This window comes from Nuphar pumila, chromosome 3 (genome assembly GCF_984573655.1).
Source record: "Nuphar pumila chromosome 3, dmNupPumi1.hap1.1, whole genome shotgun sequence".
In the NCBI taxonomy this organism is placed as follows: domain Eukaryota; kingdom Viridiplantae; phylum Streptophyta; class Magnoliopsida; order Nymphaeales; family Nymphaeaceae; genus Nuphar; species Nuphar pumila.
Genome location: NC_143251.1, coordinates 91215265 through 91287353, shown reverse-complemented (window position 1 = coordinate 91287353; position 72089 = coordinate 91215265). Strand labels below are relative to the sequence as shown.

Genomic DNA, 72089 nt, shown 5'->3' with positions numbered 1-72089 from the left:
CTAGAATTGAAAAAATCAAGAAACGTTTGGAGAAAACCCAAATTAAGGTCTTTTATCTAATTAAAACAGGAAATTGCAGAATCAAGATTTACAAGCAAACCTATCAGATCATTATGGGTGAATGAAGGTCTAAACCAACTCAAATCATGCTCAAATTGAATCCATGGATTCAGAATACATAAAAAAAATATTTTCTATTTACATAATTTCAAAATCATTTCTGAATCTTCAGATATGACTAAAACATTAGAGAATTAATTTTAGAAACAGAAAATTGGATTTTAGCAGATATGTTTATGTAATTTGGGTGTTCTAGAGACTAAACCAACTCAATTTATATCAAATTTATGGTATAAGTTGCTCAACACAATAAATAAACAACTCCAATTTACATAAATAGAAAATCAATCCTGGTTTGGAAATTGTGACTTCGAGAAGTCACTGTTCTATCTGAGAAAATGGACCTGTTACAGAACTTGAAGTTTTTTAATCAGTCTCAGTTTTTAGCAGAATTGAAATATCAAATGACCATAAAAATTTATAAAAATTGACTAGGATAAACTATACATAAAACAAAAAAAAACCCTTTTTACAGATTTTGAAAATAATTTTTCATTATAGAAAGTTAATCTAAACAAGATGGAATAAGATCTAAGCAATGCCCAATGATGCAAAGTAACAGGGTTCTAATTTTTTATCATAATGGAATATAATATGCCAATAGAAATTTCTAAAAAATTATAGAAGTAAACTAAAAATGAAAGAAGAAAAAATCATTTTATAGATCTAGAAAATGATCTCCCATTAGGGAGATCGGATCCAATCAAGTTGGTTCAAAACTTGTGCAAAGCCTGACAAAGAAAAATGATAGGTTTTTGGTTTTTGATCTAAATGGCAAATGAAAAGGAAATGAAAGTTTATAAAAATTGTCGTGCATAAACTAGACATTTTAAGTAAGAAACTCCTTTTTATAGATTTGAAAAATGATCTCCCATTGAGAATATATGATTGTAATAAATCGATCCTAGATCTGAACAACACCTGAGATTGCAAATAGATAAAGTCTCTGTCTTAAATGCAAAAGAAATAGAAATCCTTCATAAAAATTGCTAAACTTTTACAGAGATGAATTAGACATGCATAGAAAAAAGATCCTTTTTACAGATCTCAAAAATGATCTCCCATTAGGGAGATCTGACTCTGACAAAATAGACTAAAAATTAAGTTATTAAAATGATATAGTGTGACAAGGTCATAGTTTTTGACCAAAATAAGCTATGAAAACACCATAGAAATTTCTAAAAATTGGCATGAACAAACTAGATTAAATCCTAGACACACTACATTTTACGTATTGAAAATATCATCTCTGGTTAGGGAGAAATCACTCCGGCAAGTTGGTCCAGTTTTAAGTAATATCTGGAGGGTCTAGAATGATAGGGTCTGAACTCCAATTTTTTTAGTAGGTCAAACCAACTTAGAATGATCTGATTTTTTATGAATATCCCGAAAACATATACATGAATATACAATAAAAATTTTAGTTCAAAATAACTTTGAATTATGGGTGAATTAATGGATCTAAAAATGGGCCCGAATTGAAAATATGGATTGAAGGCAATTGAACATGCTAAGAGCAAATTACACATGCATGAATGATTAAACATGAAATCTAATGCTTCAAACCATGAATGAATGCATAGATGATGAACAATTAAGATAAAATAGATTAAAAAATATAATCAAAGTGTTGAGGCATGAATTGAGATTAGTATAGCTTATGGAATATGAAATTTGATATGAAATTTGATCTATAGAAGATCAAATTTCATAATCCTAATGGCTAAAATAAAATCAAATAACAAATTGAATGAAATCAAGAGCATGAAATGAAAATTAGTGCAGCAATACAATGGATGTATGTTGCTACTTATGCAAATTAAAAAAAAAAGAAGAGGAGGGGCGATACATGGGGAAATAAAAGAAGAGATAAAAAAATGAGAAGAAATGAATTGAAAGAGGAAAGGAGGCACTCACCTTGGCTGAAGAGGGATTGAAGAAGGCTGCTTCTTCACTCCAGCCACCACCAAAGAAACAAAATGAAAAAAATAAGAAAAAGAGGGAGAAAAGAGATGGTCGACCCCCCCCCCCCTTTTTGGCTTCTATTTATAGCCAAAAGTGGGGGTAGTTTAGGTAATTGAATTTTAAGATATTTTAAGCTTAGGGCTGAGGTGGAAAGGGAGCTCACATGAGGCGGCACCAACTCCATGTGGGTCTTTTTGAACTTTTTCAAATGGCTAAAATGGTTATTTTGGCCAAAATGTGACACATGGCACCACTTTTGCAAGTGGTGCCCATGTGGTTTTTAAAGATAAAGAAGTGAAGTTAAAATGATTTTAAAACAAAGGTTTTTAACAAAGAAAAAGGGTCTTTTAAAACGAATTCGTTTTTTTAATTTGAAAATGCCAAGTGGCGCTTCCTTTAGAAAAGAAATATTTTTTATTTTTTATTTCAGAAATGAAAGGTTTTGAAAAATGAAAGTGAAATAAAAGATGGAAATAAAAGGGGGATTAAAAATAATGGATCTCATTTGGATATGAGATCCATTTTGATTTTGTTCGAAATCCAAATTGAATTGAAAATGGATCCAGATTGAATTTTGAAAGATTTTGCAAAAATATGGAATTTGGGTTTGAAATTCAAGGATTGTTTTTTAAATTAGGATAAAATTGAATTTTAAAAAAGATCTGGATCCGAGGCTTTGAATAAAAATTGGATCTGAATCTCAATTAAAGGAATTGGTTCAAATTGGTAATCGAACCCTGAAAATGAATTTGCAATAAAAGATCCAGTCTCGTGATAGAATTTGGATTTTGATATTGGATCAAGCCTAGAATAAAATTGGATCTTGGATATGGATTAGAATCCAAGAAATGAAACTAGATCTCACATATCAGATGATGAAGTGGATCTGAGTCTGTACTCAGAAATCAAAAATTGATTCAATTATCCTTCTGAACGGATCAGAAGGTGGATCCAGATGGAAATAGATCTGAAATGATTAATTGGATCCTAGATATTCGATGAGACATTCCAGGTTCAAAGAATAAATTAGATTTTAGATATGGATTATAAAATGGATCAGATGAAAAATCCTGGTCCAGGATGAAAATTGGACACCATATACAACATTGGATCCAATATCTAAATTGAAATGGATTGGGTCTCAGATATTGATAAAATATCAGATAAAGGAATTGATCTGAGTCTGAATTGGAACTTGTCCTAGTTTGAAAAATTGATGGAAACAGTGTTCTCAGTAAAATTTTATTTTTTTTTGTTTTTGCCTTGTAGGGGTAGGTAAATACTATACAGAACTGGTCTGAACTAATTTGAACTGAACAAAATCGAAATGAACTGAATTGGAAGTCAATTATACTCAGGTAAACTAAATTCGGAGCTAAACACTAGCTCAAATGATTGGGGTTAGCTCAGTTTTGGCTAAAATTAGCTAAAATGAGCTGAAATGAAGGTCTGAGTGTGTGAAAAGTGACTTTGAACTGAAACCAAACCATTCAAACTCTTGATGATCTCAAATTAGACTTAGGGGGATAGGATCTACTAGATTTGGCCAACTCAAGGACAATTGGATGGGATTTGAGCTAAAAAATGAACTCATTTTGCTTGAAATGAGCTAAATTTAGGCATAATGGACTGACACTGCTCATCGTGAGCTTAGGGGAACTAGAAATAACTAACATTCTAACTCTTTTGAACTTAAGCTAAGCTTGGCAAAGTTTAACAGACAAAGGTTTAAGGGTGACCTAGGGGTAAAATAGTAATTTTATTGATAAAATAGGATAAAACTGACCTCTAGACCGGGATGAATCTAAGGGTGAGACTCTATACTACCCTGCAGGGGGTTGTCATCTGTGAAAGGAGAGTGTTCGGAACGGACCTGAAAAGTTTGGGGTGTTTACAGCCGACCTTCGTGCGACAAGTGCAATCATTTTTAGGGCATGCAGGTTTCTATAGGTGGTTTGTCAAGGATTTCAGCAAAATTTCAAGACCTCTCTATAACCTACTTTCTAAGGAGCAGCCTTTGCATTTTGATTATGCATGTCTAAAGGCATTTTTATCTCTGAAGGAGGCCCTTACTACAATCCCTATTTTGCGATCTCCCAATTGGTCAGTGCCCTTCGAAATCATATACGACACGTCAGATTATGCAGTTGGAGCCATTCTTGGCCAGAAGATTGAACTAAAGTCTTATGTTATTTATTACGCTAGCAGAACCCTCTCAGAAGCTCAAATGAACTACACTACTACTCCAAAGGAATTGCTAGCTATAGTTTTTGCATTAAAAAAAATTGTTCATACCTTTTGGGCTATAAGGTCATTGTTTACTCAGATCATGTCACTTTGCGGTATTTAATGAGTAAAAAGGATATCAAACCGCATCTTATCCGCTGGATCCTTCTGCTACAAGAATTTGATCTTGAGATTCGAGACAAGAGCGGATGTGAGAACCTTATTGAAGATCATCTATGCATACTGACGGTGGAGTCATCCACTGATCAAGGACAGATCGACGATTCATTTCAGGATGAGCAGCTTCTGCATGTTATGCATGTTCGTAGACATCATTAATTATTTGGTGACTAGAAGGTTTCCTATGCATTTAAACAGAAATGAGAAAGATCGATTTATAGTGTAGGTGAAACACTAGTTCTGGGAGGATCCAGAGTTATCCAAGCTATGTCTGGATCAGATGATTTGAAGGTGCCTTCCCGAGGAGGAGTTCGAGTCAGTCCTAGCTTTTTGTCATTTCTTGGCCTGTGGAGGCCGCTTTTTTAGTCGAAAGACCACAGCCAAGGTCCTCTAATCTAGATTCTGGTGGCCGACACTGCATAGAGATTCACATGAATTCTACAAGAGATGCTTGTGAAACAGGGAATATTTCTAAGCGCAATATGATGCCCCTGCTCCATATTCTTGTCGTTGAGATCTTTAATGTTTGGGGCATCGATTTTATGAGACCCTTCCCGCCTTTGTTCAAAAATGTTTATATCTTGGTGGCAGTAGATTATGTGTCCAAATGAGTTGAGGTCGTGGACACTCAAACCAATGACCATAAAGAGGTACTTAAAATCATTAAGTACAATATCTTTAGCAGGTTCAATGTTTTGAGAGCTATTATTAGTGATGGAGGCAAACATTTTAAGAATGTACATGTTGCTTCCTTAAATAGGAAGTATTCAGTGTTGAGAAACTCTGTTTTGATGTCACATAATATGATACACTGACGGATTTGATTTTATATGATATGATAATATGTCCTCTTGAAAAATGTTATATTATGACTGGATATGTTTTGCCATAAATCTAACGAGTATTTGATGCAAGGATATCTCACCCAAAAATGATGGAGACTTCCTGTTCAAGTACAACTATGGTGCAATCATACTCCTTGAAGAAAAAGCTTGATGAGCCATGCATTCCTAAAGATCAACTGAAGAGATCGGCTACCTCAAGATGAAGATTTTTTTTCTTCTTTAGAGTCATATGTAACAGAACCTTCAGGAACATGCATATTGCATATTACATACTCATTCATAAAAGCTATATCATAAGAGTATACGATAGTTTCAAAAAAAAAAACTCTTTTTTGAAAACTAATAATTGTACCTTCTTACAACCATTTATGAAAAAGGTATTTTGACATGATTTCAAAATGTAATAATTGTACCTTATATCATATACAAGACAACTTGAAAAGTAATGTTTTTAAAAGTAGGAAAAAGACAAAACATGAAATCGGCTACATAAAGAAAAACAAATATAATATGTTTTGAAAAGACTCTAGTTACCTTCTTTAAAGAAATGAATTCAAATATAGGAAAAAGACAAAACATGAAAATCGGCTACACAAAGAAAACAAATATAATAAAGGTTTTGAAAAGACTCTAGTTACCTTTTTACAAACCCATAGAATGTCGACGTACTTGAAGTCATCATTCTTTTTGTATAGCATTAAATACCTTCTGTAAGAAATCCTTGTTAAATATCCTTCTCAAGAATGTTGACTTTCTTGTAGTCTTCATTCTCTCTGAAGACTTTGAAAAACACAACATAAAGAAAACACTTGACATGACTATGTACAAATAAATATCTCAAAGCACTCATTGTACTTACACTCATTTAAAGTAAAGAAGTACTTATGTACCTCAAATCATTAATTAGAATAAAGACAAAACTACATAATAGCCTACAATCCAACGTTTAATGTACTATTGTAAGAAATAGACTTTTTACATAAAATATGTATTACCTAAAATATTACAACGACTAGTGTACCCTACATTTTACTTTTATGGAAAGAAGACTTTCTCGAATTTCTCTAAAGATGTTTTTGAAATGACATAACATTTCACATCTCAAAAATCTACGATTTCAAAAAGTAACGACTACTTTTTTAAAGGCTATATAAACACACTCAAATAAACTATTCAAGATGGAATGGACATGTGAGCTTACAACGAGAAAAAATTCTATTCGATATTTGAAAAGAGAGCCTTGAAAAAGAAAGAGAAAAAGAAGAGAAAGAAAAGAGAAAAAGTTAAGTCTAGCTCTTTGACAAAGAGTATCCTCTGAGTGACAAACAGAACATTCTGAGAATCCTTCATTCGTGCATTCATATCTTTCTGAAGGTTCTATAGGAAGTATTGTAACTTTCTGTTATTCACTGTATTCCTTTTTTGTTGAAAGAAGTAGACCTCTGTGAAAGAGGGTGTTGCCCTTCTCTGTTGAGAGAAGAAGACCTCTGTGGAAGAGGGTGTGCCCTTTCTTTGTTGAGAGAAGAAGACCTCTGAGGAAGAGGGTGTTGTACTATTTATCTGGTGACTCGGATGTTATAGTGGAAAGCTCAAGTGGTTTGCTTGGGGACTAGATGTAGGTCTGGGTTTTGACCGAACCAGTATAACTTTTGTGTTTTATGTGTTGTGTCTTATTGTCTGATTATTTTATTTTATCGATCTGTATCGTATTTCACTATTCACCCCCCCTCTAGTGGAATTTCATTTGGTATCAGAGCAGGTTTGCTGGTTTCGACATAACAAGTCTTCAAGTACAAATGGCATCTACCTCTTATGCTCGTGATATTGAAGGTCAACACGCATCTCGTCCTCCTTTCTTCAACGGCTCCAACTATGGATACTGGAAGTGTAGAATGGCTATATTTCTCAAATCCATAGATTTTGCTGTATGAAAAATTGTTGAGCATCCATACACATCTTCATCCGCAGACTATAACTTATGGTCTGATGAAGAAAAGAAAATGACAAACCTAAATGCAAAGGCTATGAATGCCTTATATTGTGCCATTCATCAGAACAAATTCAATAGAATATCTATATGTGAATCTGCATATGATATTTGGCATTCTTTAGAGGTTATTCATGAAGGAACCAACAAAGTGAAAGAAGCCAAAATCTCATCTCTTGTCAGAAAATATGAGTTGTTCAAAATGAACAAAGATGAACCCATCACAGAGATGTTTACCAGATTCACCAACATCACCAACGATATGAAATCTCTGGGTGTAACATATTCCCAGACAGAAAAGGTGAAGAAAATCTTGAGATCTCTCACAACTGATTGGGAGAAAAAGACTACAGCTATTGAAGAAGCTCAAGATTTATCTAAGCTTATTCTGGATGACTTAATAGGCAATCTTATGGCCTATGAAGTCCACATGAAAGAAAGAAGGGAAGAAGAACAACCGATAAAGAAAACTCTAGCTTTTCCAGCTCTATTTGAGAATGAAGACTCAGATAAAGAATCCGAAATTGCGCTACTAACCAGAAAATTTCAGCGCTTCATGAGAAGGAACCGGCTTCCAAACAAGCACAAGGAAAAAAAAGATCCTAAGGAAGATCCCATGTGCTATCAGTGTAATAAGCCAGATCACTTGAGGCGTGGTTGTCCCCTTCTCAAAAGAAAGTCCAAGTCCAAGACGGCTCTGCATGCTCAATGGGATGACTCAGAACCATCCACCAGTGAAGAGTCAAGTGATGATGAAGCCGAAACTGCAAACATGTGCTTCATGGCAAACGAAAGTTCTGTAAGTGAAATTTCTGATTTTTCCTTTGAAGAACTTCTAGATGCTTTTCAAGAACTATTTGAAGAATCTAGAAAATTAAGCTTCAAAAATAAAACTTTAAAATCTGAAAATTTAGAGCTTTCTCAGAAAAATGAAAAACTCAACAGTGAAAACTCTGAGTTGAAAAAGAAAAATCTTCTTATTACTTCTGAAATCTCATCTACTAGCTTCAAGACTAAAAATCTGCAAGTAGAAATTTCAGAATTAAAAAGTAAAACTGAAAACCTTATGAAAACGGTTTTCAAGTTTACTAAAGGAAAAGAGAACTTGGATAAACTCCTATCTTCTCAAAAAGTCTCTTTCTACAAGAATGGTATTGGCTACTCTCATTTCAACAAGCCTTCTTGTATGAATCAAAAGACCACTTTTGTGAAAAGTTCGTCTGAACCAAATAAGGAGTATTATAATTTTAATTTTTTTAACTCCTCTAAGGCTGTAGACAAACCCAAATCCAAATGGATATGGGTTCCAAAGTCTAACAAAAAGTGACCCGATTGGGTACCAAAAAGAAATTTTACTTAAAGATTTGCAGGCTCCAAACAAGAAGAACATATGGATTCGAGACAGTGGATGTTCAAAACACATGACTGGACATTCAGACCTCTTTGCTGTTCTTCATAAAAAGGAAGGAGGAACCGTCACCTTTGGAGATAACAACAAAGGTTTGATAATAGGTATTGGTAATATTGGAAATATAGATAAACCTCTTATCAAAGACGTTCTCCTGGTTAAAGGCTAAAAACATAACCTTCTAAGTATTAGTCAAATGTGTGATATAGGTTATAATGTTAGCTTTAATCATAATGTCTGTCTTATAGTAGACACCAACGAAAATATTATCTTAAAAGGTATAAGAAAAAATAATATATATGAACTATACCTAGAAAACATCACAAAACATTGCCTCATAGCTAATAATGACTCTCAACATCTATGGCACATGAGAATGGGTCATGTCAATTCTAAATACATGTCTAAATTAGCTAAAGATAAGTTAGTACGTGGGTTACCCAAAATATCTTTTAAAAAGGATTATTTTTGTGATGCATGTCAATTAAGAAAACTGTCAAAATCATCTTTCAAATCAAAAAATATCATTTCAAGCAAAAGACCTTTAGAGTTTCTCCACCTGGATCTTTTTGGTCCTTCTAGGGTAGCTAGTCATAATCATAATAAATACGTTTTTGTCATTGTAGATGACTACTCAAGATTTACTTGGGTGATATTTTTGAAAAACAAAAGTAATACGTTTTGTCAATTTGAAATTTTATGTAAAAAATTACAAAATGAAAAATCTTGTTCTATTGTTAAAATCCGTAGTGACCATGGAGGAGAATTTGAAAATGAACTTTTTGAAAATTTTTGTAACTTGCATGGTATTTCTCATAACTTTGCCTTTCTTAGAGCTGCACCTCAAAATGGTGTAGTAGAAAGAAAGAATAGAACCCTTCAGGAATCTGCTAGAACTATGCTCCAACACAATAATCTTGCTAAATCTTTTTGGGTAGAAGCTGTTAATACTGCATGCTACATAACAAATAGAGTTCTCATTAGACCCTTATTAAATAAAACTCCCTATGAACTATTCTATGACAGAACTCCAAGAATAGACTATTTCAAAGTCTTTGGTTGTAAATGCTTTATCCTAAACACAAAAGATAGCCTAGATAAATTGGATGCTAAATCTATTGAAGGCATATTTTTAGGATATTCAAGTCATAGTAAAGCATACAGGGTTTTCAATAAGTGTTCTAAGTCTATTGAAGAATCTATGCATGTTAGTTTCTGTGAATCTATTGATCAATCTGTTCATAAGCAAACTAACGATGATGATGTTGAAAGTACAGATTTATTTTTAGATAACACAGCTAAGTCTAATGAAGATGATCATCAAAGAACATTTGTCGATATCAAAGATCATCCTCAAAAGCAGATTTTGGGAGAACTGACAAAGGGGGTTCAGACTAGAGCTCAGCTAGAACGGATTGCAAATATGGCATTCATTTCTCAACTTGAACCAAAGAAGATTAATGAAGCCATCATTGATGAGTTCTGGATGCTAGCCATGACTGAAGAACTGAATCAATTCCAAAGGAATGAAGTTTGGGATCTTGTACCAAGACCAAAGGATCATCAGATCATTGGGACAAGATGGACCTTCAGAAACAAGCTAGATGAAACAGGTAATGTTATAAGAAATAAAGCAAGACTAGTAGCTCAAGGATACAACCAGGAGGAAGGTATTGATTTTGATGAAACATTTGCTCCTGTTGCTAGACTTGAATCTATTAGAATGTTTTTAGCATATGCAAGCTATATGGATTTCAAATTATATCAAATGGATGTTAAAAGTGCCTTTTTAAATGGTTTTATAAATGAAGAAGTTTATGTAAAACAACCTCCAGGATTTGAAAATGAACAATATCCAGATCATGTTTTCAAACTCAAACGTGCTTTGTATGGATTAAAACAAGCACCTCGTGCTTGGTATGATAGGCTCAAAACCTTTTTATTAAAAACTGGTTTTTCTGTAGGCAAAGCAGACTCTACTTTATTTGTGAAAATAGTGAATAATCATACCCTAATTGTTCAAATATATGTGGACGATATCATCTTTGGATCTTCTAACAGCACTTTTTGTGAAGAATTTTCTAAGTCCATGCAAAAAGAATTTGAAATGAGTATGATGGGAGAACTCACCTACTTTCTTGGACTGCATATTAAGCAAACCAAGGATGGAGTTTTCATCAATCAGTCTAAGTATGCTCGTGAACTTCTGAAGAGGTTCAACATGAACTCAACTGCTTCAAAATCTACTCCTATGAGCACTACTACTGTTTTGGACAAAGATGAAGATGGTAAGTCTGTTGATACAAAGGTATACCGAGGTATGATAGGATTACTTCTCTATTTAACTGCTAGTCGTCCAGATATTATGTTCAGTGTTTGCTTGTGTGCTAGATTTCAGTCAAATCCAAAAGAATCACATCTTAAGGCTGTAAAAAGAATAATGAGATATTTAAAAGACACAGTTGATTTTGGATTATTCTATTCAAAATCCTCTATATTTGATTTAATCTCATACAGCGATGCTGACTTTGCTGGAAGTAAATCTGACAGAAAAAGCACAAGTGGAACATGTCATATGCTAGGGCACTCACTTGTATCATGGTTCAGTAAGAAACAAAACTGTGTATCCTTATCAACTACTGAAGCCGAATACATTGCTGCTAGCCTAGCATGTACACAAGTTATCTGGATGAAACAAACCTTAAAAGATTTTGGTTTAAATTTTGAAAATTCAACTATTTTCTGTGATAATACTAGTGCTATAAACTTATCTAAGAATCCTATTTTACACTCACGAACTAAGCACATTCAAATAAGACACCACTTCTTAAGAGAACAAGTCTTAAACAACATAATTAAACTCGAATTCATACCCAGTAATCAACAGTTAGCAGACATATTCACTAAACCATTGAAACATGAAGACTTTACACGAATTAGAAGAGAACTAGGAATATGCAAACTAAGTGACTTATAAATTAATCACACTTATTATAATACTTCTTATAAGTTTTGTTAAAATCTTATTTTAAAAGTTTTTTTTTATCGATTTTTGTTAGTCAAACTAGGTTTCCATATTCACGTATACTCTAAACTCTTATAAGATACATTCTTTATGTCTTTCAACTTGTCATCTTTCAAGTACACATCCATTATGACTCCTTATCCTATCTCCTTTCACTCATATCCATAAAAACTAATTATATTAAAAGCTATCATGACATTGTTCACATCACTCATCTCATAACTCCTTTATTATTTTTGTCCTTTTGTGAAAACTTCTCTTACGATAAATTGAATCACCTTCAACATGATAACATATTAGTTTATGAGAAATCTTGCTTTTCAAATTGTTAGTCAAAATCGAATGATTATTTTTTTGGTTCTTTTACCCTCTTCTAAAGATCTAGTTGCTATGTTCTCACGTAAATTTTTACTATATCATTTGATATATCATATATTACGTGCACTCTATTATATCTCACGTAAATTTTTACTATATCATCTTTTATATCATAGCCTAAGAACAATCTATTATCATCTCTTCATGCTTTACTTCTTTTACAAAAAGTATTTTAAAATTCTCTTTTCAAAACACTTGTACTCCACTCATTAGTATGTTTTGTATCACCTTTTTATCTCTCTCTCTCTCTCTCTCTCTCTACATTATACGAAGTTCCTTTTCATCCGTGACCATGACTCTCTCATATATTTTATATCTCTCACCAATCGAGACTCATTAAAACCTTGTCCTTCATTTTTTTATTTTCATTAGTACCTTTAGTACTTTCTCTCTCTCATACGAATTGAACCTCCATTCTTGTCAATCCGTGTTTTTGACTCCTTTACTAGTTTAAAACTTAACTTTATTCTCTAAAAACTATGAACTTCCTCAAATCGAGTTTCTTTAAAAATATGTTTATCAAATAGACATTAATTCATGTCAATCATAACTTTATTTTATGTCTTTTATCTCTTATCAATCATGATTTTTTTTTCTTTTTTATTATTCCTATCCTACTCGAAAATCCATATATGTCATCTCACTTTTCTCTATGACTACTCTCACTCCTTCCACGCATATCCACAAAAATAATTCTTATATAAGCAATTATTACTCTTCACTCATGAATATATTTTGTCTTCTCATTTCATCTCTCGATTACATTTTTTTGGGTTTTTGAATCCGACTTCTCCATGTCTATTCTCATTCTTTAATCTATCATTTATCAATTCTTATTTTTTTTTTTTTAAATATATTTTTGACTCTTTCTCTTTTTGTCTCATCATCTCTCTTACCACTATTCATAGTCAAAGTGTGTCCTTCTCATATTTATGTATACTCATAAAAATTACAAATGTGAAGACACATTAATCATGACACATTTTTTAAGTCATTCTTTTCTTTCAAAAATGTCATATCTTTCAAACTACATATCCGTATCACCCTTCTTTATGTCTATTCATTCTTCTTCCACGCATATCAAAATATATACTTCTTAAATAACAAATTATTGCCTCTCACTCACTTATCTTTGTTTGTCTTATTCCAAAATCACTCTTCACGAATTTGGGATGCTTCCACATAAAGTAATATCTTGTAGAAAAAGTTGTTTGTTTTATTAGGCCATTATTTTCTTTCACTCTCTTCAATATGACACTCCATACTCAATTCATGACACTTCTCACTACTCGATAAACTCTCCCACAGTATATTTGTTCAAAACTATGTCCTTCTTAACATACATACCAATATAATACACTATCTTCCACTATTGATTTGATTTGTCATTCACAAGCCCCTTAACTTACAACTCACGTATTTCCTTATTCAAACTACAATCCAAAAATCATTCACTTCCATTGTCATTCAATTCTTATCACAATTATTTTCTCTCTTCTATTTAATCAATTGGTTCATTCCTCACCAATACCACTCGTATCCCACTATCTTCATACATACTTTCAAACTCGTTCCTTCTCTCTCAACTCCCTTTTGCAATGGCTTCCTTCTCAAACAAGGTAATCATTGCCGCCGACCTAAGGTATCCCGATCTATTTCACTTCTACAACTCCCTTTGCTCTCGACCAATTCATGAAGGTAGATTGGTTAACTACGAAGACTTCATGTTATTTGACCTAGATAGATCTCTCCCCGAACTCAAACACCTACTAGGATCTTCATCCCAAGCTGCCTACTATCCTGAACTCGTTCGACTATTCTACACAAATTTTTCTTCTGATCATGAACAAACTACCATCACCACCAAAGTCCGCGGACGCCTGATGTTCTTTCATGCTTCCTCATTAGGCAAAATTCTTAACCTTCCTTCCACTGGCACAGACCTCAACAACATAGTACCACTCAAATGGTCGGTACTTCGAAAAATTCTTCTCTGCACCAACTGCTTACAACTTCCCTGGCACATGAGGAATCTCCAACCTCATGCTCAACTGCTTGCCCAGATTCTTCTCCACAATATCTATCCCAAGCCTCCACGCAAGGGATTAGTACCAAGAAAAATCTCTCTCCTTCTCTACGCAATTTTTTCTTCTACTCCGATAAATTGGTCCAACATTCTTTTCGACCTTTTTATTCGTTATCAAAAATTTCAGCCTCTTCTTTTCGGGTGTTTTATAACTCCCATTCTAAAATACTTCAAAGTACCCCTTCAAAACGAAGTTATCCTCCATCCTTCTCAGGACCTCGATGCTACTTCCTTCAATCTAAGGTCCCTGCACCTTCTCGGCTCTGATAAAGAAGATCCAACATCCAACTTTGATTACTTCTCTGCACTGATGGATGTCCAGCGTTCTCAGGATCGTATTCTTCGCCGTCAAGCCTCGTTGCAGCAAACTCTACAGACCCTCCAGCCGGATCAAGTCAACCGAACACATCAACCTACTCCACCTTCGGAATAAACTTATTTTTTTTTACTGTAATATTTATTATTGGTCTGTAATAACTCTCTTACTTTGATCCCTTCCTTTTTGTCTATGACAAAGGGGGAGAAAACCTGTCTCCATTATTGGAGAAATACTCTCTTTAAACATTTTTCAATATTTTATAATATTATTATTTCTATGCATAATGTCTTTTTGACAGGGGGAGCATTTTTGTCATCATCAAAAAGGGGGAGAATGTTGAGAAACTCTGTTTTGATGTCACATAATATGATACACTGTCGGATTTGATTTTATATGATATGATAATATGTCCTCTTGAAAAATGTTATATTATGACTGGATATTTTTGCCATAAATCTAACGAGTATTTGATGCAAGGATATCTCACCCAAAAAGGATGGAGACTTCCTGTTCAAGTACAACTATGGTGCAATCATACTCCTTGAAGAAAAAGCTTGATGAGCCATGCATTCCTAAAGATCAACTGAAGAGATCGGCTACCTCAAGATGAAGATTTTTTTTCTTCTTTAGAGTCATATGTAACAGAACCTTCAGGAACATGCATATTGCATATTACATACTCATTCATAAAAGCTATATCATAAGAGTATACGATAGTTTCAAAAAAAAAAGCTCCTTTTTGAAAACTAATAATTGTACCTTCTTACAACCATTTATGAAAAAGGTATTTTGACATGATTTCAAAATGTAATAATTGTACCTTATATCATATACAAGACAACTTGAAAAGTAATGTTTTTAAAAGTAGGAAAAAGACAAAACATGAAATCGTCTAAATAAGAAAAACAAATATAATATGTTTTGAAAAGACTCTAGTTACCTTTTTTAAAGAAATGATTTCAAATATAGGAAAAAGACAAAACATGAAAATCGGCTACACAAAGAAAACAAATATAATAAAGGTTTTGAAAAGACTCTAGTTACCTTTTTACAAACACATAGAATGTCGACTTACTTGAAGTCATCATTCTCTTTGTATAGCATTAAATATCTCCTATAAGAAATCCTTGTTAAATATCCTTCTCAAGAATGTCGACTTTCTTGTAGTCTTCATTCTCTCTGAAGACTTTGAAAAACACAACATAAAGAAAACACTTGACATGACTATGTACAAATAAATATCTCAAAGCACTCATTGTACTTACACTCATTTAAAGTAAAGAAGTACTTATGTACCTCAAATCATTAATTAGAATAAAGACAAAACTACATAATAGCCTACAATCCAACATTCAATGTACTATTGTAAGAAATAGACTTTTTACATAAAATATGTATTACCTAAAATATTACAACGACTAGTGTACCCTACATTTTACTTTTATGGAAAGAAGACTTTCTTGAATTTCTCTAAAGATGTTTTTGAAATGACATAACATTTCACATTTCAAAAAGCTACGATTTCAAAAAGTAACGACTACTTTTTTAAAGGCTATATAAACACACTCAAATAAACTATTCAAGATGGAATGGACATGTGAGCTTACAACGAGAAAAATTCCTATTCGATATTTGAAAAGAGAGCCTTGAAAAAGAAAGAGAAAAAGAAGAGAAAGAAAAGAGAAAAAGTCAAGTCTAGCTCTTTAACAAAGAGTATCCTCTGAGTGACAAACAGAACATTCTGAGAATCCTTCATTCGTGCATTCATATCTTTCTGAAGGTTCTATAGGAAGTATTGTAACTTTTTGTTATTCACTGTATTCCTTCTTTGTTGAAAGAAGTAGACCTCTGTGAAAGAGGGTGTTGCCCTTCTCTGTTGAGAGAAGAAGACCTCTGTGGAAGAGGGTGTGCCCCTTCTCTGTTGAGAGAAGAAGACCTCTGAGGAAGAGGGTGTTGTACTATTTATCCGGTGACTCGGATGTTATAGTGGAAAGCTCAAGTGGTTTGCTTGGGGACTGGATGTAGGTCTAGGTTTTGACCGAACCAGTATAACTTCTGTGTTTTATGTGTTGTGCCTTATTGTCTGATTATTTTATTTTATCGATCTGTATCGTATTTCACTATTCACCCCCCCTCTAGTGGAATTTCATTCAGTGCATCATTGAATTGTTATGCCATACCATCCATAGACTAGTGTTCAGGTCGAGGTCTCCAACAGGGAGATCAAACAGATTCTTGAAAAGATAGTCAGACCAGACCGAAAAGATTGGTCCAACGCTTGAACGATGCATTATGGGCATATAGGACTGCTTTCAAGACTCTGATTGGCATGTTCTCTTACCGATTGGTATTTAGAAAACCATGTCATCTCCCTATTGAATTGGAACACAGGGCTTATTGGGCGATAAAGAAATTCATTTTTGACATAGCCCAAGCTGGCACAGAACGGAAGCTTCAATTGAGCGAGCTTGAGGAGTTACAAAATGATGCTTATGAGAGTGCCAAAATTTACAAAGCTCGGACTAAGAATTTTCATGATAAACATATTTTGATAAAGTAGTTTAAGCCTGGTCAGAAAGTTTGGCTCTTTAATTTGCGACTCCAACTATTTTCATGGAAGCTGAAGTCGAGATGGGATGGCCCATTCGTAGTCTAGGAAGTGTTTCCACATGGTGCAGTTGATATTTTGGACTCACGAACGGGCGAGAATTTCAAGGTCAATGGAAAAAGGCTAAAGCTTTGCATTTCAGATGTCACTACCAATTGGGATATTGAGGTCATTAACCTCGTGGATGTATAAGGAAGTGCGTAGTGTATATTGTGTATGATTAGCTTTTAGTTTTAGTTACTTCATAGTTTTTCATAGTCATGTGCATATTTCTTTCTTTTTGGTTTTTGTGCATGAAAGACAGATCATATATGCATTTCATTCTTGTGAATTATTATGAGTTGCAGGTAATAAGACAAGTTGGAGCCTCTCCAAGAGCAAGTACAGTATGAAGCAGCATGTGAGGTTCCACAACACACATCAGGTGATACCTATCACATCTCTTGTATGTCTTTTGTTCCTACTGTGCATTCATTTAGTTGCATATAAGCATGGGGGAGTGCCATTGAGGACAGTGTCATTTAAGCATTGGAGAGGGTATAGTTTGCACCCAAATTTTTGTTTTGTCCATGTAATTACTCTGATAAAAACTCATAAAAATTAGGCTTTTAAAAAATAAGTTTGTGCTTATATGAATGTGTTACATAATCTAACAGTTTAGAGAATTTTTAAGCCCCACACAAAAAAACCTGGCACTAATCTATAAAGCATGGTCATTTATGTGGATTTCAAAGAAATGATGGTAGATAAATGTTAGAGTTTTTTTGAATCGCGAGTATTAACATGCATAGCTTTATTTTTAAAAAATTAAGCAAATGAAAAACATCAAAAAAATAAGAGCTTAAAAGAGAAAAAGAGCATACGTTTAGTTGTGTGATGTCTTCGTTATTTCTTAATAACTGGGCTCAGACACAAGTTGAAGTGTTTGATTTCTATGTCAAAAAGGATAATGAAGAAAATCACTTCTTTGTTTAGACAATAACTGTGGCCTATTTGGTTCGAGCAAGCAGAGCCTGAGAGGTGTTTACACCTGGTGCCCTAAAGTGATCTGGTTTGGGAGCCACCGGTCTGAAAGCTCGCTACATGGACTTTATAGAGAGCCTAAGAGATGTTGACATTGCACATGACAAGAAGGAAGCTATATGTAGAACTATAAAAGTATAAGGTCTAGTGACTCGAGCAATTAAGTCTGAGGGATACTTTGTATCTGGTGCCCTAAGGTCGTCTAGCTTGAGAGTCACTGACCCAAAGCTCGTTACATGGGTCATGAAAACCTAAAAATGGATATAGTGCTCAACTGGAAAAAAAAAATTGAAAGTGTGAAAAGTGAAAAAGAAAAAGAAAGAGAAAGTAGAATGTGAGCCTAATAAAAACTTCATTGCTTAGAAAGAATGATGAAAAACTGTGCAGAAAACATATAAGTGAGGATAAATAAGTTATAGCATAAGTGTACTTGATTTTTTTAGAATAAAGCATAACTAATTGTGATTTTTAGAAAAGTAAAGGAAACAATTTTTCTTTTGTGATGGCATGTGAAAACTCTAAATATATTATAAAAGTATAATTGAATGAAATATTTGTTTAGACGAACTTCTTAACTGTCTAATGCAATTTAAATTTGAATTTTGATGTATATATGATAGAGATGTTTGTTGGTAGCATAACTGCAAACCCTCACGAGACCTTACTCGTCCACTGGGGTAACCTAGGGGTTTAAAGGGCTTGTGGCATACACTAAATACAACCGTGATTCCTACGAAAGTGAGTTAGGTTTTGATTTGCATGATTTGTTTTTTGTTTTGTTAAGGGTCAGTTTGCTCAAGGACTAGCAAACGATAAGCATGGAGGAATTTGATCATGCATAATTTTATGTATATTATATACATTTTATGTGCATGATTAATTGCGAAAGGAGATCAATAATCCTTGTTTATCATTTTTTTGGTAGGGCACTTTCTATTTTTTAAAAAGAGAGAAAAAATGATTAAGGTGAGTCACTTGAGTGTTTTTGAGAATTCTAATTTTTATTAACCGTGTTTTTGAGCATTCTAATTTTTATTAACCGTGTTTTTAAAAATAGTTTTATATATATATAGGTCTTTTGAAATTATTGAGGTTTTGGGGGTGTTTTAGAAATTTTCTTAAACATACCCAAAACCTAATTTTCATTATAAATAATAGTTAATTAGAAGAGTGGGTGTCTTCCCTTGGGAAAAATGTCAGTCCCTCTTTCCCTCTCCCTCTTCTCACTTCTCTTTCTCTCCTCTCTCTCTTTCGTTAGTTTTCCCCTTTTCTCTTCTCTCTTCTTTCTTCTATTTTGTCTTTTCTTCTTTCCCGTCTCTCGCCGGTGTCTTCCTTCCATTCATCGGAGTGCATAGGCTATCTCAAAGAATGACCACTTCTCTTCTCAACCCCTCCATCGAAAGCGGCTCACAGGTACGCTTCTTCTCCCTCCTCTCTTTACGTTCCTGCACATAGAATAGTTTTTTTTTTTACTTTTGAATGCATATAGTTTTTTTTGTAGGCATTGCCTCTTAGTTTGATAAGGTATTAATTTTCTTCATAGAGTAGGTTTTCTTTTTTTTCCTAAAGAAAATACAAAAAAAGGAATTTTTGAAAGCAAGCATGATTTGTCGATCAGATCCAGCCAGCCACTCGGTTGGTCAAGATCTGATCAGTTGCAGATCTATTAGCAGCATAGGATGTTGATTAGTTTTGGAAAATAATTAGGTTAACCTGATCAAGGTAGCCACACATCGAGCTCAGATCTGCTGAACGTTAAACCAAGCCATTTAACGATCTGATTAGCCAACCTATGGATTTGGCTTAATCTGATCTGACCAGACCAGATCGGGCCAGATCCGATCATTTGTGCAGACAGGACTGATCAACCAATGATCAAATTGTTGCCAGGATAACCAAACTAGCCTGATTTGCTGAGCCAACTGGAGTAGCAGTTTGCGTATATATTTTTATTTTTGAATCTGCTAGCCACAGCAGATTAGATCTGCTACCAACCTAGTGTCATTAGCATTCTCAGTCCAGCCTGATCTGACCAGATCAGATCTGGTTGAATCCAGCCACCAGCATAGGTCTGTAATTTTATTCTTAAAACTCAGCATGCAACCACGTGAAGACCATACTCATTCTGATAAAAAAAATTTATAGGCTACAGCAGATCTGATTTACATCCAACCTGAGCAAGTCAAGTCGACCCTAGTATGTGTTTCGATTCAATCAGACCAGCTGGCTGGTCAGCAAACCCTCAAAGTCAGCAGACCTGCATTTTCTGATATCATGGGCTGTCAAATGAGCTGCATGGCTGACTTGTGCTTGCAAGTGTTAATTGTTTTCTTTATAGCAGCTTAGAGATAGGTATTAGTTAGTAAGTTAAACTTTTAAATTTTTTATCATAATAGGTATAGGTAGTTTTTCTTTGATTCTTAGGTTTAATCTTCAATTTTTGTACTAACATTAGTTAGATTAGGGAGTCAAGTTGGTCCGCTTGTTTTGTATTTTGTGTGTTTTGCAGGTAGGTTCACAGGTATTTATGAAAGTGCAATCGCAAGGGTCATGTCCGTGTGACAAAGGAAGGCTAGATCGCGAGGAAAAGAAAGAGCCTTGCAAATTTTTACTTTTTTTTTTTTGCTTTAGGCCATTTAATTCATTGGGTTGTAATAATTTTATTTTCGCTCGACTATTATAATAGAGTAGAACGTTTTGTTTATTTTTTTACTTAAGAAAATAAAGATTTGTCATTATGTGGGGTACAAAAGCTTTTAATCTCGTTCCCTTTGTTCGACTCGGATTTTACCACTAGTGTGAACCAAAATTTTAAGATTTGGTGCACGGTTTATATAAACGGTTTTCATTGAAAAAATATCTTTTAAAAATACTTTCATGAAAAGTTGCATCATTTATAAATACTGATAATATGCATTATATGTCAGAAAGATATTAAAACCATAAGATCTAAACATGTTACTACTTAATCACAAGCATAAGTTGTCAAGAAAAATTTTGATCCCTGATGACACATTTTTATAAAATTTGTCAGGAATAATAGAAAACATATAAAATCATGATATTTTTATTATGGTTACTTATATCTGTCAAGAACACAACCTAATAAACCGATCTCGAAAACAATAAATACAGAGATAATTAAAAATATTTTATTGAACCCTATTCTAACAGAGTTTCGATCCAGAATCTGTAAACTGCAAGATTTTTATCAGATTAAATATTTTCTTGACATTTATATAAAATAGTTTTTACCAACCCTTTTCACATGGTCTATTACTATATGTTAATCTTTACCCAAAAAAATATAAAATATTTAGAGTTATTTTTCTTGGACGTTTATATATTTTATTAGAGATAGGTCGAAACAAGCATGTATCCAGAATCAGAAATTGAAGTTTTGTTAAAACAGATATTTCTTCCTCAATACAACTTCAAATCAGGTAAAACAAGATTCTAAATTCAAGATCAAAATGCATAGATCATCATAGTGATTTTATTTAGATTTTTTGAACTGATATTCAAAAAGATATCAATTTATTTCCAAAACTGGTCAAAAATAACATATCAGTCATCACATATTTAGATTTCTCAAAAAGTATTTTTATAAAAACTCTTCTTGAGACCATAAAACCTTTGAAATCTCATTTTTTAGATTTAATCAGATTCAATATGGATTAACACATGAATACCACCATCAATAATCAAGTTATGACTGAATCACGAACCAACGAAGAAACCCTATTTAGGCATGTTTTTCAAAATTATTTTTATTCATCTTCTTCGAATCCAAATAATGATTTCTTCAAAAAAAACATGTATAATAGATGAAGACATTTAAATATATTGCTAAAAATAAAAATAACTCAGATATGTATGCTTAATATACGTAAAAAGCATCTAGTATGTAACTCTTATCTGAGAATCGATAGATCTTTAAGGCAAAAAGAGAAAATCGGGTAATACAATCTCTACATCACCACAACCACTGAAGTATGTGTAGGTTTAATGGATGCACAACCCTAATGCAGACCTCCTAGATGTTTTAGGAGAATAGAGAGAGCAAAAACCAAAAAAGAAGAGAGAAAGATTTTTTTCTAGCAAAAGTGAGAGGGGCGTGTGAGAGGGGGTATTTATATCCTCTCCACACACCCTAGTCTGATCAAGAAAGTACTCTCCCTCTTCAAAATCATGTGGAGAGGGAGAAGAGTGCTTTCTAGAAAAAATTCTAACTTCTAGACTCCTATCTCTTTAATTATTTGATTTTTTTTTTATTTGAGTAGAATTATTAGGTTTGACTATTCAAAACAAACTCTTAAAATTTTAACTTATATGAACTCTTCTAGAGGTGCGGGACGTCCCACCCTCTTAATCCTTTTAATTATTATTTTAAAAAATAAGTTAAAAATTTAAAATCTTAATTATCCTATTTTTATTTGGTTTAAAAAACTAGATGATATTTTAATTCATATGGACTCTTGGAACCAAATGAGGGTCCACATAGGACATTCCCTATGCAGTCTAATCCATAACCATTGGATCCAATTAATGTTTAAATTGAATCCATACCAAATTGCACCCCAGATCCATCTTGGATTCAAATGGTGATTTTGGATCCAAAACTGAAGTTTAAAATCCAAACCACACAAAACTCATATAATGTTCACAATTTATCTTTTTCAATTATTCTTGAAATATTATTCATAACTTGAGACAAAGGTTTATAATTAATCAAAATCAAAAAAATAAAAAAGTCACAATTATAATCATAATTACATCAATAATCCATCATTTATTCATTTTAATTATCAAAAAAATCTCAGGTTTTATATAATGAGCTCGAATAAGAAAACATGCAAAGTTTAGAGACATTCACATAACAGATTTGTGAATGTCAAACATATATTTGCATACGTACGTCTTGACTTTAAGCGAGTTTTTAGTTAAAGAATGTTCGCATGACATCAATGCGAATATCAGGATTGTCGTGAATATATGAACCATACCTGTTGAGGTAAAACTTTTCAATTATAGAAGGTTTGGGCTTGCAAATCTCAAAAGATGCCCGCATTTGATATATAAAACTCCTTTGTTGGGATTCAACTTAGCTAGGTTCACAAACTTTTTAGGAAAATTTCATAAGTCCATGAATTGTTCATGTGAATCTCCTTGATGTCATATCTGTCATGCAAACATCAGCAAGTTCACTTCTGCATAGGATAAAAATGTTGTAAAAAGTCAAGAATCCAAAATTTTGGACTTGAGGATTTCAGCGAATTGTAAGGCATTTTGAAAAACACTATTTTTACAAGGATAGTACGTTCATTTTTCAAAAAAAAAAATATTAATCCATTTTCTAACTACCACTGCCTAGGAAATGGCCAAGCTCGTGGCACCACCCCAGCCAGCCATTTCCCGGTTGGTGGATTGCTGGAAAAAGTCGAGACAACTCAAAAAATGAATGGAGAATGTTAAAAAATATATATATTGGTCCAAATTGGTTGGGAAACGACCGGGCTGGTACCACCCAATAAGGTCGGCAATGGTCCAATCATTTCTCTGTCGATGGACGGTAAAAAAAATGACCGAATAATTCAAAAAGTAAAAAAAAACATTGAAAAAAATTGTCTGGGCTATTTTCTGCCAACCACTGACCAGAAAATGACCACACTGGTGCCACCCGACAAGGTCAGCACCAGCCCGGTCAGTGGTTGGCAAGAAAATGGTTGGACAATCCAAAAAATAAATAAAATGTTGAAGAAAAATAGCTGAACTGATTCCACTCAAAGGGAAGCATTAGTCCCACCATTTTCAGGCCGGTGGCTTGCCAGAAAATGACAAGACAATCCCAAAAATAAAAAAGAAAAAAAAAGTAGTTTACAGCCAGCCACCTGCCAGAAAATGGCTGGGTTGGTGCCATCCGATAGGAACAGCAACAATGCCACCTTTTCTGACCGGTTGCTGGTCGGAAATGGCCGGTTGAAGTCAATAAAACAAAAGAAAAAGAACTAGTGGCCAGCCCGAAAATGGCTGGAACCATATGTTGAATACAGTGGTTTTGAGGGGTTACGGGGTGAAGAAGCATGAGGTGGTGGTCCCGACAAACTAGGTTTTGTGGGTGAAAAACTTGGGTCCCCTGATTTTTTTATAAACCAGATTTCCATGAAAACCTGGTTTATGAAAACCAGATCCTGTGTTACCCCCAAATACAAAACCTGGTTCTCTCTCTGAAACCTGGTTTCCACCTCCACTATTGGGCCCTTCAGAATTTTCCTTGCTGGTGTGGAAACAATTTCATGTTAGTAACACATCTACCATGATAAAATAGCATTGCATAATTGGTATCTCTTTCTGATAAACTGAAATGACTGGAAGTTAATGAGAAAATTTCCAATCATTTACATAGCTTCAGCTTCTTGAAGAAAGAAGAGACAGTAGACTTGGGGTATGGTTTGGTGGCAAGGCAGGTGGGGATGTTTTCTGGCTGTTCAATCCATAACTTGTGAGCAATTCCACCAGCCTTGAGCTTTTCTGATAGGTTCAGGATTTGGGCTTCTCTTTTGACCTCAAGAGTTACCTGATTATTCACGAAAACAGTCAGCAGTAGGCAAATCTATGTCAAAGGAATAACTCAATTGACACCAACAAAATACCAAACTTATGATTTGTTTGCTTAGCATAGTTCAAGCAAAACTTGTGAGGGGTAAAAGAAAAAAAATCTATGAAATAAATTCCTTCTAGAAATGAAAAGCAGCAATCTCTTCAACATTAATTATGCACCTTATAAGAGCATGGGCCTTCAAAAAGAACCCTAGCATGTAAACATTTTTAAATTTAAATACCAATATTATCTCCAATTGTAAATTAGAACCCCCCAAAAATAAATCTAATCTCAGACACTAAATAGAACCACTATCGACGTAAAAATGAAGATAAAGAGATGAAATTTATGACTTAAATTGCTCTCTTTAAGTTTGAGAAATTAACAGCTCCGGGCAATGTTAAAATCGGTTGGTCCAAATCGCCGATTCAGATCGAAATGGCCCAATGATGATTCAAAAGGCGCCAATTCACAACTGATTTAAGTCACTTTTTTAATAATTTTAAGGGGGTTTAAAAAATTGATTAATTTATTTTATTGTTTCATGACATGTATCATCTGATGGCAAAAAGTTGACGATTCACAAACGATTACCGATTTGATTCGATTCTTAGTTTTTCCTTTAGAAACTGATACCCATTTTAACAACATTGGCTCCTGCTTCTGTACTTAGTGCAAACATGATACAACAAGGGACTTTATTGAAATGCAGATTGGAAAAAAAGGAGTTGCTTAATGAAAATTGAATTGTTTAGCATTTTCTGAAGTTCCAATGAATTTTTCAATATTATAGAAACAAGAGAACAAACAAATCTCAAATTCTTCCTAGTTCACAAACTCCAACAGACAATATCTACTTCAGATCCAACAAAAATGCCTTCTGTTTTACACGGGAACTGTAAAAAGCTGACCATTTTTTCAATAACTGAACCATGCATTTGTTCCACATAAATCCATGATTGTGAAACAGATAATGTGATTTCAGAAGCAACAAATAATCAAAATTTACAAGGTAGAGAAAGAAGAAAAGGAAGTGAGTTAGTAAAACAGATGTTAAGTTGAGACTACCAATTCCCAACTCCTTAAATCAACAATTCAACATGGCCCAAAGCAGCCCCAAGGGGGGTTGGCATAGTGGGGATGGGCCTTGGCTGTCATATGGGTGGTTAAGGTTCAATTCCTGTAGGCGTCACCTCACTGCACAAGCCGACGGCCAACATATGCCCTGGGGGCAAGGGTCCTAGCCACGGAGTTTTCCCCCCTGGGTGATCGATCTATGATTCACCTGCTACCAGGATTTGGGTTTCTCCGTGTAACTAAATCAGAGAAAAAATCATGGCCCAAAGCAAACTCTCAAGATCTTAAAAGCTATATGACATCAACCTAACCAAGGGATCTGATACAGGCAGCTCCTGCATGCCTTGAAAAATAACAGTTCCCCCACATTCCTGGACAATGGGGTTTGTCTTCAGTAGCAAGCTAAGAAAACCCTAGAAATAATGACTTATCTGATAACATTCATGAAATCAAGTTATACATGAAAACCAGAAAAAGAAATAGTTAAGATTGTAAATCACACATCAATGAGCAGCTAAGCTTTGGAAAAGAAAATATTCCATCACCGCTGAATCTTCAGCAGATTAAAAAGATCATATCCTATAAAACATTGCTGTCTTCCTATCAATGCATGATTCTCATTTGAACTACAATCTGACTGAGATCTGTTACACAAGCTGCAGACTAGAATTCTTCAAAAGTAAAAGAAATCAAGATTACTGATGATCTAATAAACCAAACACAAAAGATAACAATAGTAAAGAAAACCGAGCCATCTAACCAACCAACTGGTACTAACAGAAAAGCCTAGAAGTAATGACTTATCTGATAACATTCATGAAATCAAGTTATACATGAAAACCAGAAAAAGAAATAGTTTAAGTTTGTAAATAACATATCAATGAGCAGCTAAGCTTTGGAAAATAAAATATTCCATCACCGCTGAATCTTCCGCAGATTAAAAAGAGCATACCCTATAAAACATCGCTGTATTCATATTCATATCAATGCATGATTCTCATTTGAACTACAAGCTGACTCAGATCTGTTACATAAGCTGCAAACTAGAATTCTTCAAAAGTAAAAGAAATCAAGAAATGAAGATAATTGATTATCTAATAAACCAAACACAAGAAAGATAACAATAGGGAAGAAAACCCAGCCATCTAACAAACCAAACGGTACAAGCAGAAATGCAGGAAAGAGTCCACACATATTCATGCACTGAAATCGAAGACCAAATGTACAACAAGTAACAGCATCATATTTGAAAAGAAACTACAAGAATCAAGACTGGGAGAAAACGGAATGTTTTTCTGCATAGAAATTTAACATAAAAGAAAATAAAGCATATAAAGGTGTCCTAAATCAATAAAGGACATGATCTCAAACCAACAAGAAGAAGAGAAATACATGGAGACCAAATTGTTAAAACAACACAAGCAACCACACAGTGGGCAACAACTTAACGTGGTTCCGCAATTCACAACTTAACGTGGTTCCGCAATTCACGTGCCTACGTCCACAGGGAAACAGCTCTCACCTCAGATCGCTTGAGAGCTTTTATTGTTATTGTATTTATAAGTTATAACAATACAAGTCCTCAATGAGAGGATTTCTTTGGGTTACACTTTTTTGAGGTTTGGAGGACTCTTGGGAGTCTACGTTTTTGGGACTTGGACTCTTGAGAGTCTTGATCTTGAGACTTGCTTGAGCTGGGATCCTTGAGAGAGTCCCACGTTAGAGAGTCCTTCTTGAGGGAGTCCAACATGAGAGGGTTCTTGAGAGAGTCCAACGTGTGCTCTAACATCCCCCCTCAAGTTCAATAGGGTAGGAGCACAATAAGGTTGTTACAAAGAAGTTGATGGCATGGAGAAGACGGGTTTAGTCAGCACATCAACAAGTTGATCTTGAGTTGAAATATACCGAACCAATAACTCTCTTTTTGAAACTTTATCTGGCACAAAATGTAGATCAATCTCAATGTGTTTGTTGTGGTTATGAAAGATGGGATGAGCAGCTAAGTATGAGGCCCCAACGTTGTCACACCAGAGAGTTGGAATTTGAGGCCAAGTCAACACGGTTGTGGCATTGGCAATAGCCGTGTATTATGAATCTATATTGGAGCGAGAAATGGTAGCTTATTGAAACTTCATGAAATTAAATTGGACCCAAAATAGATGGCATACTCACTAGTCGACCTGCGATCATCGGGACATCCTGCCAAGTTAGGAGGGCGGCTTCAGAAGGAAACTATAATGAAGAATCCCCTTTAGGTATCATAATATATGCTTCACAGCTGCCCAATGAGTGTCAGTTGGTGCATGAATAAACTAGCATACCTTGTTGAGTACAAAGGAAATATCTGGCCAAGGAAGGGTAGCATATTGCAAGACACCCACAATGCTCTTATACAAGGTGGGATCACTGAATTTAGACCCTGAGGTTGTTGAAAGAGCATGAGAGATATCCATAGGCGTGGATACAGGTTTTGCTCCTTGCATGGATACCTTCACAAGTAGGTCTAAGATATATCTTTTCTTAGACAAGACTAGATCATGTTGGCTGAAGCTCGCTGTTACGGACCACCCTAGTCCATCCAAGGGAGAGACCCGACCCGGATCCGATCTGTCTAAGAGTCCCAGCCACACAAGGACTGGAGGACGTCGCCCCTTTCTGGATTTCTACTTCTTGGACTCTATTTCTTTTTGGACTATCTACTTTCTTAGGACTCTTGGTTCTTTTGGACTTTGAGGTTGGAATCTGAGGTAGACTGCATATAAGTGTTTGTTCTTGATTTATTCTTTAATGAAGTTTATTGAGTGAATCTCTATTATTCATTCTTGTTCGTGACTTTCCAAACCTGAGGGATCAATATTCTCCTTCTACATGCTCCTACCATCTTTCCTACACAGGATGCCGACAAAGAGGAAACGATTTTCTCCTTCCTCCCTGCCGACGACCCCTTCAGGGATTCACGCCCAAGCCTTCCACACGTCTGGATCTGTCAGAACCGCCACTCCCTGAGGTCGGGTCCTGACATTTGGTATCAAAGCGAGGCTTTCCTACGGGATCAAGATTGACCATATCCTCGTTCTTAGAGTTAAATCAGATTCTTTTTCACGTCAACAAGGGCTCACGCCCTTCACGGTTCCGATCATGTGCAATCTAACCCTTTTCTTGGCATTCTTATTAGGTCTAGTCCTTAGGTGTCACCTGGGATTCTTTGTTGAGTACCAGGTATTTTTTTCGGCGATGTGCTACGTGTAAGGCTGATTTTCTTTTGTAGGCCACACCAAGATCAGATTTTTGGATCGCCAGTGGATTAGTCAGCGCTTTTGGGAGGGTCTGACCAACCCAGGTGTGTGGCTGAATTCAGCTTGGGGCCCTGAAGATCAATCTTGCATGCACAAGCCCTGCTCTTAGTGGATCGTATGCGTAAAGTGCTCTTGTTTGGTGGTGAGCCCCCAGTACTTGTTTCTTGAATCTGTATCGACCCTAGAAATTTCAAGCATGACACAAGCTTAGGATCAGATTGGCAAGCTCCACACGGAGATTCAAGCTCGCGACAATCATTTTGAGGAAAGGCTCACTAGGATGAACGAACGCATAGATGCGTTAAACGGTAAATTGGATAAGCGATTCTAGCTGGTGCATACGATCATTGACTCCATGCAAAACCGTGGAGCCCAGGGTAGCCCATCAGGGCATCTTGAGGGATCAGGTACCAACAATTCGGACATGAGATCAACCCAACAACCTACTCCGTCCGCCAGCCCCAGTTGGACTTCCCAAAGTTTGCTAGTGATGACCCCACTAGCTGGTATTCAGCGTTGAACAGTACTTCAAGATTGCCAAAATGCCGAAGGAGGATACACCTGGAGAACAAGGGCATCCGATGGTACCACTGGCTAGAAACCCAGATGGGCAGGCTTCCTTGGGAGGCCTTTTTGTGCCTTGGTGATACGATAACGGTTGAGCAACCTGGTAACCAGGTGGTCCGAAGAATCCTTGGTCAGAAAGTTCATAGCCAGGATCAAGCCCGACCTTCAGATAAAGGCCCAGGCCGTGAGACCTACCTCCTTAACTTAAGGGTTCGAGTTGGCACGAGTAGCCAAAGAGAAGCTATCTTGACAGAACTCGCATTAGGCTAAGGATAGGGGAACATCTAGTCAGAGGTACACGTCCTAAGGGAACCAGACCCTAGCAGGGCAACCCTCGAGCCCTCACGGGAGACCTACCGTGATCAACATGCAGATCGGGCCAAGGACCGGTACCCTCCGTCAGGTCGTAAGTCAGAAGATCGCCCTGTGGTGCAAGTGAAGCGGCTCACCCGCGAGCAGATGGAGGAGCCTTGTCGGAAGGGCCTTTGCTACAATTATGACGAAGTATAAGTGAAAGGCCACTGGTGCAAGGTCCTCAACATGCACCAGTGCGACAGCGAGGCTGAGTTGGAAGACACAGGTGAGGTCGTTCCGAAGGAGGTTCCAGAGATTTGGTATCACGCCCTAGCTAGTGTCTAGGTATCGCAGACGATACGAGTACCTGAGAGATTCGACCAGCTGAGTATCTCAGTTCTGATAGATGGGTCAATGCACAACTTCTTGTGCGCTAAGACAGCTAAAAGGGCCAAGTGTGGGATGACACCCCAACATCCCTTCGAGGTGGTAGTTGGGAACAGAAGCAGGCTGAGGTACACCGCCCACTGCCCTAGAATTCGGCTCGAGATCTAGGGAACGATTTTGTGCAGTGGTTGCAGTCCTTGGAGTCTATTCGGTGGAACTTTAAAGACATGACCATGGAGTTCAAGTACGACAGGCGGCTGTAATGAAGTATGCGAAAATAAAAATGAGAATGCTAATGCATTCCCAATGTTCAATAATGGACAACAACAAAAGCACAAGAGAGAAATAAGAGAGAAGTTCACTATAGGACAATACAACAAGCCTCAAAGGGCTATACAAATAAAAAGAAAATATATTTATTAAAGAGGAGCTCTCAAAGCTTAAGAATACAAGGGGAGAATGCATATTAAATGTAAAAAAGAAAAACATAAAAATAAATAAAAAGAATAAAAACTAAATTATTTATTACAATAGTTGTTTCTAGAAACAACTATGTGAAATGACCAAAATACCTCTATCGGATATTTTATATATATATATATATATATATATATATATATATATATATATATATATATATATGTGTGTGTGTGTGTGTGTGTGTGTTTATATATATATTTTAACATCCCTCTTCAAACTTTATGGGGAGATGATCGAAAGTTTGTCAAAAATAAAAATAAAATGGAGAGCAGGAAGAGCTTTAGTGAAGAAGTCTGCCAACAGATATTCTAATGTGACATATGACAAGGTAACCGTTCCTCTCAGATATTCATCATGTACAAAATGGCAGTCCATCTCAATATGTTTGGTGTGCTCATGGAAGGTGTGATTACTGGCAATGTAAATTGCACTTTTGTTATCACAGCATAGCTTCGAAGGACCGGAGATGTCGACATCTATATCTTTGAGAATACTTCATAACCAAATGAGTTTCATAGTGGTAGTTGTCATAGCCCGATATTCAGCTTTAGGAGAGGATAACGAGAATTTTTGTTGCTTATTGCATCTCCAGGCAATCAAAGAATCTCCTAAAAAGACATAAAAACTAGCAATTGAAATTCTATCATTAGGGTTTCCTCCTCAATCAGCATCAGTATAAGCAAGTAAATTTAATGAAGATGATGAGGATAGAAATAGCCCTTCAGTGATGGTATTCTTGAGGTATCTGATGATTCTTAGTACAACACTCATGCGGACAGTTGTAGGAGCATGCTGAAACTGGCTAGTAGAGTGAACGGCATGAGCAATGTCAGGTATGGTAATGGTCAGATAGGTGAGACACCCAATGAGTTGTCTGTAGGGTATGAGATCTTCTAGAAGAGTCCCATCCTCCAGTCTTAGTTTGGCATTGATCACTTCAAGAGTTTTCACCTTCTTATCATCTGAAATTCCAGATTTATTACATATATCTGCAGCAAGTTTCATTTGAGAAAGTATACAACCTCGGAAAGAGTATGCAACTTTAATTCCTAAAAAATATCTTAAGAATCCTAAGTTAAACATATCAAAATTATATTTTAACATATTTTTAACATTACAAACACCAATGTGATCATTCCTTATTATAATCATATCATCGACATAAAGTAAGAGAATAACAATAATAGTTCCTGCATTTTTCTCAAAGAGAGCAGTGTCAGTATAGCATGAATGAAAACCCAGACTAGTCATGACATTATAAAATTTATCATACCAAGCCTTAGGAGCTTGCTTAAGACCATATAAAGCTTTTAAAAATTTAAGAGTTTTTCTTTGTTCAAGGTTAAATCCCGACGGAGGATTCATATAGATTTCTTCATTTAGTTTGCGATTAAGAAAGGCATTTTTAACATCCAATTGATAAATAAGTCATTTTTTAGTTGACGCCATAGCTATTAGGGTCCTAGCACTAGTCATTCTAGCCACGGGTGCAAAAGTTTCCTCATAGTCAATATCATATTCTTGTGAGCATCTTTTAGCTATTAATCTTGCCCTATATCGTTCTAAAGTACCATCACTTTTAGTCTTAACTTTAAAAATCCACCGGCATCCGATAGTTTTTTTGTTTAGAAGAACTTTAAGTATTTTTCAAGTGTTAGATTTCTTAAGAGCATTTAATTCTATTTTCATGGCTTCAATCCAGTGTGGTATAATTTTGGCTTGATTATAATGTGTGGGCTCATGATGGGAGTGTAGGGCTATTAAGCAAGCCCTATAATTAGGTGTTAGTGTTTCACGGGACAAACTTATTTGAGAGAATGGATTCTCTAGTAGATCGTCTAAGGGAGGTTTTTTCTAGAGACTCATTGTTTTGAGAGAATTTTTCTAAGGCACTAATAGGTCTATTTTGCTTATGCCGGGTATAAACTTGAAGGTTTTTATCAACGATATCATCACTACTTGGTGATGTTCCAATATTAGAATTTTCATTATGTGTATCATCTATTTCTTCAAAGTCATTCAATGAATCATCATTAGCATTCATATCTTCTGTTGGAGAAAGATAATACATAAACATATAGTCAATTTCATCTTTCTTATCAAGATTTTCAAAACCATTTTCATCTTCTAAAAAGATTACATCTTTGGAAACATAAAGTCGGTTATTTTTAAAATCAAAGACTATATCTTTTTTTTATTTTCATCGTATCCAAGGAAAACACATTCAATCGCTTTTAGAGACAACTTATCTTTTTTATGTAAAAGTACAAAGCATTTGCAACCAAAAATACGTAAGTGATTGAAGTTGGGTGTCATGTTGAAAAGTTTTTCATAAGGAGAGATGTTTTTCAATTTGGTTGATGGCATACGATTTATTAAATAAGTGAAAGTTAAAATAGCTTCGGACAAAAAAAATTTAGGGATATTTTTTGAAATAAGCAACATTCTAGCGGTTTTTATAATATGCTTATGGTTTCTTTCCACTAGTCCGTTTTGTTGAGGTGTTCTAGGGCACGATCTTTGATGACAAATTCTATTTTGCTTAAGATAATTTTGGAAATCATTCGATAGATATTCTCCACCCGAACCGAATCTAAGAATAGAGATATTACTTTGAAATTGATTTTTAATTTTTATGCAAAATTCTTTAAAAAAGGAGAAAACTTCTGATTTAACATTGAGAAAGTAAATTCATACATACCTAGTAAAGTCATCAATGAATGTTACATAATATGAATAACCACCTTTAGACATGACTGAAGATGGACCGCATACATCCGAGTGCACCAATTCAAAATGTCTTGTTGAAATAAATGTTCTAGTTGGAAATGGAATAGACTTTATTTTCCCCAAAATACAATTTTTACAATTCATATCTTTTTCTTTACAAAACTTGTTTCCAAAAGAAAAAAGATACATTTTTTAGTAGCTTGGATGTGCAAATCTTTTATGCCAAGTTTCAATACTCTTGTCTTGGACATAAGTACAAAATGAGCTTGAAGGAAGAGTCAAATTATCTATAAAGTAGAGGTCTGTCTGTAATGAAGTATGCGAAAATATAAAGAATGCTTAATGCATTCACAATGTCCTACAATAGACAAGTACAAGAGAGAAATACAAGAGAAAAGTCCACTATGGGACAATCCAAACAAGCCTTAATGAAGGCAACAACTAAAAAATATTAATGCTCTTATTGAAATGGAGCTCGAGAGCTTGAAGAATACAAGGGGAAAGACCCCTATTTATACAAGTGAGGAATGGCAAAAAAGGAGAGCCATTAGGGGCTCCCCATAGGGACGTTGGGAGCCCCCAACGGTCATAAATATGACTGTTGGGGTCCCAACGTCCTTATGTGGGACCCCAAATGGTAGCTAAAAAGAAAAAAATAAAAAATGATAAATTAAAAAAGGTATTTGACAAGAAATAGTTGTTTCTAAAACAACAATGTAAAAAGATGAAAATAATGCTATCAGGTATTTCACACACACACACACACACTATATATATATATATATATATATATATATATATATATATATATATATATATTCCTAACGGGGAGCAAGAAGGGCTTTAGTGAAGAAGTTCGTCAGTTGATATTCAAATGTGACATATGGCAGGGTTACTGTCCCTCTTAGATATTCATCACGAACATAGTGACAGTCCATCTCTATGTGCTTAGTGCACTCATGGAAGGTGTGATTACTGGCGATATAAATGACACTTTTGTTGTCGCAACACAACTTCGAAGGTCCAGAAATGTCTACACCCATATCTCTGAGAAGACTTCGTATCCATACAAGTTTCATTGTCGTAGTTGTCATAGCCCTGTATTCAGCTTCAGTGAAGGATAGCGAGACTTTCTGTTGCTTCTTGCATCTTCGGGCAATTAAAGAATCTCCTAAAAATACACAAAGACTAGTAGTTGAGATTCTATCATTAGGGTTACCTCTCCAATCTGCATCAACATAAGCAAGTAAATTTAAGGAAGAGGTTGAGGATAGAAATAGCCCTTTAATAATGGTATTTTTTATGTATCTGACAATTCATAAAACGACACTCATGCACAGTTGTAGGAGCGTGCTGAAACTGGCTAGCAGAGTGAACAGCATGCACAATGTTTGGTCTGGTAATGGTCAGATATGTGAGAGAACTAATAAGTTGTTTGTAGGGTGTGGGATCTTCTAAAAGAACACCATCCTCCAGCCTTAATTTAGCATAGATCACTTCAGGAGTCTCCACCCTCTTGTCATTTGAAATCCCAAATTTGAAACATATATCTGCAGCAAGCTTCATTTGCAAAAGTATATAACCTCTTGGAGAGTATACAATTTCAATGCCTAAGAAATATCTTAGGAATCCTAAGTCAGACATATCAAAGTTATCTTTTAACATATTTTTAACATTGCAAATACCAACATGAACATTTCCTGTAATACCGCATGTCGGCGAAGAAGGAGGGCTGGCAGGCCCCGCCTGCCGGCGAAGAAGAAGGTCGGTGGGGGTGGGCTCGACTGTCAGGTCGGGCCCAGCCCCGCCTGTCGAACATAAAGGAGCAGGGAGGGGGGGCGAGACCCTCCTCTACGAGCAGACGGCAAGGGGAGGGGGTCGAGCCCCTCCACCGCTACTAGAGGGTGCAGGGAGGGGTCGAGTCCCTCCACTGCAACTTGTACCCCGAGCGAGACAAGGAAAGGGCATGGCGCCCTCCCCTCTGCCACATATGGGGAAAAAGGAAGATAGGAGGAGGCAATGAGAGAAGACAGAGAGAGAGAGAGAGAGAGTCGTCGGGGGTGGTGGCGGTGGGTCGGCGACGGCCTGTCGAAAAACACAGCAGAGAGGGGGAGGGCGAGGGGGAGTGCGAGTGGAAGACGGGAGGCAAAAAGGGCAGAGGGTTTCGAATGAAACCCTCACCCCCTCCCCCATGTGTTGCCTTATAAAGGCACGGGTGGGGGCTCGAAACCCTAATGAGTTTTGGATCCAAGTCGAATCCGGATCCGACCCAGGTCCAAAGGGTTTTTTTTATACGTGGGTTTTACATCCTACCCCCCTTAAAAGAATTTTGTCTACGAAATTTCATTGAATTCTTGGTTCAAAGTACAAGTCAGGGTATTTTTTTCTGATGTCAGCCTCAGGCTCCTAAGTACATTCCTCAAACCCATGGTGTTGCCAGCGCACCTTGACAATAGCTATCATCTTCAATCTAAGCACTTGGTCGCGACAATCAACGATTGCTACAGGTCTCTTCTCGAACGTCAGGTCACCTCGAATGTCCATGTCATCATAGTGAAAAATGTGCGACAGGTCGTGAACGTACTTTCTCAGCATGAATACGTGAAAAATGTTGTAGATCTGCACATACTGAGGAGGCAGTGCTACTCGGTAAGTCACCTCATTGATCCGCTCCAAGATCTCGAAAGACCCAACATATCTGGGTCTCAACTTGCCCTTCTTCCTGAATCGGAATACGTTTTTCGTCAATGATACCTTCACAAAAACCATATCTCCAGTCGAAAAAGAAAGCTCTCGACGACAACAATCAGCGTAGCTCTTCTGCCGACTGTGCGCAATGCGGAGTCGCTCGCGAATCATCTGAACCTGCTGCATGTAGTGTTGCAGTACCAACGGCGAATCCAGCTTTCGATCACCGACTTCGTCCCAATAGACAGGTGAACGGTAAGACCTCCCGTATAGTGCTTCCTACGGGGCCATACCAATGTTAGCGTGATATCTGTTGTTGTATGCGAACTCTGCCAAATTAAAATGAGAATCTCATTCTCCCTTCCAGTCTATCATGCAAGCGCGAAGCACATCCTCTGACGTCTGGATCGTACGTTCAAACTACCCATCAGTTTGAGGGTGAAAAGAAGTGTTAGATTTCAACTTCGTGCCCAATGCCAACCGAAGTTGCCCCCAAAACCTTGATGTGAACCACAGATCGCGATAAAAATAATGGAGACTGGAATGTCGTGAAGCCTCACGATCTCCCGAATGTAAAGATCTGCCAAACTGTCCAGTGACTGACTGAGACGAATAGGCAGGAAATAAGCCAATTTGGTGAGCCTATCAACAATCACCCAAATCGTATTATGCTTCCTTCGAGTTCTTGGTAAGCCAGCGATGAAGTCCATGGTGATGTCCTCCCACTTCCATTGCGGGATTTCCATCTGTTGCGTCACTCCGCCAGGTCTTTATGAAAACTGCCTTGAGCAGTCGTGTTTGGTGAAGAAAACGATGGAAAGAGAGAGTGAGAGAGAGAGAGAGCTCTTCTTAAGAAATCGGCAGCCCAAAACTTTCTTGGTTGCTGCAGCACTAATACATCATTAACTTAATAGGGTTACAATATTTTACAAGGACGAAATTGCCCTGTATTAGTAATTCATATTACATTAAACTACAAAACATGTGCTGTATTGGATATGAATCATTTACTGGATCCATATCCCCATATCTGTTCCATGTTCTAATACCCTCCCTCAAGTTGCGCATGGGAGTCAACCATGTGTAACTTGTTCTTCAGATACCAGAAATGGTTACTTGTGAGGCCCTTTATGACCATATCAGCAACTTGATCTTCTGAAGACACAGATCGGTTCAATTTCTCTTTCTGCTATCTTTTGTCTGATGAAATGTTGATCAATCTCAATATGCTTAGTCTGACTGTGATGAACAGGATTGAACGCAATTTGTATATCACTTTTGTTGTCACACATAAGAGTTGAACTTGAGATATTCCCTCCCATCTTTGTAAGTAAATGCCTAATCCAGGTCACTTCTGCTGTGGTGGCTGCCATAGATCTATACTCTGCCTTTGTGCTAGATCTCGCCATTGCCTTCTGTTTTCTGTTACTCCATGAAACAAGATTTCCTCCAATAAAAACACAGCATCCTGAAATAGACCTCCTCTCATCTGAATCCCCCACCCAGTCTGCATCTGTATAGGCCAATATGTCATGTTTTGTTATTCTCCATGAAGATTGTACATATGTGAGTCCATCACCGACCGTGCCTTTTAAGTAACGAAGAATGCATTTAACAGCATCCATATGACCAGTTTTCGGTTCATGCATGAACTGAGATACTTGATTTACAGAATAGACAATGTCTGGTCTAGTGAAAGTGAGGTATTGTAGCATGCCCACTAAACTGCGATACTTGCCTGCATCAGGATATAACTCACCATCACAAAGACTGAGTGTATTTGTGTTGAGTTAATAGCATTTTTTCATCCTATTTGTCCACCTCTACACCAAGAAAATATCTCAGTTCCCCAAGATCTTTCATTTTAAATCGCATACTTAGTAAAATTTTGATTCGTTGAATATGATGTGGAGCATTACCAATGATCACGATATCATCAACATATATAAGTAAGAAAACCATAGTGGTTCCATCCTTGTATATGAATAGAGAATGATCTAGTTGAGAACGAAAGAAACCATAGTTCTGAATTTCTAAAGCGAAGCTTTCAAACCATGACCAGGAGGCTTGCTTCAAGCCATACAGTGCTCTGGTTAATTTGCATACATATTCTTTTGGGTTCCCTTCTTCATAACCTTGAGGTTGCTTCATGTAGACCTCTTCCTTTAAATCCCCATGAAGGAATGCATTTTTAACATCAAGCTGACTAAGGGTCCATCCATGTTCAATTGCGAGGCCAAGAACAATACAAATAGTTCTCATTTTCACCACTAGGCTGAACGTTTCATCATAATCCTAGCCATATTCTTGAGTGAAACCTTTGGCAACAAGGCGTGCCTTGTATCGTTCAATGCAACCATTCGGTTTATATTTAATCTTATATACCCATTTTGAGCCAACAACATTCTTATCTGAAGGACGACCAACTATCTCCTATGTTTGACACTCATGAAGTGCCTCGATCTCCTCATTCATCGCTTCAATCCATTTATTAGATTGAATAGCTTAACAAAACCCAAGTGGTTCCTCGTGTTTTTCAATCTTGGATAGAAAGATCTGAAAATTCATAGAAAAGTTGTCATAACTTACCCATTTTTCAATAGGATGCCTTATCCTGCCTGATCTTCTAGGTGCCTCTCTGTCATTGGCCAACGCCATATGTTCTCCAGCAGGTATATCTATCTGCTCTTTGGATCTCCGGGTATAAACGTTTCCTTTGTATCTCAGACATTCTGTTTCTGATGCCTTATCTGAAGTTGTCTCATCATGTATGCTTTCAGGGGCCAGAGTAGTATGTTCTGCAGCGTGTGAAATGAGCTCAGCGTTGAGCCATGGATCATACCAATTAGCAGTTGCATCAATATGATCACGATTGTGATCATCTTTATTTCTCAAAAAACTATTTTCATCAAAAACAACATTTTTGGAGATTATGATCTTCTTACTGGCAGGATCATAGCATCTGTAACCCTTGTGTTCATCTGCATAGCCTACAAATTGGCATATAGAGGCTTTGTCCTGAAATTTAGTTCTCATGAATTTATCGATATATACATAACACGTGCATCCAAAAACTCGTAATTCATCATAATCAGGATGTACAACAAAGAGAACATAATAGGGAGATTAATTTTCAAGGATAGGCATAGGAAGGCGATTTATCACATGAGTGGCAGTATGAAAAGCTTCTGTCCAAAGTCCAATAGGCAAGTTACAACCATGCATCATACTCATTGCACTTTCCACAATGTGTCTGTGTTTGCGTTCATCAATTCTATTTTGTTGTGAAGTGTACGGACAAGAAATTCTAATATGTATCCCATTATCTTGGAGAAAATCTAAAAATTCTTTGAAGGAATACTCACCACCTCCATCACATTGGAGAGTTCGAATATTTTGAGAGAATTGGGTTTTGACATAGGCATAAAAATGACGAAAAATAAGGAAAACCTCTGATTTGTGCTTCATAAAGAATATTCAGGTAAAACGAGAGAAATTGTCAATAAAGGATATATAATATTTACTTCCAGAAGAAGAAGGATTGGGAGCTGGGCCCCAAACATCAAAACATATTATCTCAAAAGGCATGGAAGCTCTTTTATTTATTTGATGAAAAGGAAGTACATGACTTTTGCAGACCTGACAACTGGGACATACTTTGTCTTTTAACAAAGGTGAAACAGACTCTGAAAGGAAACCGTTGGACACTAATTTTTCAATAAAGACTTGACTACAATGACCAAGACGAGAATGTCAAAGATCTGGCTTATTACATTTGGATATACTTAGAATGGTTTTGGAGACATGACCGGACTTGGGCTTCAGTACACTAGCAGCTGGATCTTCATTGAAGATATACATGTTGCCACGTCGCTCTCCTTTAGCGAACATCTCCTTCGTTTGAAGATCCTTGACAAAGACAGAAGTAGGATCAAATTTCACAGATGAATTGGTAGAGTCAACAAGCTTAGAAACAGAGACAATGTTTTTCTTAATGTTTGGTGCATGAACAACATCAGATAAAGGAATGTATGAAGACTCGAACAAAGGGATGAGGACGTTGCCTATATTTGAAATAGAGTGGTGAGTCTCATCTCCAGTTACAATATTAGATTTGCCAAAATAGGGGGTCAAAGTAGAAAACTTACCTGCATTGCCAGTGACATGAGCTGCTGCCACAGAGTCTACATACCATATTTCATCATCGTTCTGTTTCAGATTCAAATTGGCCATAGCAGATAAGAGAAGATCCTTAGCATCATCACTGACCCGAAAAGTACCTGCAGTTCCTGATGTAACAACATTTCTATTGTTTTGTGTTCTATTACGAGTTTGTGGGTTGAACTAGCAGTTGGCTTTGATGTGACCTCGTTTGTTACATTGGTAGCATGTGAGAACATTCTTTGAAAAGCTGGCAGTGGAATTTGGAGTAGGTAGCAATCCACGTCCTCCCTGGATTTGAGCTCCCCTACCTCTACTACGCCCTCCTCGTGCACGATCAGCAAACGTCCCTGTGACAAGAATCTCATGCGTAGATGATTGCCCTGCTGAAGCATCAGATATGTTTTTCAAAGACATCTCGTACTGGAAGAGTTTAGCACGTAATTCCTCAAAACTGGACAACGAAGGCAATCATAATAAAGAAGTGACAAGTACATGATACTCTGATCCCAAGGCATTCAGTGTTTGTTGCACCTTTTCTTTATCTGACACTGGATATCCAACAATGGCTAATTGATTTGTGATGCTTTTAACTTGGTTTAAAAATTCAATAATGGTCATTGCTATTTTCTTTAAAAGCTGAAATTCACGCTTGAGAAACAACACTTTAGCCTCTGATATCGGAGAGTAGGTCTGAGCTAAAGTCTCACACAATACTTTAGATGTGCAATCATGAGGAATAGAAACCAAAACTTCTTGCGACAGTGTGGAAGTGATGTACGCGACAAGAGCCTGATCACGTTTCATCCAAGCAATAAAAACAGGATTGCGAATGATGCTTGACATTCCTCCATCCTCTTTTGCTTCGGTTGTGACAAATTCTGGAGGCATTGGAGTGAAGCCATCCAAGTGACCTGAAAGATCTTGACTGTGAATAAAAGGGGTAATCTGCCTTTTTCAAGTCAAATAGTTATTTGTATTCAGTTTTTCCGAAATTAGCTGCCCCAGGAAATTGAAAGAAAGACCAGAATTGCCTGAAGTATCCATTTGTAGGGTTATAACAAACAGAGAAATGTGGCTTAAAATAAAGAATAAAGTGATGCAGCTTATGACAGAAACAATTTGGACTGCTATCATAAAATGATGCAACTTATGATCTGTGACGGAAAGTGGTACCAAAAGAAATGAACTCAGCCTTTTGTGTAAACTGTGAATGAATGGAGAAGAAGAAGACGTGACCAGCAGTTGCTGTGTGTGAATTAAGAAAAGGAGATGAAGTCACGAGGAATAAGAAGAACTCGGCCCCTTTTTTTTGCATGAACTAGGAGAGAGAAAAAAACTGTTGTGCATGAAACAATGTGTAATACAGGAAACGAGTGAAGATCTGAATTTATTTCAGATCAGTTGGAACACACACAGCAGATCTGAATGTCTTTCAGATCTGTGATATAGATAGCTAATCGTTGCTGGAAAAAAAAGGTGCAGGGGACAAATCATGTAGCCGACAATGACAGAAAAGGAATAGGGGAATAGGAAGACAACCTGATTCACGTGGATTGATTCACGTCGTTGAGGAAGACCAGATTCACGTGTTCTGAAAAGAATGAGAACTTGGTGTTTTTCTGCAGTAATGAGGAGAAGATCCGATTCACGTCCCTGAGGAATACCTTATTCACGTGTTCTAAAGAGAACGAGGAGAACTCGGCTTTTGCTGCAGCAGATCTTGGCTAGTTCACGTGGACTGATGTCGAGGAAGAGAACTTGGCTTTTCACGTCCCTGAGGAAGGTCCTTTTATGCTCAGAAATACAGCGTGCTCTGATACCATGTGAAAACTGCCTTGAGCAGTCGTGTTTGAAGGAAATGATGGAAAGAGAGAGTGAGAGAGAGAGAGCTCTTCTTGAGAAATCGGCAGCCCAAAACTTTCTTTGTTGCTGCAGCACTAATACATCATTAACTTAATAGGGTTACAATATTTTACAAGGACGAAACTGCCTTGTATTAGTAATTCATATTACATTAAACTACAAAACATGTATGTGCTGTATCGGATATGGATCCTTTACTGGATCCATATCCCCATATTTGTTTCATGTTCTAATAGTCTCTTATCCTCGATCTTGATCTGCTGGCAGGTCAAACACCTCAAGACATATTCAGACACGTCTCGCTTCATATCGTTCCACCAAAATCTCTGATGTAGGTGCTTAAACATTTTTATACCACCCGGTGGATGGTGTATCTGGTCTTGTGCGCTTCCGCCAAGATCTCGTCTCTCAAAACAGGGTCGCTAGGGACCCAAATACGATCCCTTATCCATATGCTTCCATCCTCTGCAAGACAGAATGAGGTGTCGTCCTGCAGCGCTTGGGCTCTCCACTTCTCAGAGTGCGGGTCACAGAGTGTGGGTCACTCATCTGTCCTACAACAATCCTCGTGAATAGCTCAGACTGAACCACCATGTTCGACAATCTGATCGAACTCCGCATACTGGCAAACGGCTCCCAGGAGACCAGATCATCGATCAGTCTCCATCTTAAGTAAAGTAGGTTGACCAAAACTCCTAAAGACTTGCGGCTGAGGGTGTCAGCCACAACGTTCGCCTTCCCTGGATGGTAGGAAAGGGTGAAGTCGTAATCTTTGAGAAACTCAAGTCAACGCCGCTGACTCATGTTCAGCTCCTTCTAAGAGAACAGGTACTTGAGGCTCTTGTGATCCATGAATGCCTCAAATTACTCACCGTACAAGTAGTGCCGCTATATCTTCAACGCAAACACAACTGCGGCTAACTCCAGGTAAAGAGTCGGGTAATTCTTCTCATAAATCTTGAGTTGGCAAGAGGCGTATGCGATCAATCTACCGTGCAAAGAGAGTTCCTCAAGAAATATTTCCCGATTGGTAAGACAAATCAATATCGAAAAGCCATCACCAGCTTTTCACAAATTGAGGGGAAAATGTTTCATGAGACATGAGAGAGGATGAAAGATCTTCTCCGGAAGTATCCCTACCACCAGGTGCCTCATTGGCAACTGGTGCAATATTTTTATGACAGACTGAATGAGAAGAACCGTCAAATGGTTGATGTTGCCTACGGGGGCACTTTCATACTGAAGAGTGAGGATGAGGCATAGGCTCTATTTGAGACCCTAAGTGAGAATTCAATGCATCACGCTTCAGCATCACGATCTGAGAAGGCTACACCTGCCCCTGTTGGAGTCAGGAAGGCTGGTATCTTCGAGTTAGGGACGAACCTTGAGTTGCATAACAAGGTCGACCTGTTGACCCAAAAATTGGATGAGTTGTTGAATCCCTCCTCAGCCATGCAGGTGTGTAACTTGTGTGATAGCCTAGTACACCATGTTTTTTACTGCCCCGTGGCACCACAGTACCCTGAGTTTGTCCAAGAGCAAGCTCAGATGGTGCAAGGTTTCGCCAAGCTCGCACCCAACCTATTTACCAATACCTATAATCCAAGTTGGCGTAACCATCCAAATTTCTCGTGGAGAAATCCACAAATCCAACCCCCATCTCTTCCCAGAACCAACCCAGGCAAGGCGGTTATGCACCTGGTTTTCAGAGATCTAACTACCCCCCAACCCAGCCTTCCTATAGTCAACCTCCGTCCTAGGAGCCTGCTTCTAGCCAGTCCTTCGAGGACAAGATGTTGCAGGCTTTCTCGGATCTCAAAGCAAACTTGAGTTCCCACAAGCACTCCATTGCGAAACTTGAGACACAGATGGGACAGCTCATCGAGGCGCTTAGCAGGCGAAGCAAGGGGGTGTTACCTAGCCAGTTGTTGGTAACCCTAGGGGTAAGGACCCGATACATGGCCTGCATATGACATATGCTTAGGAGCGGGAAACAATATAGAGCGAGGGAGGCTGCAGAAGAAAGCGAGAGACCTAGTGAAAAGCAAACAGTCCCTACTGAAATACCTCAGGAAAGCGAAAGGGCTCTCCTATCTGAGCCTTTTAAGTCCTATATCCCCAAAGGTCCCTTTCCTGAGGCGTTAGAGAGACCGAAGTCGTTTAGCAGGCAGGGAGTTTAAAAGGCTTGTTGCATACGCTAAATGCAACCGTGATTCCTACGAAAGTGAGTTAGGTTTTTGTTTGTTTTAGTTTGTTTTAGTTTGTTTTTGTTAGGACAGTTTGCTCAAGGACTAGCAAACGATAAGCTTGAGGAAATTTGATCATGCATAATTTTTTTGCATAAATTCATACATTTGCATGCATAATCATGTGCAATAATTGCTTAAAAATACTTGTTTGCGAAGGTTTTCATCGATTTCTATCAAATTGTAATTTACGCAAATTTTAGTCCTTTTTTAGCCTTTTTGTAAAATTAAATAGGTTTTTAGAAAATGAAGTCTTTGGAAATATTTGAAAATTTTATGGACTCTTTCTGAAATTTTTCTAACAAAACCTAATTAACCCTAATCACTAACCATAAATAAGAGATTAAGAGACAGAGGGGGGTGTCTCCCACCTTGAGAATCACGCCCCCTCTTTCTATCCCCCTCTCCTCTTGTTCTTCCGTTCTTTCTCTCTTCTCTCTCTCTCTCTTTTACCTCTCTCTACCAGCCGGTTTCTTCTTTCCCTCTCTTGTACTTCTTCTTCCTCTTTTCCTCTTTTTCTTTCTCTCCTCTACCCTTTTTCCTCGCCAACAGTTTTTGCTTCCTTCATCAAAGGGTGTAGCGTGACGAGCATAGATCGTGGAAGACTGCTCTTTTCTCTCAATCCATCTGTCGGAAACGGACCAGTAGGTACGTCTCTTTCTCCCTCTTTTCTTTACGTAGTATTGCATGCATTAGCTTTCTAGGTTCTTATTTATTCTTTTTCTTTCTGCTGCATAATAGAAATCCTTGTTTCATTAATTTTTAACATAGGTAGCCTGCCATCAGTTTGGTTAATCATAATATTAAAACAAAACAAAAAAAGAGATGTATTACACAGGCTAAGTGTTTGTGTCAGATTGGGGCATTCTGATCTTTTGATCAGATTGACCAGATTTGATCTGATCTGATCTGCTGCCTGGGTGTAAACACCCCAAATTTACCTCATCAATTCTTAGATATACCCCTTCGTGCAATGCCAAGCCTGGTAGGTCAGTACAAGTCCAACCCCGAGTTTGTCTTAGAAAATTGCCATTTTACCCCTAGGTCATCCCAGACCCCTGGTCAGTCAGAGTCAACCAAGCTCATTCTTAAGCATAGAACAGTTAAAATGTCAATCATTTCTAGCTCACCTGAGCTCACAGTGAGCAGGTCATGTTCATTTCTGACCATTCCTGCCAAAATGGGATCATTTCTTCAGAAATGAGTTCATTTCTCACTCAAGTCCAAGCCAATTGTCCCTAAGTCAGTCATTCTCAATCAATCATGTTCCCCTAAATCTAGCTTGAGCTCACCAGGAATTCAAGCGCTTCAACTTCAGTTCAAAACCACTTCCAAGTGTCTAGGAGCCCATTTTAGCCTATTTCATCTCTTTTAGCTGAAATTGAGTTGAGTCCAGTCAGTTGAGCTGGTGTTTGAGCTTCAGTTTTAGTTCATCTCAGTATTACTGACCTTTATTCCAGCTCAAACCCAGTGCTGACTCGTAACTCACTCCACTTCAGTGACCATTTCTCGCCATTTCTCTAAAAATGGCAGTTTTTCTTGACAATTTAGTCGAGGAGTTCAATTGAGTCAGTGTCTTGTTAGTCTAGTCAAGTTCTGAAACTCTAAAACCCAGTTCAATCCCGTTCATTTCAGTTCAATCTAACTCACACCTCAATTTTCAGTGTCACTCTGGCCCGGTAGAGCCCAAAAACCATTTCTTGCACCATTTTGCCCATTTTTATCAATTTTATCACTTTTTGAACTGGCACAAATATCAATCAGAGTCCAATATCCAAATTTCTTCATTCAGGGTTAGCATTTCACATGGCATTTCATATCATTTCACATCATTTCTCGTCATTTTTCATCATTTCATAACATTTCATCACATTTCATTTCATTTTCGAGATCTAGAACTCCAGTTTTATAAATTCCAATCTAGATTGAGTTTTAAAAGTTTTCATAAATCAATTTCAAACCCTGGGTTTCCAAAATTGACATTTTTACCCCTAGAATTCTAAATTTGAAAATATTTTCTCGAGAAAAACAATCTGAATTCTTTTCAAACTTGGTTTCTCAAATTCTAAACTGAATTTGCCTCGCAACGGGGTATAGAACTTCAAATTCCGAGCTTATTTCAAAAACTGCCAAAAATAACTCATTTCGTCCGGAAATCTTTTCTGAAAAGACTATTCTACCCCTCTGATCCTCAAAATGAATTTCAAATTTGGAAAATGAGCCCACTCTGAGATGGCTCCTTCATTTGTATTTACATTTTCATTTTAAAATAAAAAAAATATCTTTTTTTTCTTTGTTTTCTTTTATTTTTTTTTAATTTTATTTTTGTGAGAGGAGGTGGGACCCACAAGGGGGTCGACCCCCCTTCCTCTTTCTTTCCTTTTCTTTCTTCCTTTTCTTTCTCTTCTTTCCTTTCTTCTTCTTCTTCTTCTTTCTTCTTTTCTTTCTTTTCTTCTTTTTTTCTTCTTCTTTCTTTTTTTCTTTCTTTCTTCCTTCCTTCCTTCCCTCTCTCCTTGGTCGACCCCCACTTTCCTCTTTTCTTCTCCTCTTCCTCCTTTCTCTTCTCCTTCTTCTTTTCTTTTCTTTCTTTCTTCTTTCTTTCCTTCTTCCCTCTATTTTCTTTCCTTCTTCCTTTCCCTCCTTTCTTTCTTTCCCCTTTCCTTGGTCCAGCCACCTTAAGACCCATCTTCACTTTCCATTCCCCATGGACTACACGCCCAGCCCCCCTTGAGTTCCTCTCTCTCTCTCTCTCTCTCTCTCTCTCTCTCTCTCTCTCTCTCTCTCTCTCTCTCTCACACACACACACACACACACACACATTGATTCCAGCAAGTTCACCTCCCTTGAAGCACTTCAGACGGCAGCTACTTCCTCCCTTGGTGGCTTCACCTCCAACACAGCAGCCTTCAGCCCACGGTTCCAGCGACCTCTCCATTTCCAGCATTTTCAAGGTGACCCCATCACCTCCTTTGCTCCCGCCGGTTCACAAGGTTCAGCCACTTCCAAGTTGCTGCAGCTCCAGCACGTTCCTCCAAACACTATTGCAACCACAGCACCTCCTCCACTTTGAAATACCTCCTTGTGGTGCCAACCTCCTTGCTTCAGTCATACCAAAGCAACCGATCCAAGGTAAGGATATCCCCCCTTCTCTATTCGATATTCACTTGATTATCTACCTTGCAGCATGATGGTATGAGAGTATTATCTATTTTATGTGGCTCTTATGAATGGAATGAGAAATCTGAGTTTAGAAATCTGATTTGTGTGGATATAAAGTTAGATTCTTTCAAGGCTATGTGAATGAGGCTATTCATTTATTCGATAGATCGAATCCCCCATTCCGATTAGCCAATATTAAAGAGGATCAGATCCCCCCTGCTATTTTCTTTTTATCTTCATATTTTGTGTAATTTCATATTTCGAAAATGGCATCTAGATTAGTTTTAACATTCATTCTATTCAATTTACCATTCTACTTTCCTTAACTTAGAATCTACAAATTTTCTAGTTAAATGTAGAATCCAGTTGTTATTCCATGTTTGATTTTTTATCTTTAAATCTTGGAAATTTCATGATGATCATATATATTTGTCTGTGATAGCCTGCCGAAATTTTGGTTTGATACGGGTTATGCAACCTCCTTTTAAAAACCGAACTCCAGACTGGGTTTTTAACCCTCTGGAATTTTCGAACCTCTCTTTAGCAGAGTTGTCGGCCCGAGATCTCCCAGATGGACGATCTGATTCATCCCTAAAAAAATACAGTGGATCCCTGTTAGAACCTACTGTTTTCCTAGATTTTTCTAAGGAGATTAGGTTCTTGCCAAAAATCAAATTTCCTAGGCCCCTGTGAAAATCTCGATTTTTCCTTGTCAGGGTCTAGACCAACCCTAATCCGCTGTGATGCTTCAATCTACAGGTCAGATGTCAAAACTTTCAACAAAGGAATTGTTCCTTATTATTCCCTCTGTCATTCCCTAAAGTCTGTCAAATTCTAGTGTCTGAGAATTACAGAGATTTAGACCTCTGATAATCCTCTGCTCCTTTCCAAACCATAGCTCGGATCCTAAAACAATCAAAAGAGGAATTGTTCCTCTGTTTGTCAAGGACATTCTCCCAAAATTTCAGTCATTTTCTCCACTGTTTGCTATTTTTCCCATAATTTTTCCCGAAATATGTCAGTCTGCCCTAAGTTCTAGAGTCGCCGAATTCTGATCCGACTTGTCGGAGTTGTCAAGCTCCGACCATAGGTCAAAACCAGAATCTGTAAAAAGCAATAATCTTTGCCTAACTGTCCTCTGTCACCCCATAAAATTTGGGGAATTTCTATGGTAGTTTAGTACCCAAAATTCAGTTTAGATTTAGAATTTTAGGCAAAAATCTTGATTTTTAGGATCTTTAGTTAATTTTCATATTAAAAAAATATCAAAAAAATATATTTTCGAGTTCCATTCTGTTTTTAGAGTCAGTCTAGGTGTCCATGCCAAATTTGGTTCAATTCCAAATTCATTTGCTTTGTGTGTTAGTTTACTTTTAAATTCAAAGGCGAAAATCAAGCGAAAATCAAGTTAAATTCAATATTTTGTGATATTTTTGCCATTTTAGGGTTTTTATCATGTGAATAAGCATATCATATCATATTAGGGTTAATTTCAATATCATTTATATTTCATATTTCAACTTTTTACAAAATTTATTTCAGAAAACCCTGATTTCAAGGCCATAGTCTTGCTATCAGGGGCATTTTTGTCATTTTGACCTCAATTTCGAATTTTCAATCTTTAATTTTCTAAATTCTCATGCATATCATCATATTGTATCATGTTGTGTTTGATTTTATTTCATTTGATTTTCAAATTTCCAAATTTTACAAAAATTCTTCTAGAAAACCCTGATTTCAAGGTCATCAGGGGTATTTTGGTCATTTTTACTCCAATTTCGAATTTCCAAGTTTATTTTCGAATTTGATTACTTATTTCTCATGTTTATATCAAAGGGGGTATGAATTGGGTTTATATCTGAATAATATCCTATAATTTTCAATATTTTCGGATAAATCCAGATAAACCTATATTTTTGTGCTAACATGTTTTCTAGTTTTGCAGGAACATTCAAGAAGAGGATTTAGTTATCTTATCTTTTTTCATTTATTCAATTCAATGTAATATCAGATGTAATAATTTGGAATAAGATTTACATTTTCTGCTTAGAATAGGACTGCATTGGATATAGTTTATTTCTGCAAATTTCAATATCTGGTATAATGATACATATGCACATTTTCCAAAATCACTATGGTTGACACGAATGGCACGTGCACAAGCTCTTATGGAGTTTATAAACTTGGTGGAATTCGTATTTATGGCCATAGTCAGAATACGAAAGAAACCCAAATTTCTTATCTTCGTATTAGCCACATTCAGCCTATACTCTTAGGCTAACTTCAAAAATGCATTGCATTTCTCAAAATTTCAAAAGGATTTCCCCAATTCCTCAAAGAGTTATCTTTCAAATTCATATTCATTCATTCAATTTGCATCATCTCCAAACTCATTTCCCAATTCCATTTGAGAGAAGTTGATTTTCTTAGAACTTTCTAAGTCTTTATTAAGATTTGATTTTCTCAAAAACTCTGAGTTTTCAAATGGTATTTCAAAGTATTTCCCAAGTTCAAATCATGATTTCCCAAGGTTTTCACATTCTCAATTTCATTTTCAAATCCCAAAATCGATTTTTCCAAAGTCCCTGAATTACTTATGAAATTGATTTTTCTCAGAATTCTCAAATCCATTTTAGAAATCGATTTCCTCAGAAAAGCAATCCAAATCTCAAAATCGATTTTCTCAAAGTCCAAGTTTTCCTGAGAATCCATTTTTTATTCAAGATTCATTTTCCAATGTAATTTATATTTCCAATGAAATTCAATGATTTTCCCAGAAATTCCATTTTCAAGCACTTTTCCAATCATTTTCCAAGTACATCTCAATTTTCCAAAGCAAACATCATATTTCTCAAACTTGCCTCTTTTCAAAATTTCATAGCACATACCTGATTCTCTGTGCATTTCAGGAAAATAAAGCATAATTTAGATACTTGATCTTAGTTAAAACACACAATTGATCCTTAGTTCGATTACCCCTGGTAAAGGCGCTAGGAATGGTCGAACCTCGTACCGACAGGCGAATCCCATTCTACGAAATTTTCTCTTAAATTTTCAAAACGGAGGCGAGTAATTTTCAAAAACCATTTTCAAAACTTTGGTCGAGTTTGACTCGAAGAATCGTTTCTCTCTCTCGTAGAGGGAGGGAAAAAAATTTGTGATAATAACACTTGGCAGTCGAACAGCCTGATCCGATCAGGTTGTGGGTTAGCAGTGGTCGCAAAACACAAAGTTCAGCAACACAGCGTGCACAGCAATCTGGTCAACGTGATCGGCCATTGCTGGTCTGAATCCAAGAGTACATCGATCATATTTTGCTTCAGGTCGGCATAGCTGAGCATCCTGCGTCAATCAAAATAGTTATTGCGTTAACCACTTGACTTCTCTAGATAGATTTAACGTAACTTTGTGCACAGTCAGTTTAGGCTAGACGTGTTTTATTGTTATTCTTTGGCATTTAGTTAGTTTGCTTAGATTATGTCATAGTTCATACGTGTAATCCAGTAGGTAAACTGAGTCAACATTTTATTCATATTAGCGTGTTTTGATTTGCTATACGGTAGTTAGCTATAATAGTTTTAAATATTAGTGCAGTCGATTTATTCTTGAATCGTTAGTAGTTCAATTTGTTTCACCATTAATTATTCTCAGCTAGTAGATTAGATCAGAATTTTATATGATATTACTTCATATCATTCATTAGATAGACTGCTTTTCGTTTCTTAGAGTTAGCTGCTAAGTTTAGAATTGCTTAGCTCATTAGATAGAGTTAGTTTTGGCTTTGTTTTACAATCAGTTAATTTATTTTAGATTGTTTTATGGTGATTGCATCATGGTTTGATTAGGCGTTATGTCATTGTTCTACGTTATAGGGTAGTTAGTGCATTTTAACCATTTTTCTATAGCTAGCCGTTAATACTTTATAATTCGCAGTTAGATCTTATGTGTTTCTTTAGTTAAATTAGTTAGTTTGAGTTAGTTTTGATTTGAGATTAGTTAGAATCATTTAGTTGATTACATTGTAATTGATTGGATTAGTTTTTTTAGTTAGTTTGTTTTACTATTTCGTCATTTAGTGTTTAGTTTGTTACAAGTTGGTTCATAGTTAGTTCCATGTTAGTTTATTTCTTATTTTTGTGATTTTTCTTTGAAACTAACATTGAATTTCTGTGAGTTTTTGTGTTTTGTTTTGTGTTTCGTTTTGTGATTTTTGCAAAGAAGCGTTTAGACGTGCGGTAAGCCCCTTTTCGTACCCCCGAAGAGCCCTCTGAGGTCCCTAAAAAGTCTCCTCAAAAGACCCTTTATACATAAAGCAAAAATTCAAGAAAACAAGCATAACCTCAAGGGAACTAAAAACTCGAAGCACTGAAGACTTTTTCTCTTATTTTTAGATTAGGATTTCATTTATTTAATTTATTTGGATCTGTAATAAAACCATTTAATTATTTGTTTAAGCCCTTCGCAGAGGGCAGCACTCTCTTAGTTATTTATTTAATTAATTCTTTTTATTTTTGGCAATAAAGAGTAGTTAATTGTTTGCTTGAATACAAAGTATTTTTCCATTCTCTGAGATCGACCCGGACTTCACCACTAGTGTGAACCGGTTTTTATTATTTGTCTCACGGTTTGAACAAACGTTTTTATCAAAAATATATTTTTAAAATGCTTTATTGAAAAAATTGCATCAAATTTTTGGTGTCGTTGCCGAGGAACGGCGATTGAAATACGAGTATTTACTTTATTGCCTCTTGTGTATTCTCGTTTTCCTTAGGTTGCTAGTTTTCTTTCTGGTCTTTGCTTAAGATTGCTAGTTTATTTTCCTGAATACTTATTTAAGATTGCAAGTTTCTTTCGGTACTTAGGAGTTAGAACCACGTTGCTTGCGAGCCTTAAATACCAGCTTACCTTTCTTGCACGGCCCACCTATTAGGATACCCTTAGAGGTGACTGCGCACGATTGGTATTGTGCTCATAGCTTACTTTTCATAAAATAGTTGTGGGTGCAAGTGTGTGGTGCTTGTTTATTTCCTGCTTTTTAGTTATTTTTATTTTATCTGCTTTGTGGTTTGTTGTGGTTTGGTCGCTATGCACGTTATAGAATACCAGTCTCTTAGGACGGTTGCTGCACCGGTCTACTCTCAAGTGCATGCAAGAGTGACGCTCGCTTGACCCCGAGCTTGTGGAGACTTTAGAGGACCCCAAGTCCCTTGTTAGGAGAGCCTGCAAACCTGGCGCCATGGCTAAGGATCAGCAATTGACCCGTTCCCTTAGGAAGTGCTTTATTCTCAATGTTTACACTCCTGCCTCCTGCATTATGAGACCTGATGTAGGAGCCAACCATTTTGAGATCAAGGCCAGTGTCATTCAAATGTTACCAGCATTTTACGGCATTAGCAACAAAGACCCCTATCGTCATCTCGATAAGTTCCTCGAGATCTGTTCTACAGTGTGGATCAATAATTTTGAGGATGACGCGTTAAGGTTAACGGTGTTTCCTTTCTCCCTTAAAGACAAAGTCAAGCACTAGCTAAAAGCTCTAGATACGGTTCAGATTACCACTTGGGAACATATGCAAAGAGAGTTCCTCAAGAAATATTTCCCGATTGGTAAGACAAATCAATATCGAAAAGCCATCACCAGCTTTTCAAAAATTGAGGGGAAAATGTTTCATAAGACATGAGAGAGGATGAAAGATCTTCTCCGGAAGTGTCCCCACCACCAGGTGCCTCATTGACAACTGGTGCAATATTTTTATAACAGACTGACTGAGAAGAACCGTCAAATGGTTGATGCTGCCTGCGGGGGCAATTTCATACTGAAGAGTGAGGATGAGGCATGGGCTCTATTTGAGACCCTAAGTGAGAATTCAATGCATCACGCTTCAGCATCACGATCTGAGAAGGCTACACCTGCCCCTGTTGGAGTCAGGAAGGCTGGTATCTTCGAGTTAGGGACGAACCTTGAGTTGCATAACAAGGTCGACTTGTTGACCCAAAAATTGGATGAGTTGTTGAATCCCTCCCCAGCCATGCAGGTGTGTAACTTGTGTGATAGCCCAGCACACCATGTTTTTGACTGCCCCGTGGCACCACAGTACCCTGAGTTTGTCCAAGAGCAAGCTCAGATGGTGCAAGGTTTCGCCAAGCTCGCACCCAACCTATTTACCAATACCTATAATCCAAGTTGGCGTAACCATCCAAATTTCTCGTAGAGAAATCCACAAATCCAACCCCCATCCCTTCCCAGAACCAACCCAGGCAAGGCGGTTATGCGCCTGGTTTTCAGAAATCTAGCTACCCCCCAACCCAGCCTTCCTATAGTCAACCTTCGTCCCAGGAGCCTGCTTTTAGCCAGTCATTCGAGGACAAGATGTTGCAGGCTTTCTCGGATCTCAAGGCAAACTTGAGTTCCCACACGCACTCCATTGCGAAACTTGAGACGTAGATGGGACAGCTCATCGAGGCGCTTAGCAGGCGAAGCAAGGGGGCATTACCTAGCCAGTTGTTGGTAACCCTAGGGGTACGGACCTGATACATGGCCTGCATATGACATATGCCTATCAAAAGCAAGCTCAAGCGGTTATAACCCTTAGGAGCGGGAAGCAATATAGAGCGAGGGAGGTTGCAGAAGAAAGCGAGAGACCTAGTGAAAAGCAGACAGTCCCTACTGAAATACCTCAGGAAAGCGAGAGGGCTCCCCTATCTGAGCCTTTTAAGTCCTATATCCCCAAAGCTCCCTTTCCTGAGGCATTAGAGAGACCGAAGTCGTTCAGCAAGCAGGGAGTGAACATGCAAGAGATGCTTGAGATATTCAAGCACATTCAGATAAACCTCCCATTGCTAGATACCATCCAGCAAGTCCCTGCATATGCAAAGTTTCTGAAGGAGCTTTGTACACAGAAGAGGAAGTTGAGGTCTCATTTGCTGAAGAAGATTTATCTGACGGAACAGGTGAGTGTGGTGTTACAGCACCAAACCCCACCAAAGCTCAAGGACCCAGGGACTCCTATTATTTCGTATGTCATATGAGACATCACTGTTTAGCGTGCCTTGCTTGACCTTGGGGCAAGTGTGAATATCTTGTCGGGTTTCTTTTATGACAAGTTCGGATTAAAGGAGATGAAGCCAACACCTATGACTCTGCAGCTGGCAGACAGATCGATCAAGGTTCCGCGAGGGATTCTTGATGATGTTCTGGTCAAGGTGGAAGACTTCTACTTCTCTATTGACTTCATTATCTTGGATATGGAGGGAGTGGATGATATGAGGCAGACCCCTATCATTTTAGGTCGCCCCTTCTTGGCCACCGCCAATGCGTGCATCAATTGCCGCACAGGCGCCATAGATGTTTCATTCGGCAATAGGAAGATGATGTTGAACATTTTTCATGCAGCGATAGGCCTTGCAGGCGATGAGGCTTCTTTTGAGGTCGATCTCATTCAAGACCATGTGGAGGCGGAGCATGTTTGGACGTTGAGTGATTCACCTCAGGAGGAGGTTGATGTATCACTCGAGAGAGAGAGAGAGAGAGAGAGAGAGAGAGACTTGGATTGATTGATAGACGGTCCGGTTAGCTAAATTGGACCTGACACTTTGACCTACTCCCTGAGTTAGCAAAGAAGTATGTTCAACCTTTCATTAAGAGTTCGCCCGAACTTGAGTTAAAGCCCTTACCGGCTTCGCTTAAGTACACCTTTTTAGGCAAGGATCGGACTCTTCCCGTCATTATTTCTGCAGACCTGACTGACACTCAGAAGTGTCAGCTTTTGAAGGTCCTACATGAGCATAAGGAGGCGATTGGATGGGCGGTGGCGGATCTGAATGGGATAGACCCCTCCTTTTGCATGCATCGGATTATCATGGATGAGGGTGTCAAGCCCTCAAGAGAGATACAACGGAGGTTGAATCCCCACATGAAAGAAGTGGTGAAGAATGAGGTAGTTAAGTGGTTGGCGCAGGGATCATTTATCCCATCTCCGATAGTCAGTGGGTGAGCCCCACCCAGGTTGTACCCAAAAAGTTTGGGCTCACCGTTAAGCCGAATGAGAAGGAAGAGAGTGTCCCCATGAGGACTACCACGGGGTGGCGAGTATGCATTGATTATAGGAAGTTGAGCAGTGCAACGCGGAAGGATCATTTACCATTGTCGTTCATCGACCAGATTTTAGAGAGACTCGCAGGCCAGCATTATTTTTGCTTCCTGAATGGATATTCAGAATATAATCAGGTGGTCGTTCACCCCGAGGACCAAGAGAAGACGACGTTCACCTGCCCATATGGCACCTTTGCATTTAGGAGAATGTTGTTTGGGCTCTACAATGCCCCGACAACATTTCAACGGTGTATGATGGTGATCTTTTCTTATATGGTAGATGACATCCTTGAGTTTTTCATGGACGATTTTTCGATTTATGGCTCTTCATTTGATGATTGTCTCCAGAAGTTATCGAGAGTGTTGAAGCGTTGCATGGAGATAAATCTTGTGCTTGGTTGGGAGAAGAGTCATTTTATGGTACAGCAGGGGATTGTTCTTGGACATATTGTGTCCGAGAAAGGGATTGAAGTCGATTGCCAAATTATCTTCACCGACCTCTGTACGGCAGATGTGTTCATTCTTAGGGCATGCAGGTTTCTATCGGCAGTTCATTAAGGATTTCAACAGGATTTCTAAACCGCTATGCAACCTTTTGTTGAAAGACCAACCGTTTGTTTTTTATGATGCCTGTTTGAGGACATTTGTGTTCTGAAGGAGGCCCTGACCACAACTCTCATCCTTCGTTCCCCCGATTAGTCAGTGCCTTTCGAGATCATATGTGACGCTTCCGATTACACAGTTGGAGTCATTCTTAGCCAAAAGATAGAACGGAGGTCTTGTGTCATTTATTACGCTAGCAGGACCCTCTCTGATGCTCAGATGCATTATAGGAGCACTGAGAAGGAACTACTAGATGTAGTATTTGCCCTTGAGAAGTTTCGTTCGTATTTATTGGGCTACAAGGTGATCGTTTACTCTGATCATGCCGCTCTACAGTACCTGATGAGTAGAAAGGATGTCAAACTGCGTCTCATTCGGTGGATCCTTCTCCTACAAGAATTTGATCTCGAGATTTGAGATAAGAGTGGATGCGAGAATCGTGTAGCAGATCATCTGTCCAGACTGACTGAGACATCTGCAGATCAGGGACAGATTGATTATTCCTTTCTGGATGAGCAGCTGCTTCATGTCAAGCGTCTGTCCAGGTTAGCGCATTTCATAAACTACTTGGTGATCAGAGAGTTTCCTGCACATTGGAACAGGAACGAGAGAGATCGATTTATGTCGCAGGTGAAACATTATTTCTGGGAGGATCCAGAGTTGTTTCGGTTATGCCCACATCAGGTGATTCGAAGGTGTGTCCCGGAGGAGTACGACTCCATTTTGTCTTTCTGTCATTCTCTAGACTGTGGAGGCTATTTTTCTAGCCGGAAGACCGCTGCGAATGTCCTCCAGTCTGGATTTTGGTGGCCGACACTTCATAGAGATGCTCATGATTTTTGTCGGAGATGCTTATGCTATCAGTAGACAGCGTGCATTTTCAATCGCGATATGATGCCCCTCCTCATTCTTGTCGTTGAGATTTTTGGTGTTTGGGGCATCGATATCATGGGTCCCTTCCCGCCATCGTTTGATTTTGTTTACATTTTAGTGGTGGTTGATTATGTTTCTAAATGGGTCGAGGTCGTGGCCACACGAATCAATGATCATAAAGAAGTGCTTTGATTTATCAAGCACAATATCTTTAGTCGGTTCGGTGTTCTGAGCGATGATTAGTGATGGAGGTACGCACTTTCGGAATGTGCAGGTTGCTTCCTTACTCATAAAGTATTATGTGCATCATCGAATTGTCACCCCATACCATCCACAGACGAGTGACCAGGTCGAGGTCTTCAACAAGAAGATCAAGCGGATTCTTGAAAAGATAATCCGGCCAAACCGCAAGGACTGGTCCCAGCGCCTTGACGATGCATTATGGGCATATCAGACTGCTTTCAAAACCCCGATTGGCATGTCCCCTTACTGATTGGTTTTTGGAAAACCATGTCATCTCCCTGTTGAGTTGGAGCATAGGGCGTATTGGGCTATCAAAAAGTTGAATTTTGATATGGCCCAAGCTGGCACAAAGAGGAAATTGCAGATGAGTGAGCTTGAGGAGTTGCGAAATGAGGCTTACAAGAGTGCCAAGATCTACAAGGCTCGAACAAAGCATTTTCATGATCAGCATATTTTGAGGAAACAGTTGGAACCTGGCCAGAGGGTCTAGCTTTATAATTCGTAGCTCCATCTTTTTCCAGGGAAGCTAAAATCCAGATGGGATGGCCCGTTCATAGTCCACAGAGTTTTTCCACATGGAGCTATTGATATTTTGGACCCTCAAACGGGTAGCATTTTCAAGATCAACGGGCAACGGCTGAAGCCTTACATTTCTGATGTCGTGGTTAGTTAGGATATCGAGGTCATTGACCTCGTTGATGAGTGAGGCAATACACAGGGTTTGTATGTTGTATTTTTTAGGATTAGATTTTTGGTTCTTTAGTAGTTTTCTTAGGATATGTTTTTCTTCTTTCATGAGTTTGATGCCAGATCATGTATGCATTTAGTGAATTTTTTATGAGTTATATTCATTGAGACAGGTGGAATCTCTGCAGAGCCAGTACAGAGCAACATCAGGTAAGATTCCTCTGTGTGGAGCAGGTGACTTCTACTACTTTCCTCCCATTTATATTATTTCTCATATACATTCATTCAGTCTCATGCAAGCATGAGGAGTGCCACTGAGGACAGTGTCATTCAAGCATGGGGGAGGGTGTAGTTTGCACACCCAAATTTTTCTATATTGATGAAAACTCATGAAAATTGGGCTTTTAAGGAATGAGTTTGATCTTATATGAATGGTTTACATAATCTAATGTTTTTAGAGAATTTTTTAAGCCCCACAAAAAAAAATTCCGAAACTGATTTAGAAAACCATGGTTATTTACGTGGATTTCAAAGAAATTGTGATAAATGCATGTTAGAGTTTATTTTGAATCATAAGTATAAATATGCACAGTTTTATTTTTGAAAAACTAAGCAAATGAATAACATTGCATTCATGAGCTCAAAAAGTGAAAAGAGTATACGTTTAGTTGTTTGGTATCTTCGTATTCCCTAGTAGCTGGGCTCAGACACAAGTTGAAGTGTTTGATTCCCATGTTGAAAAGGATAATGAAGGAAGTCACTTCTTTGTCTAAGTTAATATCTGTGGCCTATTTTGTTCGAGCAAGTAGATCCTGCGGGGTGTTTACACCTGTTGCCCTAAAGTCATCTGGTTTGGGAGCCACCGGCCCAAAAGCCTCTTACATGAACTTTATAGAGAGCCTAATAGATGTTGACATTGCACATGACAGTGAAGCAAACTATACGTAAAACTATGAAAATGAAAGGTCTAGTGACTCGAGCAATTAAGTCTGAGGGATACTTTGTATTTGGTGCTCTAAGGTCGTCTGGCCTGGAAGTCACTGACCCAAAGCTCGTTACATGGGTCACAAAAACTGGAAATTTGATATAGTGCTCAACAAAAAGAAAGAAAAAAAGTGAAAAATTTGAAAATCTGGAAAAAAAAAAAAAGAAAAAAAAAAGCGTAAAAGAAAAAGTTCATTGCTTAGAAGCAAATATTGAGAAAACCTGTACACAAAATATATGAGTAAGGATAAGTAAATAATGACATATATATATTTGATTTTCTGAGAATAAAGCATAAATAATTACTATATTTAGAAAAGTAGAAGAAAAAGTTTTATTCTGTGGTGGCATGCAGTAACGCCCCAAAATTTCAAACTTGAGAACCTTTCAGAAAACAGGCAAGAGACTAGAAAAATCTCTTTCCTTCAGAATTTGTTTATGAAATCAACGGAAAGTTATTCTTTTATTAAATTCAGAAAGGCAAGCGGACAACTTTGGGCACGTTAGCTAAAAGAACCAAACTCACAAAATTCGGATATCCCAAGGAAAATCCGTTACAAAACCCAAAACGTCCAGGACGCGAGCTAAGAGCAGAAAAAAGAAGTCTTGAAGTCATCTTGCAATCACGCTATCGCCCGGGGTGTACCAAATCATCACATGTACCCATAGAATGGGTTAGTTTCGCGAACAACTAATACGTGCACAAGAGAGACTAACAGGAAACTGAATTAAGTACATTTAATTCAGTATGCTAAGCAGTTTAAAACAGATATGCAATTAAACATGTAAATTGTGCAAGTAGTAAGCAATTCAAAGCAGGTAAGCAGTAAGCAGCTCAAAGCAAGTAAGCAGTAAGCAGCTCAAAGCAAGTAAGCAGTGCAAGCGGTAAGCGGTGCAAATGCGTAAGCAGTGCAAATGCGTAAGTAGTGCAAGCGAGTAAGCAGTGCAAATACGTAAAACGTAGCAAGACGATTCATTTGATTGTAAGCTATGAACTACCACGCTACAAGCTTGTTCTCGCTCCTAGAACGGGGTCTCTACATTTAATCATTATCAGGGCATCGTTTGTCGCTCTCACCATTTCTAACAAACTCTTTGTCCTGAACAACCTTAGACTATTCTCATCTCTCAAGGCTTTACGCGGCCACCTGTCACCGGTTATAACTCACCTAAGGCGTCATACTTTCTCAGAAAAAACCACCCTTCCATAGAAGGTCCAAAACATGATCATGATCTAAAATCGCTAAAGATCTGATTCTCACATCAGGGTTCAACATGTAATCATGCTAAAACAGAAAGCCAAAACTATAGATTTATAACTGGCGATCTCAAACAATCTTAGAAGATCATCACAGCTCACCATAACTTTTTATGGTAAGCAAAAACACAAGATCCACGTCGGATCGCTCGGTCTGAGAGATATACGACCTGACAAGGAATTACCGCCCTAGAGGATATACCTGGTCTTGGACGATACACTTCCTCACAGGAGTTCACCGTCTTTGCGGCTACCCGTTCGTGGACAGTGTACATCCTCACAGAGATTCTACCGCTCTAGCGGGATTACCCGATCTGGAAAATGTACAACCTCACAAGGAATTACCGCCCTAAATGGTATAACTGGTCTTGGACCATACACTTCCTCACAGGACTTCACTGTCTTTGCGGCTACCCGTTCGTGGACAGTGTACATCCTCACAGAGAATCTACCACTCTAGCCGGGTCACCTGGTCTTGATCATACATACCCTTACAGCGAAACCTTTGGGAAGCCGGTCCCCAACAAATGTCATCTACAATGAAAACCATTGTAATACATGCATCAACACAAATGACCGCTCTCAGGGTCGATATCTACTATTACAATCAACAAGATCAACGCCGGATCACCTGGTCTGGAAAATGTATAACCTTACAAGGAATTCCGCCCTAGATGGTATACCTAGTCTTGAACCATACACTTCCTCACAGGAGTTCACCGTCTTTGCGGCTACCCGTTCGTTGACAGTGTACATCCTCATAGAGAATCTACCACTCTAGCCGGTTACCTGGTCTTTATCATACATGCCCTCGCAGATAATCCTTTGGAGATCAAGTCCTCAACAGATACCATACTCAGTGATACATGCATCTATACAATCGACTGCTCCGAACAATTGACTGCTCTTGGGGTCAATAGCCACAATATGGGCACAAGCATGTATACCAGCAATATGCATCGTATCACTTCACATGGTAAAACAAATCACAATATCACAGGTTCCTCCAATAAGGTTCCATGAACCATGAACATTTTATCGCATACTTCCAACATTTCTTATCATGTGGCATATCAATCACATCACACAGAAACATATAATATTACGCATCGTGTTATTGCCACAAGGAACATTGCAATCCTCAAATAGGACCTCAAAGCATGCGTAAACGACACATGAGAACACGCAGATATGGCAATCCAACTGATTCTATAGGCGAAGAGTAACTAACTCTATCCGACAACCAAACAAAACAACTGAATAAGACAAGCACTCATAACAAGGCTCGTGATACATACAATTATCATCAAATGGCTCAGTCCATCAGCAAGTAATTAAATTAATCGTAAGGCATAAACCATTGCATCACAAGTCATTCATAAGCAATCATACGGCAGCAGTTATATCACAATATGTAAGCAGCTTATAAGACAAGCGATCACATCAATCTTAGTTGCCACCAGTTCGTAGATTACGAGTTGTATGCAATCCCATCAATCATAAGAGACGCAAGCCAACAAGTGCTACGTTACAATAAGCACCAAGCAGTTCGACCAAGGGGTAAAGCAAGTAATTAACCAGTGTGAACAGACTTTATGTTTCGATATTACTGGACTACGGGTACGCGCAGGAAAAACGTAGAAACAACTGAGACTAGTTCGGGCGTCTATTATTCTATGTATTTTCAATAACCCGAATAGCTAGTTGAGTCCGCTCCTAAAGGAACGGCTTTAGCCGAGAGAAGATTCCCCAAAGGCAGGTAAGCAGTGCCACGGATGCATCCAACTTCTGCAGAAGTGTTGAGTTAACTATTGTAGCCCCTTTCCCCTAACTCCAATGACTGGGGAGGCCGGATCATTGCCCGTGGGGTGGTTGTTAACAACCTGTCCATTGGAGTTTTGTACCGCTCTGTCCTCTCTCTTGACAGACAACAAGAAGCGAATGGGTGCGTTAGGGGTTGCTTAACTAACGACCCATCCTATGTTGTGGTCTTTAAACCACTCGAGCATCTTGGCTGTAAAGGCGAATGTGAGGTCATTTTATGTGATTACAGCATTGTGCATTTAGCACTATTCGAGGTCGCACGACTGTCTCATCCGATCATCGTAGTACTAGCGTGTAGTGCACGACTACAAGTACTCTAGAATGAAAAGGGTATAGTTCCTCAATAGAAACCTCAACAGGAGTGTTTCAAAAAGATATAATGTTTCTCAAGCTTTACTTTGATATTCTTTATCTTTTGAAAGAGTCAGCAGCTTGTGCCAACATTTGGCATGTGATTATCTCGAATCTCATCCGTTATTAGGGTATCTACATGCCTCGCATGACTCGATACCGACCTCGATAGACGGAATACGGGTTTCTCAACAGAACCAGTCAATCACATCCTCCAAATGCTTCGATTTGAGCAGACTTTGATGCTTTTACGCAGCTCCCTAAAATCTCAAGTCGACTCTGCAAGACTGCGTACACGAAGAGCCAGGATCCTTGCGAGGTATCTCTCTCCTTAGACGAGGATGTATCGCTCGCTCCCGACTGAACTCTTGTCGCAAGAGGGAGAGTGGTAGATGTCTCTTGCATCCTCCACGAGGATGCCTCAAAAGCGTATGCAATAAGCGAGAACCTGAGCGTCATCTGCAATAGCAAGGCAGTAACAACACATGCAAAAGCAAGAGCTTGGGCGCAAAGCGCGACGACAAAGTAAAGACTGTGAGCAGGAGTGCAACGCAAAACCTTTGCGCGATGCGCGACAACAAAGTAAAGACTGTAAGCAGAAGTGCAGCGCAAAACCTTTGCGCGATGCGCGACGACAAAGTAAAGACTATAAACAGGAGTGCAGCGCAAAACCTTTGCGCGATACACGACGACAAAGTAAAGACTGTAAGCAGAATTACAACGCAAAACCTTTGCGCGATGCGCTATGACAAAGTAAAGACTGTAAGCAGGAGTGCAACGCAAAACCTTTGCGTGATGCGTGACGACAAAGTAAAGACTGTAAGCAGGAGTGTAACGCAAAACCTTTGTGCGATGCGCGACGGCAAAGTAAAGGATTGTAAGCAGAAGTGCAACGCAAAACCTTTGCGCGATGCGCAACGGCAAAGTAAAGGACAAGGATCGCGAAACCGCGTCATTGAGTTAAATGCGTACTCGTATAAATATATATGATATATATATATGCATATATATTTATTTAATTATCCTTTTTAGTTAATTGAACTTAATTCAATTGTCCAAGTCTTTTGTGCAATCTTCCCCTACCTTGGAGAGTTGCAAGCTTGATGGCGTCTGCGGGTGTAAACGATGAATGGCTCGGGTCGCGGAGCGCAAGCGGGATCCATCGTACGAACTGCAAAAGCGACAGTCTTAGCACGCTAACACCAAAAATAGAAGGTCAGGGACACTGTCGTCGTCCTGACGTAAGGGAAGCAGAGGTAGGGGCATCGTGCCCTTGCGCACCTGCTATAAGCGCAAGAAGCAGGGGCAGGGGTTGTGAGCCCCTGTCGACCTGCTGTCAGCAAACAACAAGGAGGCAGGGGCCTCACTCTTGCCGACAAAAAGCCACAGAGTCAGAATAGAAAAGGCAGGGGAGGGAGCAGAGGCTCCCTGCCGAACCTGCCTCAACAGGAAACATGACAGGGGGCACAGCCCCTTGCTGAAAACGAGAAAGGTAGGGGCTTTGCCCCTGCCAGCAACAACCAGAAAACAAATGAGGTGTAGGGGGGCTTCGCCCCCTGCCGGGAAACACAAGGCAGAGGGACGAAGCCCCCTGCTAGGAAACACAAAGCAGGAGCCTCGCCCCCTGCCAAAAAACACAAGGCAAAGGGGCGAAGCCCCGTGCCAGGAAACGCAAGAAGGCAGGGGACCTCGCCCCATGCCAAAAAACACAAGGCAGAGGGGCGAAGCCCCCTGCCGGGAAAACACGCTGCAGGGAGGCGAAGCCCCATGCCGGAAATAACAAAAGCAGGGGGAGCCTCGCCCCCTGCCGTCAAACACAAGAGGGAAAGGGGGCGAAGCCCCCTGCTGAAAGGCAAAAAGAATGCAGAGGGCTCGCCCCCTGCCAAGAAAACAAGAGGCATCGGGAGGGGCTGGGCCCCTCCCTCGCAAAACTCATTGCAGGGAGGGGGCTCTGCCCCTCCCCTGCGATTTAAGGCAGCAAGGAGGGGGGCTTTGCCCCTCCCTTGCGATTGAGTGAAGCAGGGAGGTGGCTCAGCCCCTCCCTGCGCAACAGAGAAGTGAGGGAGAAAGAGAGGGGATCGAGGGAGAGACGAGAGCAAAGAGAGGAATGAGGAGGCTGCCGAAGAGGAGCTCACCGAAAGGGAGCTCGCCGGAAGGAGGGTCGTCGGCTTGCGAGTGTTGTCGGTGCCTTCGCTGCAAAGAGAAGGAAGAAGGTGGTGGCCAACGGCGGATGGGGGTCTCCAGCGAGCTGACGAGAGAGAATCGGGGGGGGGGGGGGGGGGGGGGGGAGGTACAGAGAGGGCCAGCGAGAGACGGTGAGGCGAAAGAGCGAGAGAGCAGAAGGGAAGGAGTGCAAAGAGAATGAGAGGGCACGAGGCGGTGAGGAGGGTTTTGTAACCCTCCTCCTGCCTGCCTCGCTGTCTTTTAATGACAGCGAGAGGCAGTGGCCTCGGGTCGGGTTCGGATCCGTCCCAAATCAATTCAATTTTTTTCCCAGTTATTACACATGCAAAAGACTTTAATTATGTTTTGATAATGTAATGGCATGTAATATTTGTGAAAACAAACTTCTCAATTGCCTAATGCTTTTTGAAGTTGAATTTGTATGCATACATGATAGAGATATTTATGGATAGCATCACTGCAAACCCTCACGAGACCTTACTCGTCCACTGGGGTAACCCATGGGTTTAAAAGGCTTGTTGCATACGCTAAATGCAACCGTGATTCCTACGAAAGTGAGTCAGGTTTTTGTTTGTTTTAGTTTATTTTTATTAGGACAGTTTGCTCAAGGACTAACAAACGATAAGCATGGAGAAATTTGATTATGCATAATTTTTTTGCATAAATTCATACATTTGCATGCATAATCATGTGCAATAATTGCTTAAAAAATACCTGTTTGCAAAGGTTTTCATCGATTTCCATCAAATTGTAATTTGAGCAAATTTTAGTCCTCTTTTAGCCTTTTTGTAAAATTAAATAGGTGTTTAGAAAATGAAGTCTTTGGAAATATTTGAAAATTTTATGGACTCTTTCTGAAATTTTTCTAACAAAACCTAATTAACCCTAATCACTAACCATAAATAAGAGATTAAGAGACAGAGGGGGGCATCTCCCACCTTGAGAATCACGCCCCCTCTTTCTGTCCCCCTCTCTTGTTCTTCTTCCGTCCTTTCTCTCTTCTCTCTTCTCTCTTCTCTCTTCTCTCTTCTCTCTTCTCTCTCTCTCTCTTTTACCTCTCTCTACCAGCCGGTTTCTTCTTTCCCTCTCTTGTACTTCTTCGTCTTCCTCTTTTCCTCTTTTTCTTTCTCTCCTCTACCCTTTTCCTCGCCAGCAGTTTCTGCTTCCTTCATCAAAGGGTGTAGTGTCACGAGCATAGATCGTGGAAGACCACTCTTTTCTCTCAATCCATCTGTTGGAAACGGACCAGTAGGTACGTCACTTTCTCCCTCTTTTCTTTACGTAGTACTGCATGCATTAGCTTTCTAGGTTCTTATTTATTCTTTTTCTTTCTGCTGCATAATAGAAATCCCTGTTTCATTAATTTTAGCATAGGTAGCCTGCCATCAGTTTGGTTAATCATAATATTAAAACAAAACAAAAAAAGAGATGTATTACACAGGCTGCATGTTTGTGTCAGATTGGGGCATTCTGATCTTTTGATCAGATTGACCAGATTTGATCCGATTTGTTGCCTGGGCAGCCGAACAGCCTGATCCAATCAGGTTGTGGGTTAGCAGTGGTCGCAAAACACAAAGTTCAGCAACACAGCGTGCGCAGCAATCAGGTCAACGTGATCGGCCATTGCTGGTCTGAATCCAAGAGTACATCGATCATATTTTGCTTCAGGTCGGCATAGCTGAACATCCTGCGTCAATCAGAATAGTTATTGTGTTAACCACTTGACTTTTCTAGATAGATTTAACGTAACTTTGTGCACAGTCAGTTAGGCTAGACGTGTTTTATTGTTATTCTTTGGCATTTAGTTAGTTTGCTTAGATTATGTCATAGTTCATACGTGTAATCCGGTAGGTAAACTGAGTCAACATTTTATTCATATTAGCTTGTTTTGATTTGCTATACGGTAGTTAGCTATAATAGTTTTAATTCTTAGTGCAGTCGATTTATTCTTGAATCGTTCGTAGTTCAATTTGTTTCACCGTTAATTATTCTCAGCTAGTAGATTAGATCAGAATTTTATATGATATTACTTCATATCATTCATTAGGTAGACTGCCTTATGTTTCTTAGAGTTAGCTGCTAAGTTTAGAATTGCTTAGCTCATTAGATAGAGTTAGTTTTGGCTTTGTTTTACAATCAGTTAATTTATTTTAGATTGTTTTATGGTGATTGCATCATGGTTTGATTAGGCGTTATGTCATTGTTCTACGTTATAGGGTAGTTAGTGCATTTTAACCATTTTTCTGTAGCTAGCCGTTAATACTTTATAATTCGCAGTTAGATCTTATGTGTTTCTTTAGTTAAATTAGTTAGTTTGAGTTAGTTTTGATTTGAGATTAGTTAGAATCTTTTGGTTGATTACATTGTAATTGATTGGATTAGTTTTTTTAGTTAGTCTGTTTTAGTATTTCGTCATTTAGTGTTTAGTTTGTTACAAGTTGGTTCATAGTTAGTTCCATGTTATGAGTTTATTCCATGTTAGTTTATTTCTTATTTTTGTGATTTTTCATTGAAACTGACATTGAATTTCTGTGAGTTTTGGTGTTTTGTTTTGTGTTTCATTTTGTGATTTTTGCAAAGAAGCGTTTAGACGTGTGGTAAGCCCCTTTTCGTACCCCCGAAGAGCCCCTCTGAGGTCCCTAAAAAGTCTCCTCAAAAGGCCCTTTATACCCTCATAAAGCAAAAATTCAAGAAAACAAGCATAACCTCAAGGGGACTAAAGACCCGAAGCACTGAAGACTTTTTCTTTTATTTTTAGATTAGGATTTCATTTATTTAATTCATTTGGGTCTGTAATAAAACCATTTAATTATTTGTTTAAGCCCTTCACAGAGGGCAGTACTCTCTTAGTTATTTATTTAATTAATTCTTTTTATTTTTGGCAATAAAGAGTAGTTAATTGTTTGCTTGAATACAAAGTATTTTCCTGTTCCCTGAGATCGACCCGGACTTTACCACTAGTGTGAACCGGTTTTTATTATTTGATGCACGGTTTGTACAAACATTTTTATCAAAAATATATTTTTAAAATGCTTTATTGAAAAAGTTGCATCAATGCTCATCTATTGTTCTATTTCCTTTCTTGAGATCTTGCAATTGTGACTTGAGTTGCATGATGTGGGATCTTATTTGGGAAACATATGACCATTTTAAAGCAGACCACACAGCATATGCAGAGTGTAACCCAACTAGCTCAGTATGAATCAGCTCAGACAATGATGATATGATCCAACTTAGGATAAGTTGATCATATTTCAGTCATTTTATGTAAGAAAGATTCATCTCCATTGAGTCTCCAACAAATTTTAGGGGTGAAGGCTTACTATCATCAATGTACCCCATGATACGGTAGGTGTGGAGAATCGGTATGAATTGCAACTCCCAGAGAAGGTAGTTCTATGAGGTCAATTTGATGGCCAAGTAATGATACACATTACTAGGCATGGATGGAGACGAAGGGTTGAAAATGGATGCAGATGCATTTGGGATCCATCACTATTAGCAAGCGCGGGATTTGAGAGGGGATCTATTATGGTGGCTCTGATAGCATAAAATAACACAAGCAACCACACAATGGGCAATGACTTAGCGGTTCGACAATTCACATGCCTACATCCACAGGGAAAACAGCTCTCACCTTAGATCACCTAAGAGCTTTGATTGTTATTGTATTTATAACAATACAAGTCCCCAATGAGAGGATTTCTTTGGGTTACAAGTTTTTGAGGTTTGGAGGACTATTGAGAGTTTACACGTTTTTGGGACTTGGAATCTTGGGAGATTTGCTTGAGTTGGGATCCTTGAGAGTCCCACGTTAGAGAGTCCTTCTTGAGGGAGTCCAACGTGAGAGGGTCCTTGAGAGAGTCCAACGTCTTGGGAGAGTCCAACGTCTTGGGAGAGCCCAACGTGAGAGAGTCCAACGTGTGCTTTAACAATTGTTTGATTCTATATCCAATTGTATGATCATCATGAAATCCACATATGCCAATAAACATGAAAGAAATGTTTTCACAGTAGCTATTAAGGAACAAAAAATAAAAGTAAACCAAAGAGAAAGGCAACAAAAGTTTTCATCTTATGCAGAAATGTAGACCATAAGCACATAGATTTCAGATACGTGAACATCATGACCAGCAGATGTTCAAGCATATTTTAAGCACTCCAACTGCAGGAAGAAATAACTTAAATAACAGAAATACAACACCGAAAAAGAAAAAAAAAACAGCAAAACAATGTCAATCATTAAATATAAAAGGAATAAAAATAATAAAATAAATCTGAACACAAAATAATTCAATTTGCTCATGGCAACCACAATCTGGAGAATCATGTGTTTAGCAGTATGAACCTCACAATTTCTATATTCACAATGAATCATGAGAAAAAAAATACACAAATTAAAAAGAAACAAAAGAAAGTGTACCCTTATGCATCAAACTTAGATTTTGAATTCCAAAAATCAACCGAACCTACTTTCCCAAAAACTGAAAAGACCAGCAGAACAAAAACCCGCAAAGGACTCACCTTGTGCATGGAATCTAAATTGGTGGGTGAACAGTATTTGGCAGTATGGTCATCATCCTTGTGTTCCCAAATGGCAGAAACAGAAGCATGGCAGCCTTGAGTGACTATGCTGCCAAGAGGCCAAGTGTCTACGAGGTCCCTCCTCAACACTACGTACTGAACTATGACACCATCATCCCCTTCCTTCCCTTTCTCCTTCTCTCCCTCCTTCTCAGTGTGCAAATCGCCATCTTTTGATGAGATATCTTGTGGTTGTGGGGGGCCATCAGGATTGGTCATGATGGGCTTGGAGGACAATACCCCACAAACCCCAACCCTAGATTGTGTCAGAAACCTTGAAGGTGCCAAGGAGATGGTGGGATGGAACAAAGGCTTTGGGGTTATGGATAGCAGCATCTCAGAGATGGCCTGCCAACACCACCAAAAACAATTTTCCTTCTCTTTTTCCCATAAATGACATTACTGACCCTTGATCCAGACATGGGGTCCGACCCGTATACTACACGGGCTTTAAGGGATGACAACGGATCGGATTTGTAGTAGTCAGATTTAGTGGAGCAAATAAAATCGGATATTTTGATTGATAATCAGATTTGGATTCGGTATTGTAGTCTTGCACCCAGTCTTGCATTTGAATCTGAATCCAAAGCGAATATAAATGCGATGGATAACTTGAATTCGATTACATACAAAATATATCAGATTAGCCAGTCAGATCTGGATATGGTATTACCTTTTTTCTAAATCCGACTGTAAATCCAAATTCCATTAGGCAGTATCTGATTAGCTATTTTTTCATAGCAGCAGACATGAGCGAATTAAGACCCCTCCTGTTTAGGGGTGTCAATGGTCACGTTTAGTTCGGATACAGTAGAACCAGACCCATACTTTATTTTAGATGATGGTACCCGTCTGGACTCGGACTTGGGTCTAATCTGACTCATCATAAGAGAAACCATACCTAGATTCTATAAGAATTACATGAATCCGTGCGGAGATGAAGGCGGGGATGAAGGGCGAAATTTTGAGATGGGGGCTTGGGTGGAGACCTTGTCCCCAGCTCCCACCTCGATCCACTACCATCCCTACTTGTATGAAATTTCACAAACCATATCTGACTCCATATATTAATCAGACCCTTCATGTCCAACCCGGATTCTAATTTGGCCTTCTTATTTATCACCAAACCCTAACCCTATAGAATTTGGTAGGGGTTGGGTCTGGATCAAACCCAATCCAATGACAATTGTGGTTACACAAGCACCTATGTCATTGTCGAACTTGCAACTGCTCATCATCACCATGTGCACTAACTGCTCCTATCAAAACAGGCAACCTTCAACCAACATGGTGCTCGGGATGTGTGGTAGGAACAGCTAGTGCAAGTCACTTTGTGTTGGGACTTTGCTGGTTCAAAACTTATAAATGTATAAGTGGTACCTAACCCCAACTTGACTTTCAAAAAGAAAAAAATAAATAAAAATGGCAGCCCCTATTAGATTGTTATGTATTTAATTATGTTGGTGCACGTCACCTTGTGTTGGGACGTTACAGGTTCAAAACACAATGGTATAGTTGTATAACTGGTAGGGGTCTGGAGCTTGCCTTTCAAAAAAAAAGCATGGCTTCACTTGGTATGGATCGTGCACCGGTCTGATGAAACTTTGGGTAGCCTTGACTTGCTTCTGAACGAATTCAAGATAGAGTGGCATCGTAAGACAATTCGAAACATAGTGTGTAGGGCTAGCGTATAGTTCACATACTTTTCCTATTTGATTTAATGAAGCCGGGTTAACCAGTAATTGATCAACTTTTCTGGTCAGCTCGTCCACTTTTGATTTGCAATTCATGTTCGGACCCAACTTCATAAATCCCTTCCTTTTTAGGATCACTAGGAACAGAGGTAGTCTTCTCAAGTCTCGAAGATAGGGCATGGTGCATAGCATTTTCACTCAACGTTTCGAGCAGGGCCCATGCCTCATCCTCGCTCTTGAGTATGAATGTGCCCCCACATGAAGAATCAACCACCTGCCTATCCTTTTTTGTCAGGTCATCATAAAAGTACTTCACTATTTGCCAACGAGGCACCTGGTGGTGAGGATACTTTTAGAGAAAATCTTTCATCCCTCAAGTCTAATGGAATTGTTCTCCCTCAATCTGAAAAAAGATGATGATGGCTTTTTAAAACTGGTTCATCTTACCAATTAGGAAGTATTTCTTGAGAATTTCTCGTTGCATGTGTTCCCAAGTGGTAGTTTGAACCGTATCTAAGGCCTTCAGCCAGTGCTTGGCTTTGTCCTTAAAGGAAAATAAGAACAACCTCAACGTGTCATTCTCAAAATTGTTGATCTGCAGCATAGAGCAGATCTCGAGAAACTCATCGAGATGACAATAGGGGTCTTCGTTGCTCGGGCCATAAAAGAATGATAGCATTTGGATGATATTAGCCTTGATCTCAAAACGAGGGGCTCCTACAGCAAGTCTAGTGATACAGGAGGCGGGAATATATTCATTAGGAATGAAATACTCCCTCAGGGGACGGGTCAATTGTTGATCTTATGCCATAGGGCCGGATCGATGAGCTTTCCTAATAAGGGACTCGGGGTCCTCAACTAACTCAGCAAGCTCGAGGTCAAGTGAGCGTCATCCTTGCATGCACCTAAGGGTAGACCGATGCAACAACTGTCCTAAGAAACATATTTTTTATCTACCTAACGCGCAGAGCGGCCAAACCACAAAGTGGGT

At 38.3% G+C, this 72089-nt stretch overlaps 1 protein-coding gene across 1 annotated transcript; it reads right to left on the bottom strand.

Annotated features, from left to right (window-relative positions):
- Positions 1–24460: 24460 nt before the first annotated feature.
- Positions 24461–69755, bottom strand: LOC149843125 (uncharacterized). The gene is made up of 2 exons (XM_089999611.1): positions 69345–69755; positions 24461–24747 (listed from the first exon to the last, which is right to left on the bottom strand). Exons 1-2 carry the CDS (start codon positions 69738–69740, stop codon positions 24565–24567), a joined length of 579 nt encoding a protein of 192 aa, XP_089855737.1. The 5' UTR covers positions 69741–69755; the 3' UTR covers positions 24461–24564.
- Between the last annotated feature and the right edge of the window lie 2334 nt (positions 69756–72089).

Bases quoted from the DNA above. Each gene is read 5' to 3' on its own strand.
- LOC149843125 (XM_089999611.1), bottom strand. From the start codon at position 69,740: ATGCTGCTATCCATAACCCCAAAGCCTTTGTTCCATCCCACCATCTCC. The intron at 24,748-69,344 runs GTGAGTCCTTTG...GTGAATAATCAG, and splicing joins ATTTAGATTCCATGCACAAG to GTAACTCTTGAGGTCAAAAG.